Consider the following 66,440-nt stretch of genomic DNA (forward strand, 5'->3'; position numbering starts at 1 on the left):
ACAGCAGTCGTTGATACTCTAGCTTTTTAGTCCGCACCTGATTTTTTTTAACAACTCACTTCTTGTTGGATGTTCAAGAAAGTCAGGCTCGATTTGGTGATAGCAAACATTGCCGGTGACATAATAAAAATAAGTGTTTCGAACAATGTTGGTCAGACGGGTGGCGTTGAAACTTTTGAAGCCAGTTAACATCGAATAATCACACGGCATCAGCACAAAGTCCATACCCTATCAAGTTTTGAAAGTAATTTAGATTAGAATAATTGGGAAGGCTTTAACCCACCTACTGCTAATAATATTGATTTAAATGTTTGCACGTGACCTCGTTCGCGAGAACTTTGTACGTTTTTTAAGATGATAAAGTTAAGTAAGCTCTCAATTTCCTATTTATTTTTTAACAGTGTGGGTGTATTGTATGGTGGTAGGCACTGAGGTAAACAGTAAATGTCTTTTAATCTAAACTGAGAAACATTCACATTCATAATAATTAGTAGAAAAGGAAAGACTTAAATATACGAATATTCGAATTATTAGCGAAAAAATTTGAAATTTTTTGATGGATTCATATTACCAGGATTAAAAAGGTATTCACCATTTTAATCCAGGTCATAGTATACCTACGTGCCAAATTCGTCTAAATACGCTCATCCGTTACGCCGTGTAAAAGCGTCGTTGTTTTCTTCTTCAAACTTACGATTTAAAAAATCTCTTTCAACTCCAAAAATCTGACAAAAAGGGTTCTGGCGAAATGAAAACGGAACATCGAGAATTCGAGATGAACAATGGCGCTCTCGTGCCCATTTTTGAGCAATACTGTGAGGGGTTAATTATATTATTGGTATTGAATAACGAAAAGTAACCAAATCTAACCTGACCTTAACGGTCGAATGAGATTCTGTAAAAAAGAATTATTTTGATAAGCTATATAAAAAACCTAACGTTACGGTTCACTTCCATTGCGCCGAATTCCAATCAACCGAGCCGAATCCCATTCGACCGAAAAACCCGCACTTTGACGGATTTCCGATTCGGTCGAATGGGACAATCCCATTGCACCGAAAAACCCGCACTTCTGGTTTTTCACGATGGACTTTATAAATAAATAAAATCCCGGGAACTCAAATATTTAACCTTTGCTAGCAAAAATTATAATAATTTAATGCCTACGTATAATGAACACTAGATCCAAACATTTTCTAAGTTATTATTTTAAAACTAGGGATTATAAGAACAAAATAGTAATAAATCAGCAAATTATGACATAATAAAACCAATTGCTTATATTAATTGTTTTATTTATGTTATATTCATCATGAAAATACTTTCAGCCAGCCGTTTTACTATACTTAAAGTGTATAAACGCTACAAAGAAGAAGAGACGTCTTTCTAACCTAACCTAACCCTATTTTTTTGGAAAAGGCATATTATTCTAGAAGTTAATGAAGATAAACATCAATATTTTGGAAAACGCGTAACATTATTAAGTGATTTATAAAATATTACTAACCTATCCTAACCCAACCTAACCTAATGCTTAACCCATGCCCAAATAGTAAAGTACAATTTTCACTTTTTCTGTATGCTATTATATTCAATTTTATTTGGCACAATTACATTTGTTAATTATGTTACTTTTTACGTAAGAATTTAGTGTTGAAATTGTCAGCTGCACAATCTAGTTCTATTTTATTTTGTCAATGGGTTTTTAACATTTTCACGATAATTATAAACCGCGTTGCTGTATCTTTTGTTGATAATTTTATGCGCAAAACTAACTTCGTGCACATCTAATTTTCGGTTCGTGTACACTTTTTGTATATGAAAAGAGTTTGCTCGTTTATGTTGAGTCTTTTGTAAATGCTTTGGTTATTTGATCCCTGATCGCAACAACAACTTTCAGTTTTAACCCAATCTTCAGTAGACGCTCAATTAAATCAATTAAAATATCGTATGCTCTTAAATCATTGGGACTCTTGTAATATAATAAGCAAAAGGTTGCTTCCAATGAGATTGCAGACGAGTCGATCTTGACTCTCGAACCCTTATTTACGCTCCTCGTTTCCAACCCCTCGTAACTGGTCGCGTTTATCGTTCCCCTTGAAGAACTCGCACCCGCTGGTAAATTGACACCGGATTGCGAAGTTATTGTATTGGACGATCGATTAGGCTCATTTTTCAGAATACTGGTTCTTGACGAGTCGAACTTGACTCTCGAACTCTTATTTACGCTCCTCGTTTCCAACCCCTCGTAACTGGTCGCGTTTATCGTTCCCCTTGAAGAACTCGCACCCGCTGGTAAATTGACAGCACGATTACGAACAATTTCTTCCCGTAAGGTGGAGGTGATGGAAGAAATACGAGTAAGATCATCTCGCAACGTTTCAATTTCAAACTGTTGGGCGGTAGTTATGGCCAAGAGAGAATCTACCTGAGAACCAAGATCGGGGTTTGGCTTGAATGGTGGAGAGGCTTGAATTGAAGCCTCTTTGTCTGTGGCAGGGGAGATCGAGTCGAGAGTGGATGGTTTGCGGTGTTGGCTATCTAAAGTAGCAAGTTGATCACGTAGGAGGGAGACCTCTAGTTTAAGAGCATTATAATCCGTAAAATGGTGAGCTAGCGAGCGAAGTACCGTAGGGCCGTTGTCCGCACAGGCGGGGCAGAAGAAAGCAAAGTTATCACAGGTTTGTTTGGTGTGAAAATTGTAAATGTCTATAGGAACGTTGACACAAGCGATATGACACCATGCTAGACAAATATCAAATTGAAAAGCCTTGTATGTGGCTTGAACTTGTTGGAGACATGAAGAGCAGGGATTCTTTGGACGTTAAGAGATAGTTTTCCCTGAGCGTATGGGCGTTTTGACTTTTGTACAAAGGGGAGCGCGTTTAGTACGACGATTTGGCGCAGGCATACATTTTAGTTTGTGGCCGTTAAAAGAATCAGCTTGAGGATGAGGTAGGGGGTCTTTTAGAGAACTTATATCACTTGAATCATCACAGGGAGCATCGGTTGACTCGTTACTAGGTTTTTCACATGCATCAGTACTGAGTTTATCACTGGTTTCATTAATGAGTTTGTCACTTGGATCATTAATGAGATCATCGTTTGGATTGGTAACTCGAAATCATTCTAGTGAAAAGTGATAAAAGTTTAATATAACCCAAAATTTAAAAACAAACAAGAGGGAACGAAGCACTTAAGTACTAATTTGAATATAATGCGATAATTTTTGAAATTAAGATACTATAAATAATTTTAAAATTGAATATCACTTTGGTTACAGTTTTCAGTGGCCGACACCTCGTGCTTTTAAGTTACTCGCCACCCTCTCCTGGTCGACTGTAGTTTTTCTAGGTGAGAGTGCATGTGATTCATGACGTCAAGGAAAGTTTTCTCTCTGGAGGAAACTTCCATAGCACCAATAGCAACAGGCGAAGCTTGACGCGTGTATCGCATGAAGAATTTTGAGCATCGAGTCTCAACTCGTTCATTCGTGGTTCTAGTTTCTCCGCGCGCTGATAAGGGTCTTATTTGCGGTATTACGGTAGTGGACGGTTAGCCGTTATTTTAAATTTTTTAACGCTTCGTCGTGTGCAATGCGCATGGAACAAGTGGAACTGGAACTCGCCGGCCCTTTTCTCAACTGATCTTTAAAAGGTAAATATTAATTATATATATTGTTTAAGTGTAATTGCATTTACTCTGAATAAACATTCACCATTATTTTTTATTTTAAGGTACTGTGAGTCTGCGACTTAAAATTGGATGTCTAGCCAAGGCTTTCGAATTTACGAAATAACTTCTGAAAGAGAATTTTTGGATATGAATCTTGGATATGAAACTTGCCGTTGGAGGCTGGATATATCTGGGATTTGATCACCTGCCGTTGGTGACTACTAATATTTAGGATTATATCACCTGCCCTTGGTGGCTTCTAATATCTGAGATTTGATCACCTGCCGTTGGTGGCTTCTAATATCTGGGATTTGATCACCTGCCGTTGGTGGCTTCTAATATCTGGGATTTGATCACCTGCCGTTGGTGGCTTCTAATATCTGGGATTTGATCACCTGCCGTTGGTGGCTTTTAATATCTGGGATTTGATCACCTGCCGTTGGTGGCTTCTAATATCTGGGATTTGATCACCTGCCGTTGGTGGCTTCTAATTTCTGGGATTTGATCACCTGCCGTTGGTGGCTTCTAATATCTGAGATTTGATCACCTGCCGTTGGTGGCTTTTAATATCTGGGATTTGATCACCTGCCGTTGGTGGCTTCTAATATCTAGGATTTGATCACCGGCCGCTGGTGGCTTCTACTATCAGGGATTTAAACACCTGCCGTTGGTGGCTTCTAATATCTGGGATTTGATCACCGGCCGCTGGTGGCTTCTACTATCAGGGATTTAAACACCTGCCGTTGGTGGCTTCTAATATCTGGGATTTGATCACCGGCCGCTGGTGGCTTCTACTATCAGGGATTTAAACACCTGCCGTTGGTGGCTTCTAATATCTGGGATTTAAACACCTGCCGTTGGTGGCTTCTAATATCTGGGATTTGAAACCTGCCGTTGGGGGCTGCATTTATCATCGATTTTATACCTACCGTTGGGGGCTGCTAATATCTAGGATAAGAAACTTGCAGTTCGAGGCTGGAAATATCTGGGATTTGATCACCTGCCGTTGTTGGCTTCTAATATCTGAGATTTGATCACCTGCCATTGGTGGCTTCTAATATCTGGGATTTGATCACCTGCCGTTGGTGGCTTCTAATATCTGGGATTTGATCACCTTCCGCTGGTGGCTTCTAATATCTGGGATTTGATCACCTTCCGCCGGTGGCCTCTAATATCTGGGATTTGATCACCTGTCGTTGGTAGCTTCTAATATCTGGTATTTGAAACCTGTCGTTGGTAGCTTCTAATATCTGGTATTTGAAACCTGCCGTTGGGTGCTGCTAATATCTGGTATTTGAAACCTGCCGTTGTGGGCTGCATATATATTCGATTTGAAATCTGCCGTTGGGGGCTGCATATATCCTCGATTTTTTACCTGTCGTTGAGAGCTGCTAATATCTTGGATATGAAACTTGCCGTTGGGGGCTTTTTAATCGTGGAAATGATTAACCGTTGTTGGGGGCTTCTAATATCTGGGCTTTCATCACCGGCCGCTGGTGACTTCTACTATCAGGGATTTAAACACCTGCCGTTGGTGGCTTCAAATATCTGGGATTTAAACACCTGCCGTTGGTGGCTTCTAATATCTGGGATTTGAAACCTACCGTTGGGGGCTTCATTTATCATCGATTTTATACCTACCGTAGGGGGCTGCTAATATCTAGGATATGAAACTTGCCGTTGGAGGCTGGATATATCTGGGATTTGATCACCTGCCGTTGGTGGCTTCTAATATCTGAGATTTGATCACCTGCCGTTGGTGGCTTCTAATATCTGGGATTTGATCACCTGCCGCTGGTGGCCTCTAACATCTGGGATTTGAACACCTGTCGTTGGTAGCTTCTAATATCTGGGATTTGATCACCTGCAGTTGGTGGCTTCTAATATCTGGGATTTGATCACCTGCAGTTGGTGGCTTCTAATATCTGGGATTTGATCACCTGCAGTTGGTGGCTTCTAATATCTGGTATTTGAAACCTGCCGTTGGAGGCTGCATATATCATCGATTTGATACCTACCGTTGGCTGCTGCTAATATCTTAGATATGAAACTTGCCGTTGGAGGCTGAAAATATCTGGGATTTGATCACCTGCCGTTGGTGACTACTAATATTTGGGATTATATCACCTGCCGTTGGTGGCTTCTAATATCTGGGATTTGATTACCTGCCGTTGGGGATTTTATATATATTTGATTTAAAATCTGCCGTTGGGGGCTGCTAATATCTTGGATATGAAACTTGCCGTTGGGGGCTGCTAATATCTTGGATATGAAACTTGCCGTTGGGGGCTTTTTAATCGTGGAAATGATCACCCGTTGATGGTGGCTTCTACTATCAGGGATTTAAACACCTGCCGTTGGTGGTGGCTTCTACTATCAGGGATTTAAACACCTGCCGTTGGTGGCTTCTAATACCTGGGATTTGATCAACGGCCGCTGGTGGCTTCTACTATCAGGGATTTAAACACCTACCGTTGGGTGCTGCTAATATCTAGGATATGAAACTTGCCGTTGGAGGCTGGAAATATCTCGGATTTGATCACCTGCCTTTGGTGACTACTAATATTTGGGATTACATCACCTGCCGTTGGTGGCTTCTTATATCTGAGATTTGATCACCTGCCGTTGGTGGCTTCTAATATCTGGGATTTGATCACCTGCCGTTGTTGGCTTCTAATATCTGGGATTTGATCATCAGCCGTTGGTGGCTTTTAATATCTGAGATTTGATCACCTGCCGTTGGTGGCTTCTAATATCGGGGATTTGATCACCTGCCGCTGGTGGCCTCTAATATCTGGGATTTGATCAACTATCGTTGGTAGCTTCCAGTGATGGGCGCTCTCATCTCCTACTCATAATTTTGAGTAATTTCTGAGTAAAGGAGAGGGCTTTTTTGCGCTTGTGATATGAGCAGGAGAGGAGAGGTACTAAAATTTGAAATTGGAGGTGAGTTTGAGATTAGAGGTTGTTTTTCAACCTCCACGAGTATTTTTGTGGTGAGATATTTTGTTTTCAAAACTCGGAGAGATAACCTAGTGTTGAGAGCAATTTTTTTGGATCATGAGGAGAGTAGTTGGATGTGAGATATGATTTTTCGGTAGTCCATGAGTGGAGTGATAGGTGAGAGGCTGTAAAAAGGGCATTTTTTTTCTTGAAGTGAGTGTATGATATAAGTTTTTGGTTTTCCATGGAATGAGTGGTTGATATGAAATTGGTTTTTTAATGTGCTATGAAATGAGTGGTTGATGAGAAGTTCTTATACTCAATGAAAGGAGTGGTTGACGAGATGTCGTTATACTTGATGATAGAAGTGCTTGGTGAGATACTGGATGAAAGTAGTGGTTGATGGGAGACTTATTTTGGGCAGTAGGTAAAAAATACTAAAACTGAAAAATAGAAAAGAGAAACTTTGCACCGCCTGAAATTTAAATTAGTTACTTTCAAAGGCGAAACCCTACTATCTCAACCATAATAAAGGTATATTTAATTATGTTGTGGCTGTCAGTTTTTTTTCCAGCTAAACGAAAATTACGGGATAACGTGTTTTGAGTTTGTACTTTTGATAAATTTTGAGATTATCTTTGAAGCGACTTATGTTATTTATAGGGGTTCAAAGAATTTAAAACACGCGTTAATAAGATAAGCTTTAGTATTCTAAGAGAGCGGTAGACTACTGGTAATGAAGCAAGATTGCCGATGGACGCGCAACGCCCTAATACGTTTTCTTTCCAATGATTTTAAACAATTTTAAATAATATAAAGACTGAATTAGAAGATATTAATAAAAACTGCCTTTGTAGACAAAAAAGAGAAAGCGTAAAAGATAAGTATAGAAAATTAATTGCCTGAAGTACAGATATTCAAATTTTCCTTTTCGAGGAAATGATTATAAATCATCAATTATCTGAAAAAATTCTTTTCCTAGTTTTTTCACCTAAATTTCATTTCCCCATAAAATTTAAACACAGTATTTTTCTAGAAGTTCTAGAAAATAAGTCACCTTCAAGAATTTTTTGCTTATAGAAGATTGAAATACTTAGATATCTGAAAAAAATGTAGCTTGATCAGATTAAAGTTTTATATTATAAAATTGGAAATATTGATATGGTGTTTAAATTTTTATATTTTAAGATTGGAAATATTATTAAGCGGAAAATAACATAGGCATTTTCATTGTGATTTCACTATTAGTGTCGAAAAAATCTGTAGATTGATCGTGATATCTTGAGAGCTACACAACACGTAAATTTTTAAAACTTCGGAAACTTTACAATTACCGAAAACGTTTTTCTGTCCATTTTATTCGCCCTTTAGGGCCTAATTCTCAACCTAATTGTAAATAAAAATAAAATGCAAACATGTTCCTTTTTTAAAATTATGCATATCTTTCATGTTAAATTATATTTACTGAAGTAAATTTGGTGAAAACAATTAAGATAAGAATTTAATCAAATAATTGATGTTTTATAATCATGTTTTCAAAATGGAAAATTTGAATATCTGTACTTCAGGCAATTAATGTTCTGGACTTATCTTTTACACTTTCCCGTCTTTGTCAAAAATGACATTTTTTATTAATGTTTGACTTCACCTCTTTTAATTTTGCCTTTCATTATTTTTTTATCTGGTTAGCTTTGATTAAACTCTATTAGATGCTCACTGAGAAAAGGTACTTTGCGCCTTATTTTATAGCATTGGTGCATAAACGAACACCAAATACTCGTGTATAAAAAACAAAAAGTACACTTCATTGAAGCTTGCTCGAGCCGTGTAATATAATAAAACACCCTTTTAAAATGAGATAAATAATAATAATGAAATGAGATGAGCGCTAATAATAATATGATGTGAGATTAAAGAAATAGTTATGAGTTCAAAACTAAGGCTTCATGGGTGTTTAAATGAGATGAGTGAAAAATATCAGATGACATTGCAGGTGCTTAAAATGAGATGATATACAAAACCCGGGATAAACTCACCGAGAGATATATCTACTAGAGAAAAAAACTGAAAGGAGAGGAGGAGAGAAGAGCCAAACAAAGGCTCTGATTTGAGGGCTGCCATGAAATGAGAGAAAATGAATATAACTGAAAGGAGAGGACTCAGAAATGAGTTTTCAATAACACTGATGAACAGTAGTGCGCTTGATATTTGGTTCCATTTTATAAAATAAAAGAGGTGAGCCATAGAGGAGAGGTTTCTATAGAAAAGCGCCATTTTCATCACGTGAGATGAGATGGAATTGTATTTGAATTTTGATAAAATAAGGAGAGGAGAGGTTTAAAAATATTTCACCATCTTATGAGATGGGAGAGGAGAGCGGCGCTTTGGTCAATATTTGAAAAAAGGTGTGAGTGGGAGAGGGAAGAAAAATATCAAAAATGCCCATCACTGGTAGCTTCTAATATCTGGTATTTGAATCCTGTCGTTGGTTAATTCTAATATCTGGTATTTGAAACCTGCCGTTGGGTGCTGCTAATATCTGGTATTTGAAACCTGCCGTTGTGGGCTGCATATATATTCGATTTGAAACCTGCCGTTGTGGGCTGCATATATATTCGATTTGAAATCTGCCGTTGGGGGCTGCATATATCCTCGATTTTATACCTGCCGTTGAGGGCTGCTAATATCTTGGATATGAAACTTGCCGTTGGGGGCTTTTTAATCGTGGAAATGATTACCCGTTGAACCTGGGGGCTTCTAATATCTGGGCTTTCATCACCGGCCGCTGGTGGCTTCTACTATCAGGGATTTAAACACCTGCTTGGTGGCTTCTAATATTTGAAACCTGCCGTTGGGGGCTGCATATATCATTGATTTGATACCTACCGTTGGGGGCTGCTAATATCTTAGATATGAAACTTGCCGTTGAAGGCTGGAAATATCTGGGATTTGATCACCTGCCGTTGGTGACTACTAATATTTGGGATTATATAACCTGCCGTTGGTGGCTTCTAATATCTGAGATTTGATCACCTGCCGTTGGTGGCTTCTAATACCTGAGATTTGATCACCTGCTGTTGGTGGCTTCTAATATCTGGGATTTGATCACCTGCCGTTGGTGGCGTTTAATATCTGGGATTTGATCACCTGCCGTTGGTGGCTTCTAATATCTGGGATTTGATCACCTGCCGTTGGTGGCTTCTAATATCTGGGATTTGATCACCTGCCGTTGGTGGCTTCTAATATCTGGGATTTGATCACCTGCCGTTGGTGGCGTTTAATATCTGGGATTTGATCACCTGCCGTTGGTGGCTTCTAATATCTGGGATTTGATCACCTGCCGTTTGTGGCTTCTAATATCTGGGATTTGATCACCTGCCGTTGGTGGATTCTAATTTCTGGGATTTGATCACCTGCCGTTGGTGGCTTCTAATATCTGGGATTTGATTACCTGCCGTTGGGGATTGCATATATATCTGATTTGAAATCTACAGTTGGGGCTGCTAATATCTTGGATATGAAACTTGCCGTTGGGGGCATTTTAATCGTGGAAATGATCACCCGTTGTTGGTGGCTTCTACTATCAGGGATTTAAACACCTGCCGTTGGTGGCTTCTAATATCTGGGATTTGAAACCTGCCGTTGGGGGCTGCATTTATCTTCGATTTTATACCTACCGTTGGGGGCTGCTAATATCTAGGATATGAAACTTGCCGTTGGAGGCTGGAAATATCTGGGATTTGATCACCTGCCGTTGGTGACTACTAATATTTGGGATTATATCACCTGCAATTGGTGGCTTCTAATATCTGAGATTTTTTCACCTTATGTTGGTGGCTTCTAATATCTGGGATTTGATCACCTGCCATTGTTGGCTTCTAATATCTGGGATTTGATCATCAGCCGTTGGTGGCTTCTAATATCTGAGATTTGATCACCTACCGTTGGTGGCTTCTAATATCTGGGATTTGATCACCTGTCGCTGGTGGCCTCTAATATCTAGGATTTGATCACCTGTCGTTGGTAGCTTCTAATATCTGGTATTTGAAACCTGTCGTTGGTAGATTCTAATATCTGGTATTTGAAACCTGCCGTTGGGTACTGCTAATATCTGTTATTTGAAACCTGCCGTTGTGGGCTGCATATAGATTCGATTTGAAATCTGCCGTTGGGGGCTGCATATATCCTTGATTTGAAATCTGCCGTTGGGGGCTGCATATATCCTTGATTTTATACCTGCCGTTGAGGGCTGCTAATATCTTGGATATGAAACTTGCCGTTGGGGGCTTTTTAATCGTGGAAATGATTACCCGTTGTTGGGGGCTTCTAATATCTGGGCTTTCATCACCGGCCGCTGGTGGCTTCTACTATCAGGGATTTAAACACCTGCCGTTGGTGGCTTCTAATATCTGGGATTTGATCACCGGCCGCTGGTGGCTTCTACTATCAGGGATTTAAACACCTGCCGTTGGTGGCTTCTAATATCTGGGATTTGAAACCTGCCGTTGGGGGCTGCATTTATCATCGATTTTATACCTACCGTTGGTGGCTGCATTTATCATCGATTTTATACCTACCGTTGGGAGCTGCTAATATCTAGGATATGAAACTAGCCGTTGGAGGCTGGAAATATCTGGGATTTGATCACCTGCCGTTGGTGACTACTGATATTTGGGATTATATCACCTGCCGTTGGTGGCTTCTAATATCTGAGATTTTTTCACCTGCCGTTGGTGGCTTCTAATATCTGGGATTTGATCACCTGCCGTTGGTGGCTTCTAATTTCTAGGATTTGATCACCTGCCGTTGGTGGCTTCTAATATCTGGGATTTGATCACCTGAAGTTGGGGGCTACTAATATCTGGGATTTGATCATCTGCCGTTGGTGGCTTCTGATATCTGGGATTTGATAACGCGCCGTTGGTGGCTTCTAATATCTGGTATTTGAATCCTGTCGTTGGTTAATTCTAATATCTGGTATTTGAAACCTGCCGTTGGGTGCTGCTAATATCTGGTATTTGAAACCTGCCGTTGTGGGCTGCATATATATTCGATTTGAAACCTGCCGTTGTGGGCTGCATATATATTCGATTTGAAATCTGCCGTTGGGGGCTGCATATATCCTCGATTTTATACCTGCCGTTGAGGGCTGCTAATATCTTGGATATGAAACTTGCCGTTGGGGGCTTTTTAATCGTGGAAATGATTACCCGTTGAACCTGGGGGCTTCTAATATCTGGGCTTTCATCACCGGCCGCTGGTGGCTTCTACTATCAGGGATTTAAACACCTGCTTGGTGGCTTCTAATATTTGAAACCTGCCGTTGGGGGCTGCATATATCATTGATTTGATACCTACCGTTGGGGGCTGCTAATATCTTAGATATGAAACTTGCCGTTGAAGGCTGGAAATATCTGGGATTTGATCACCTGCCGTTGGTGACTACTAATATTTGGGATTATATAACCTGCCGTTGGTGGCTTCTAATATCTGAGATTTGATCACCTGCCGTTGGTGGCTTCTAATACCTGAGATTTGATCACCTGCTGTTGGTGGCTTCTAATATCTGGGATTTGATCACCTGCCGTTGGTGGCGTTTAATATCTGGGATTTGATCACCTGCCGTTGGTGGCTTCTAATATCTGGGATTTGATCACCTGCCGTTGGTGGCTTCTAATATCTGGGATTTGATCACCTGCCGTTGGTGGCTTCTAATATCTGGGATTTGATCACCTGCCGTTGGTGGCGTTTAATATCTGGGATTTGATCACCTGCCGTTGGTGGCTTCTAATATCTGGGATTTGATCACCTGCCGTTTGTGGCTTCTAATATCTGGGATTTGATCACCTGCCGTTGGTGGATTCTAATTTCTGGGATTTGATCACCTGCCGTTGGTGGCTTCTAATATCTGGGATTTGATTACCTGCCGTTGGGGATTGCATATATATCTGATTTGAAATCTACAGTTGGGGCTGCTAATATCTTGGATATGAAACTTGCCGTTGGGGGCATTTTAATCGTGGAAATGATCACCCGTTGTTGGTGGCTTCTACTATCAGGGATTTAAACACCTGCCGTTGGTGGCTTCTAATATCTGGGATTTGAAACCTGCCGTTGGGGGCTGCATTTATCATCGATTTTATACCTACCGTTGGGGGCTGCTAATATCTAGGATATGAAACTTGCCGTTGGAGGCTGGAAATATCTGGGATTTGATCACCTGCCGTTGGTGACTACTAATATTTGGGATTATATCACCTGCAATTGGTGGCTTCTAATATCTGAGATTTTTTCACCTGCCGTTGGTGGCTTCTAATATCTGGGATTTGATCACCTGCCATTGTTGGCTTCTAATATCTGGGATTTGATCATCAGCCGTTGGTGGCTTCTAATATCTGAGATTTGATCACCTACCGTTGGTGGCTTCTAATATCTGGGATTTGATCACCTGTCGCTGGTGGCCTCTAATATCTGGGATTTGATCACCTGTCGTTGGTAGCTTCTAATATCTGGTATTTGAAACCTGTCGTTGGTAGATTCTAATATCTGGTATTTGAAACCTGCCGTTGGGTACTGCTAATATCTGTTATTTGAAACCTGCCGTTGTGGGCTGCATATAGATTCGATTTGAAATCTGCCGTTGGGGGCTGCATATATCCTTGATTTGAAATCTGCCGTTGGGGGCTGCATATATCCTTGATTTTATACCTGCCGTTGAGGGCTGCTAATATCTTGGATATGAAACTTGCCGTTGGGGGCTTTTTAATCGTGGAAATGATTACCCGTTGTTGGGGGCTTCTAATATCTGGGCTTTCATCACCGGCCGCTGGTGGCTTCTACTATCAGGGATTTAAACACCTGCCGTTGGTGGCTTCTAATATCTGGGATTTGATCACCGGCCGCTGGTGGCTTCTACTATCAGGGATTTAAACACCTGCCGTTGGTGGCTTCTAATATCTGGGATTTGAAACCTGCCGTTGGGGGCTGCATTTATCATCGATTTTATACCTACCGTTGGTGGCTGCATTTATCATCGATTTTATACCTACCGTTGGGAGCTGCTAATATCTAGGATATGAAACTAGCCGTTGGAGGCTGGAAATATCTGGGATTTGATCACCTGCCGTTGGTGACTACTGATATTTGGGATTATATCACCTGCCGTTGGTGGCTTCTAATATCTGAGATTTTTTCACCTGCCGTTGGTGGCTTCTAATATCTGGGATTTGATCACCTGCCGTTGGTGGCTTCTAATTTCTAGGATTTGATCACCTGCCGTTGGTGGCTTCTAATATCTGGGATTTGATCACCTGAAGTTGGGGGCTACTAATATCTGGGATTTGATCATCTGCCGTTGGTGGCTTCTGATATCTGGGATTTGATAACCCGCCGTTGGTGGCTTCTAATATCTGGTATTTGAAACCAGCCGTTGGGGGCTGCATATATCAACGATTTGATACCTACCGTTGGGGGCTGCTAATATCTTAGATATGAAACTTGCCGTTGAAGGCTGGAAATATCTGGGATTTGATCACCTGCCGTTGGTGACTACTAATATTTGGGATTATATCACCTGCCGTTGGTGGCTTCTAATATCTGGGATTTGATCACCTGCCGTTGGTGGCTTCTAATATCTGGAATTTGATCATCAGCCGTTGGTGGCTTCTAATATCTGAGATTTTATCACCCGTTGTTGGTGGCTTCTACTATCAGGGATTTGATCACCTGTCGCTGGTGGCCTCTAATATCTGGGATTTGATCACCTGTCGTTGGTAGCTTCTAATATCTGGTATTTGAAACCTGTCGTTGGTAGCTTCTAATATCTGGTATTTGAAACCTGCCGTTGGGTACTGCTAATATCTGGTATTTGAAACCTGCCGTTGTGGGCTGCATATAGATTCGATTTGAAATCTGCCGTTGGGGGCTGCATATATCCTTGATTTGAAATCTGCCGTTGGGGGCTGCATATATCCTTGATTTTATACCTGCCGTTGAGGGCTGCTAATATCTTGGATATGAAACTTGCCGTTGGGGGCTTTTTAATCGTGGAAATGATTACCCGTTGTTGGGGGCTTCTAATATCTGGGCTTTCATCACCGGCCGCTGGTGGCTTCTACTATCAGGGATTTAAACACCTGCCGTTGGTGGCTTCTAATATCTGGGATTTGATCACCGGCCGCTGGTGGCTTCTACTATCAGGGATTTAAACACCTGCCGTTGGTGGCTTCTAATATCTGGGATTTGAAACCTGCCGTTGGGGGCTGCATTTATCATCGATTTTATACCTACCGTTGGTGGCTGCATTTATCATCGATTTTATACCTACCGTTGGGAGCTGCTAATATCTAGGATATGAAACTAGCCGTTGGAGGCTGGAAATATCTGGGATTTGATCACCTGCCGTTGGTGACTACTAATATTTGGGATTATATCACCTGCCGTTGGTGGCTTCAATATCTGAGATTTTTTCACCTGCCGTAGGTGGCTTCTAATTTCTAGGATTTGATCACCTGCCGTTGGTGGCTTCTAATATCTGGGATTTGATCACCTGAAGTTGGGGGCTACTAATATCTGGGATTTGATCATCTGCCGTTGGTGGCTTCTGATATCTGGGATTTGATAACCCGCCGTTGGTGGCTTCTAATATCTGGTACTTGAAACCTGCCGTTGGGGGCTGCATATATCATCGATTTGATACCTACCGTTGGGGGCTGCTAATATCTTAGATATGAAACTTGCCGTTGAAGGCTGGAAATATCTGGGATTTGATCATCTGCCGTTGGTGACTACTAATATTTGGGATTATATCACCTGCCGTTGGTGGCTTCTAATATCTGAGATTTTTTCACCTGCCGTTGGTGGCTTCTAATATCTGGGATTTGATCACCTGCCGTTGGTGGCTTCTAATTTCTAGGATTTGATCACCTGCCGTTGGTGGCTTCTAATATCTGGGATTTTATCACCTGAAGTTGGGGGCTACTAATATCTGGGATTTGATCATCTGCCGTTGGTGGCTTCTGATATCTGGGATTTGATAACCCGCCGTTGGTGGCTTCTAATATCTGGTATTTGAAACCTGCCGTTGGGGGCTGCATATATCATCGATTTGATACCTACCGTTGGGGGCTGCTAATATCTTAGATATGAAACTTGCCGTTGAAGGCTGGAAATATCTGGGATTTGATCACCTGCCGTTGGTGGCTTCTAATATCTGAGATTTGATCACCTGCCGTTGATGGCTTCTAATATCTGGGATTTGATCACCTGCCGCTGCCTGCCTCTAATATCTGGGATTTGATCACCTGTCGTTGGTAGCTTCTAATATCTGGTATTTGAAACCTGCCGTTGGGTGCTGCTAATATCTGGTATTTGAAACCTGCCGTTGTGGGCTGCATATATATTCGATTTGAAATCTGCCGTTGGGGGCTGCATATATCCTTGATTTTATACCTGCCGTTGAGGGCTGCTAATATCTTGGATATGAAACTTGCCGTTGGGGGCTTTTTAATCGTGGAAATGATTACCCGTTGTTGGGGGCTTCTAATATCTGGGCTTTCATCACCGGCCGCTGGTGGCTTCTTCTATCAGGGATTTAAACACCTGCCGTTGGTGGCTTCTAATATCTGGGATTTGATCACCGGCCGCTGGTGGCTTCTACTATCAGGGATTTAAACACCTGCCGTTGGTGGCTTCTAATATCTGGGATTTGAAACCTGCCGTTGGGGGCTGCATTTATCATCGATTTTATACCTACCGTTGGGAGCTGCTAATATCTAGGATATGAAACTAGCCGTTGGAGGCTGGAAATATCTGGGATTTGATCACCTGCCGTTGGTGACTACTAATATTTGGGATTATATCACCTGCCGTTGGTGGCTTCAATATCTGAGATTTTTTCACCTGCCGTAGGTGGCTTCTAATATCTGGGATTTGATCACCTGCCGTTGGTGGCTTCTAATTTCTAGGATTTGATCACCTGCCGTTGGTGGCTTCTAATATCTGGGATTTGATCACCTGAAGTTGGGGGCTACTAATATCTGGGATTTGATCATCTGCCGTTGGTGGCTTCTGATATCTGGGATTTGATAACCCGCCGTTGGTGGCTTCTAATATCTGGTACTTGAAACCTGCCGTTGGGGGCTGCATATATCATCGATTTGATACCTACCGTTGGGGGCTGCTAATATCTTAGATATGAAACTTGCCGTTGAAGGCTGGAAATATCTGGGATTTGATCATCTGCCGTTGGTGACTACTAATATTTGGGATTATATCACCTGCCGTTGGTGGCTTCTAATATCTGAGATTTTTTCACCTGCCGTTGGTGGCTTCTAATATCTGGGATTTGATCACCTGCCGTTGGTGGCTTCTAATTTCTAGGATTTGATCACCTGCCGTTGGTGGCTTCTAATATCTGGGATTTTATCACCTGAAGTTGGGGGCTACTAATATCTGGGATTTGATCATCTGCCGTTGGTGGCTTCTGATATCTGGGATTTGATAACCCGCCGTTGGTGGCTTCTAATATCTGGTATTTGAAACCTGCCGTTGGGGGCTGCATATATCATCGATTTGATACCTACCGTTGGGGGCTGCTAATATCTTAGATATGAAACTTGCCGTTGAAGGCTGGAAATATCTGGGATTTGATCACCTGCCGTTGGTGGCTTCTAATATCTGAGATTTGATCACCTGCCGTTGATGGCTTCTAATATCTGGGATTTGATCACCTGCCGCTGCCTGCCTCTAATATCTGGGATTTGATCACCTGTCGTTGGTAGCTTCTAATATCTGGTATTTGAAACCTGCCGTTGGGTGCTGCTAATATCTGGTATTTGAAACCTGCCGTTGTGGGCTGCATATATATTCGATTTGAAATCTGCCGTTGGGGGCTGCATATATCCTTGATTTTATACCTGCCGTTGAGGGCTGCTAATATCTTGGATATGAAACTTGCCGTTGGGGGCTTTTTAATCGTGGAAATGATTACCCGTTGTTGGGGGCTTCTAATATCTGGGCTTTCATCACCGGCCGCTGGTGGCTTCTTCTATCAGGGATTTAAACACCTGCCGTTGGTGGCTTCTAATATCTGGGATTTGATCACCGGCCGCTGGTGGCTTCTACTATCAGGGATTTAAACACCTGCCGTTGGTGGCTTCTAATATCTGGGATTTGAAACCTGCCGTTGGGGGCTGCATTTATCATCGATTTTATACCTACCGTTGGTGGCTGCATTTATCATCGATTTTATACCTACCGTTGGGGGCTGCTAATATCTAGGATATGAAACTAGCCGTTGGAGGCTGGAAATATCTGGGATTTGATCACCTGCCGTTGGTGACTACTAATATTTGGGATTACATCACCTGCCGTTGGTGGCTTCTAATATCTGAGATTTTTTCACCTGCCGTTGGTGGCTTCTAATATCTGGGATTTGATCACCTGCCGTTGGTGGCTTCTAATTTCTAGGATTTGATCACCTGCCGTTGGTGGCTTCTAATATCTGGGATTTGATCACCTGAAGTTGGGGGCTACTAATATCTGGGATTTAATCATCTGCCGTTGGTGGCTTCTGATATCTGGGATTTGATAACCCGCCGTTGGTGGCTTCTAATATCTGGTATTTGAAACCTGCCGTTGGGGGCTGCATATATCATCGATTTGATACCTACCGTTGGGGGCTGCTAATATCTTAGATATGAAAACTTGCCGTTGAAGGCTGGAAATATCTGGAATTTGATCACCTGCCGTTGGTGACTACTAATATTTGGGATTATATCACCTGCCGTTGGTGGCTTCTAATATCTGAGACTTTTTCACCTGCCGTTGGTGGCTTCTAATATCTGGGATTTGATCACCTGCCGTTGGTGGCTTCTAATTTCTAGGATTTGATCACCTGCCGTTGGTGGCTTCTAATATCTGGGATTTTATCACCTGAAGTTGGGGGCTACTAATATCTGGGATTTGATCATCTGCCGTTGGTGGCTTCTGATATCTGCGATTTGATAACCCGCCGTTGGTGGCTTCTAATATCTGGTATTTGAAACCTGCCGTTGGGGGCTGCATATATCATCGATTTGATACCTACCGTTGGGGGCTGCTAATATCTTAGATATGAAACTTGCCGTTGAAGGCTGGAAATATCTGGGATTTGATCACCTGCCGTTGGTGGCTTCTAATATCTGAGATTTGATCACCTGCCGTTGATGGCTTCTAATATCTGGGATTTGATCATCTGCCGCTGCCTGCCTCTAATATCTGGGATTTGATCACCTGTCGTTGGTAGCTTCTAATATCTGGTATTTGAAACCTGTCGTTGGTAGCTTCTAATATCTGGTATTTGAAACCTGCCGTTGGGTGCTGCTAATATCTGGTATTTGAAACCTGCTGTTGTGGGCTACATATATATTCGATTTGAAATCTGCCGTTGGGGGCTGCATATATCCTCGATTTTATACCTGCCGTTGAGGGCTGCTAATATCTTGGATATGAAACTTGCCGTTGGGGGCTATTTAATCGTGGAAATGATTACCCGTTGTTGGGGGCTTCTAATATCTGGGCTTTCATCACCGGACGCTGGTGGCTTCTAATATCTGGGCTTTCATCACCGGACGCTGGTGGCTTCTACTATCAGGGATTTAAACACCTGCCGTTGGTGCCTTCTAATATCTGGGATTTGATCACCTGCAGTTGGTGGCTTCTAATATCTGGTATTTGAAACCTGCCGTTCGGGGCTGCATATATAATCGATTTGATACCTACCGTTGGGGGATGCTAAAATCTTAGATATGAAACTTGCCGTTGAAGGCTGGAAATATCTGGGATTTGATCACCTGCCGTTGGTGACTACTAATATTTGGGATTATATCACCTGCCGTTGGTGGCTTTTAATATCTGGGATTTGATCACCTGCCGTTGGTGGCTTCTAATATCTGGGATTTGATCATCAGCCGTTGCTGGCTTCTAATATCTGAGATTTGATCACCTGCCGTTGGTGGCTTCTAATGTCTGGGATTTGATTACCTGCCGTTGGTGTCTTCTAATATCTGGGATTTGATCATCTGCCGTTGGTGGCTTCTGATATCTGGGATTTGATCACCTGCCGTTGGTGGCTTCTAATATCTGGGATTTGATCACCTGAAGTTGGGGGCTTCTAATATCTGGGATTTGATCACCAGCCGTTTGTGGCTTCTAATATCTGAGATTTAGGGGCTAAGAGTATCTAGGATTTGTTGCCTGCCTTTGGGGTTGGGAAATTCTCAGACTTGAAACGGCCGTTGGGTGCTGTGAATATCTGGAATTTGATACCTGCCGAAAAAAACTACTTTGCAGCTGGACGTCAAACGTCAGATTTGTTTTTTCGTTGTCGCCCAGCGCTATAGCGTTTCAATACAATTTCTGAATTATGCAAATTTGTATCATTTTCGGCTAAATTGCATGGCTTAAAGTGTGGTAACATACTACATACGGCCAAGGCTTAGTTTTATTTTAGTTAGTCTATGTAATTATAGTCTTTATAGTGTCTTTCTTCTTTAAAAACTATTTTGATGCGGCTTAATTTTTGCAAAGCGTAATTTGGATATTAGAGTGAAGATTGAACTTAAATCTGGGCGATTTTTCCCGGAGGGAGAGAAATGAGTTCCTAGATAAGATAACAAATTATCCTTAGTAATATTATCCAATGCTTGGTCAGATAAATGAAATTTAAATTTGGAGTCATGTATGATTTTCTTCCTTTAGCCAAGCGTCGTCAGAACAGGAGCCTTACATTTCCTAGTGTTAGAGCCAATTCGCGTAATTTCAAAAAGTTCAGTTAATAGAATGTTCATCTTAGGTTTAAAAGTTCAGCTAGCTAATTGGACCAAGTCATCTTGCGACTTATTGCCACTTATCTAACGCCTTTACAATGCATAGAGGGGTGGTGGCTAGCCCCTATGCCACAGCTAACCGACAGCGCCCTATACTAACTATTACCGTTAACATCTGCAAGTTTTGATGGAATGGAGAAACCGGGTTAGACCGCGGAGGAAAACTCCTTTAAAAAGCGGGGAGAGAACTTGCAAACTCTACGCAGAAGGATTTCTTCCCAGATTTTTCACCCGGTGCCACAGTCCGGGATCGAACCCGGGATCCTCTTGCTGCGAGGCGAAAGCGCTAACCGCTACGCCACCCCACCGCTGGATGAAACTAAAATGATATCGTCCGCAAAGCATAAGATATTGCACAAACGATCAACGAGCTTGAAACCGATGTGATTTTGCAGTGTGCAGACTAGTTCGTCCATGCATAACTCATGTTTTTTGCATGGTACGTTTAATAAATTCGGGTCTCTCCACATATTTCCATCTATTTCAATGAAAATTGAGTCTCGTATGCATCTTTTCTCAAGAAACGGACTGTTGTTGTTGAAATATTTCTAAAATTTCGGGTTTCGGCGTTATTAACACATCAACCGAAAAAAAAACGTATTTTCTCGGGGTCCAATTCGGAGGGGAAAAAGGAGATGTCAGAATATAGCATGCCAAATTATATGAGCTATTTTTAAGGACTAGTGTGTAGGCCTTTCTATTGATACCAAAATATTTTGATATATTTGGTTTTCTCTACGATTTCCATGCGAAATGCTGATTTCATGATTTTTCGTAAATTTCAAAATTTTTAAAGGAATTCAAAATTCTTTAAACAAGTTGTCAAAGATGAAGCTTTATTTGTAGCAAGATTATTTACTATACAGTTTTAGATTTATATATAAACATGTTTTAATGTCAATGCCTTAATAATTTCCAGTTCGTTTTCCGTTAGTTTCAAAATCCTAGCTCTTGAACCAGTGGTTGTTGGATCTGATACTATGAAACAAATTGAGATTAGAGGAACATGTGAAATATCATCAACAAAAGGCCTAGAGAGATGATTGGAATTCAGGTTTCGTTTCATAAACTTTATCAGAAAATCATTATCTTCCCTGAATGTTTCGAGTACTAAGCAATGTACCAATTTTTATCATACATCGCAACGACATAATGCCCAATTGATATGTCACCAAATTAAATGAAATTCTTTGTTTGCGCACTTCCTTGCACGACTTTTACTTTTGATCCAAATTCTTCTTCAGATATGCGGTACACCATTATTTCAAATTTTGATACTGGCACAAATCTGTGGTTGCTTTGGGTACCTACAATAGTTGAAGCTTTAGATACCCTGTCGTCAATCTTTTTGTGATGTTGCTGGACATCTTCTTTGCTAACGTAAATAAATTTATGGACTGTATGTGCACCTCGGCCCATTCGAAAAACTGAGTTGGAGTAACAATTTGCTTCTCTTAGGGCTATTGAAGAGATTCTGTTGTAACCAAGCGTTTTACCGTTCCTTCAATTCCATCATATGAACTTTTACCATGACTGATTGCGAAAAAATTCCAATCTGCGGTAACAATGAAGTCAGCCTCATGGTTACAAAGGTTCAACAAATTTTTCCAATTTTTGTATTGTGACGCAGCTTCATCTCTGAAGTAATAAATGCGTTTTAATTTCGAAAAAGGTTGAGGAGGTGGTTAACGAATATATTTATGAAACAGTGAACTGATCCAGCACTATGGTCCATTTCGTCACTAATAATGCACGCGCTTAAACAGTTCAAATTTGTTTGAACTACGTTCTTCGTGTTAAAAAACCCATGCCAATTGGGGTTGAAAACTTGCTCAGTCGCGTTGAATCTGGCGATAAAGAACTTGAGAGTTATTTAGCTACTTTCTTGGGTCATATTCGAGGAACTAAGGACTACTGGTATAAAGTCCTTAGAAGCGTTTTAGCGATGATTTGGGAATTTGGTCATCCAGACTCGCTTTTAACTTTTAATCCGGCCGAATACGATGATATGGAACTGCACGATCACTTGAGAAAAAAGAATTCAGATGTTCCAGGAGTAAAGTCGACGACGGTGGCTGAATTGTTGAATTTCGACCCACTTAGCGTCAATTTGCACTTTCACAACAAAGTGCGGTCGCTGTTAAACAACTTTGTCTTGTGTAAGCAAAATCCAGTTCTTGGCATGATAGAAAATCATTTTGGCGGGTTGAATACCAATCTCGAGGTTTTCTTCACTACCACATGCTTGTTAGTTTTCGGAATACTTCTAAATTAACAAACATTTATTAAATGAGAAACTTACATGTTTTTTGCTTTTTAAATAATTAAGTCTAAGTATTGTACTTTAACTAATTAAAAATTAATTTTGCCAAATGGGAACGCGGTGACACACAGACACACACACACAGACACGTCTAGTGTAATACCTCTCCGTGACGTCATCGTCACTCGGAGAGGTAAAAGGTAGTTCAGATTAACAACCAATAGTAAACGAAATTATAACAACTTTATTTTTTTACATTTGACTTGGGAATATTCATAAAAGGTTACAATTTTTAAAATGTTAAAATTAACAAACAAAAGCGGTCTCTTACTAAACTTTTTCCAGAAACTAAAACTTTTTAATGTATTCTTTGCAACAATTAAAAATTCAATTCGAAATGATTATTCTGTAAGGAAATGATTTAAAATTCTTACAGTATTTCTTCCCCCCCCCATCCAATGGTTTGCTGGTAGAACCAAAGTACAGTGGGCTATGTGGCCAATATAGAGTGGAAAATGTCAAAGAACTTTTACGACTCAAAATTTCCCCATAAACACATCCATTGTACATCGGTCTTACCACTTTATTTGGAAATAATACATTACTTATATTTACATTACCATAAGTTTATAATGCCTCTAAGTAGAGAAATGGCTGCTACTGCTAAGGCAGCAGTGTTTGTCTGGCTCCCTTTAATGAAACCCTATACTCTCTCCGTATCATTTATAACCTCAACTTCAATACAAAATTGTACTGTCACCCTAGCGTTTCTTTTATCCCTTTTAGAATGTTTCAGGACTGAAACCGCCTCTATCTCACGAGAGAGAGAGAGGGATTTGGGGTTGCTTAAGTAAATTTCGTTAACCCCAATGCCTGCTTAGACGAAACGTAAAAATCTCCTTTATTCCATTGGATGATTTAGTATTCGTCTCGACCGCTTGGTGGCTGCACCGCAACAGAAATTTCAAAATTTTCTCTCTTCTTCCTAGGGTAAGAGGACTTGAAAATAATATCCAAGATCTTGGGATATTCCACAATATTGGTAATAGATTCTTAAATTTCAAAATGAATTAAGTTCGAAAAATTTAAAAATAAAACACCTTAGTTTGCAATAAGAAACCTGGAAGTAAACAAAAACAATTTAGATTATAACCACTCCAGGTATTTCATGCTTCGTCTGGGGACTAGTGTTGGAATTTCTAATAGGGTAAGAGGACTTGAAAATAATATCCAGGATCTTAGGATATTCCACAATTTTGGTTATAGATTCTTAAATTTCAAAAGAAATTATGTCCGAAAAATTTAGGAAGTCTATAAAACGAAACAAAGTTCTTTAAAACAAGCTTATAAGCAAAACGTTGGTAAAATTGAAAAAATCAACACTTTAGTATGCAGTATAGTACAGGAAAAATAGGTTTTAACCCGCAACAAATTGAAACAAAGCTGAAAATTTCAGATCTTATAGATTTTTGGGCCCTCTTTAACGTGGTGTGGTCTCCCACACTTTCCCATTGGAGGAATTTCCACCATATTGGAAAATGGCGGACAAAATCGAGAAAACGTTTAATAACTCCGGTTCTACTTAACCCATTAACACGTAATTAGGCTTCAACTGTAGATCACCTTCACACACATAATTCACGTCTTGAGATATTTTGTCCTAAAACTAACCGGAAGTTCACAATCTGACCCTGAAGATTAGCCTCATATAAAAAATGGGGATTTAAAGCATTTATGGTTTCTATTTTCAGAATACGTTTCCAAAATTAAACATATAGTTCCTATTACTGACAAATTTTGTTTTTTTTATGAGAAGGGCTATAATGTATAGTACGGGAGAGGGTAAAACCGCCTTTTTACCATCATAAAACTTAATGTTTTAATATACAGGGTGTTTGTGAAAGGTCCATCAATAATGAAAGGGCGTATTTATTGGGCCATTTTGAGTCGAAAATGTTCTATGACATTTTTCCGTCCGGGCCACTGTTTTCAAGTTATGATTGGAGTAATTTACGGATGACCCCTTAAATTTAATTTAGAAATTGAAAGACAGCGCTAATTTAATGAAGGGGTCATCCCTAAAATATTCAAATCATAACTCGAAAACCGTGGCTCGGACGGCTAAATGTCATAGAACATTTTCGACTCAAAATGGCCCAATAAATACGCCCTTTCATTATTGATGGACTTTTCACAAACACCCTGTATACCATTGTTCGCCCACACTTGTCAATACGGCTAAAGTTGAGTTAAAAGCGTGTGAAACAAAGTTGACATAACCAAGTAGGGTATATAAGGAGATTGATTCACAATAAATGATAAGAAATCCGCAATTGCATGAACCTTTGGTTGAAGCCCTGCAATTGGGAGGCTAGACGTTTCTCGTAACCCTAGCCGATCGCCACGCACTTCTTGATTCTAACGTTGGGAGTAGAAGCCAAAAATTAATGCGAACACGTTTGCTCCGATTTGCCAACTGCGGACGCAGTGACCGACACACAGACAGACAGACACCCCCCCCCACACACACGTCCAGCATAATACCTCTCCGTGACGTCATAGTCACTTAAAGAGGTAAAAATATAACGGGATTAATATATTTTAGGTTTAAAACCTCTTTGCATTTATTTCGCTTGAAACCGTTTCGAAATACTCGAAAATTAGATTTGCCTTACCTTCCGGGCTGGATTGTGAACTTCCGGTTAGTTGTTGGACAACATATCTTTAGGATAAATTATGTGTTTGAAAGTAATCTACAATTAAAGCCTAATAACTTGTTAATCGGGTTAGTAGAACCAGAGTTATTAAACTTTTTCTCGATTTTGGAAATGTATTCAGAATATAGAAACCATAAAATGGTTTAAATTCCCATTTTTATATGAGGCTAATCTTCAGAGTCAGATTGTGAACTTCCGGTTAGTTGTAGGACAAAATATCGGAGGAGGTGAATTATGAGTTTGAAGGTGATCTACAATTGAAGCCTAATTACGTGTTAATTGGTTAAGTAGAACCGGAGTTATTAAACGTTTTCTCGATTTTGTCCGCCATTTTCCAATATGGCGGAAATTCCTCCAATGGGAGAGTGTGGGAGACCACACCACGTTAAAGAGCGCCCAAAAATCTATAAGATCTGAAATTTTCAGCTTTGTTTCAATTTGTTGCGGGTTCCCTCTGTTTTTGAGCTAAAATGACTGTACTAGTAAGAATCATCGAAGGAAACAAAAACCATTTATATTATAACCACTCCAGGTATTACATGCTTATTCTGGGGACCTGTGTCGGAAATTATTACGGTAAGAGGACTTTAAAATCATACCCAGATCTTAGGATATTCCACGATATTGGTAATGGATTCTTAAATTTCAAAATATATTATGATTGAAAAACTTAGGTAGTCTATAAAACGAAACATAGTTCTTTATAACAAGTTTATAAGCAAAACGTTGTTAAAAATGAAAAAAATCAACACTTGAGTATGCAATAAGAATAATCGAAGTAACCAAAAACAATTTAGATTATATCCACTCCAGGTATTATTTACTTCTTCTGGAGATTTGTGTCGCAATTTCTAGTAGGGTAAGAGGACTCTAAAATAATATCCAAGATCTTAGGATATTCCACAATATTGGTAATAGATTCTTAAATTTCAAAATGAATTAAGTTTTGAAAAATTTAAAAATATAAAACTTCTTAGTTTGCAATATGAAACATGGAAGTAAACAAAAACAATTTATATTATAACCACTCTAGGTATTACATGCTTCTTCTGGGCACTTGTGTCGGAATTTCTAATAGGGTGAGAGGACTTTAAAATCATACCCAGATCTTAGGATATTCCTTAATATTGGTAAGAGATTCTTAAATTTTAAAATAAATTAAGTTCGAAAAATTTGAAAAATAAAACACGTTAGTTTGCAATTAGAAAAATCGAAGTAAAAAACAATTTAGATTATAACCACTCCAGGTATTATATACTTCTTCTGGGGACTTGTGTCGGAATTTCTAATAGGGTAAGAGGACTTGAAAACAATATCCAAGATCTTAGGATATTATAAAGAAACGTCTTGGTTTAGACTAAGGCCGAAAAAACAAACGATATGTGTGAGGTTTATCATTTGACTGAAGTTTCAGATATTGCAATTGTTTAAGTTATTTTTATCCATTTAAACCTTAATCAATATTAAATTCAATCAAATGATTTTACTGTTAATCGATCCATTCCCTCTAAATTAATTGAAAAAATTACATATCTACGCTTTTTCAAGAAAAATTACATTTTCCGAAAACATTTTATCATGAAATTAATTATTTCGAAGGGAGTACGTGTTGAGGTGTCAACATAGAATATTTGAAATATTCTATTGACTTTCTAAAAAGAGCAAGCGAACTTTGACATAATTTGAAAGGAAAATGTAAAAATTTAATCGAAATGCTACATTTCTATTTTCGCCTCTATGAAGAAAAGATTGCACTGCAATTTCCCGCTCCGTGCTTTTGAATTTCTTGGTCATAACTCAGTCTTCATTTGAAACGTCACCACCCCTTTCTACATTGTTGGCGCTACTTGTACACCGGTTACGTATTACGCGTAGTCATTTTAGCACGCTTAAAGACCATTTCGGAAAACACACAGGGGCGAGGCCATCATTGGGGTATTCTCCCTCGCACCAAGGGTCACCGCCAGACGGTGCCAAAGTTCACAAGAGGCAGGAGGCTAGTCAACTCGCTCTGACTATAGCGGTGCTTCTAGGCGAGAGAGAGAGAAGGCCTCAATGGCGGCATCACCCATGTGTTTTAGTTTCTCTGTATGTAATTTCTAAAATGGTCTACTCACTTACAAATGTACACAAAGTACACTGAGTTATCGGTCCTTCAGGCGCTAGCGAGTGACAAGCCACAACCATAATCATTCATTTAAACGAATGTTTTATAGTTTTAGGTTATTAAGGTAGGCGGGCAAGTCCGGAGAGTCACTAATGTGAAAAGGTTTCGAACTAGATGGTATTATTGGCTGAATGTGCTGCGACGGCTCAAATGACCCATACACTTGAACCACTGGTGCTTTTAAAAATTTTTATATTGGGAAAATAAAGGAAGGGGGGTCGGAGTAAATTGTGACCTTCGCATAACTGGTAATGAATAATGTGTATACCCATATTATTTCCGCATGAAAATGAATATAACAAGTCATTGGTACTGAGAAGTATTTCTTTTTATGTAATCTTTACCCTTACCTTTGGTTATATCAGAAGTAAGATAAGGGACTAGAAGTATAGAGGTAACCAAACTCTTCACTTAGTGATGGAAGCGGCATAAAATCGTCAAATTTGTTCACTAGTGCTAGGCTCTATTACCAATGCTAGGGCACTTTAATTCTAGTCCCTTATCTTACTGCTGGTTATATTTATACCGATATCATATTTTTCCTGTGCTACCTACTAAACGAAACCACACAGGATAAACTTGTTGCTTTGTCTCAAGAAGACGACATTAGTTTATAAATTAGTTTGAGAAAAAAGTTCTTTATCATATTTTCTCTAACATCAGTCTTCTCAGAAACTTACTACAGATTTAAACTTTTTTGGTGCAAACTTGAAAGTTTGTTAAGCCAGCAACAATTAAAACTATATCCGTCAAGGTGCTTACAAGTTAGTGAATAACGACACGAAATCCCTTCAAGATAATTAATTTCATGATAAAATGTTTTCGGAAAATGTAATTGTTCTTGAAAAAGCGTAGATATGTAATTTTTTCAATTAATTTACAGGGAATGGATCGATTAACAGTAAAATCATTTGATTGAATTTAATATTGATTAAGGATTAAATGGATAAAAATAACTAAAACAATTGCAATATCTGAAACTTCAGCCAATTGATAAACCTCACACATATCGTTTGTTTTTTCGGCCTTGGTCCAAAACAAGACGTTTTTTTATAATTATTTGTCACTTCAGTCTTATTGTAATTAAAATTTGAATAATTTTATTTTTGCTTTACCGTCATACATTTGGGGTTGATCTATTTCTAATTGCTTAAAGAAGTACTCAAGTGTCGTTAATTACATTTAACTTATATTCAAAAACATTGATTTTGATAAGCAAATAGTGTTGTACTTTATTTATGAAAGAAGCTTAAAAACGACGGTATTTGAAATATAGAAGAAAAATATTTGTTTCGTACACTGTATACAGTGTTGTCGAGATCAGACCAACAGCTTCCTTTATGTAAAACCGCCAATACTGCCAACGGGAGATGTCATACTAAATTACACAGGGTGTAAATAAATGTTTAGAATTCATGTTTTATTGTAAGGCTGAATGCAACAAAATATATTAAAGCGCAGTCCTACGATTAGCCTTAGTCTCTTAGAACCTGCGTCTCAAATTGCAACCTCTAAACTGTTTGGTAAACAACTCAACGTAAATATTTAAAGTGTCTACCATTGTGGTTGAGGCACTCTTCCAGAGGATTTTACGTGTCTTGCATTACATTTGCAACCACTAAACTCATGACGCATGGTAAGACTAATGGTATTGCCGTTAAGGCTTGATGTAGGGGGATATGATTATGCCGGTAGTAATGCCCTTGTAAACTGGCACGAACAGTAGAATGGCTTAGTGCAACTTCATGTTCCACCGCTCTACTACTAGCACGAGATTGGCTTCATAACTATCTACGATGTCAAAGTCTCTATCCTCATTACAGACTATACCGTCTCTTCTACGTTCACGATCTTGCACTACCGAAATCACGAAGGTGCTCGAACCCGAATGTTGTCGGTGTGGAGACCGTTCGGCATAAAGCACTGCCTCTAGTTGAACGTTACCGCGACCTTCACCCAAAATAAACGTGCTGTCCAATTTGTCCTGGGTAGAATAGGTTGGCATTTTGCTAGGAAACGAGACTAACTACTGTAATTCTACTACTTAGCTGCGACACTGAAAGACCCTGTATATCTAAAGAGACCGAAAGTTCCTCAAAGTTGAGTTTTCAAAGATTGCCAGCTTGAGCAGGTCATGGTGTGTATAGTGGTGAAGGTCGCTTTAACGTTCGACAGGTGACACCACTGTATGTTTCGTCCTCCAATGTCCTGACCCGATAGGTCCAAACAATTACCATTTTGGTTTTTCGGATCAGTGTTGCGGTATTGCCGGTCCCATTAGAAATACAAGGTCTGTAGTGTTACAATTGTAACAATACGCCTGTTAAAAAGGCACAAATACTGTAATAAAACCATTGTAATAATTGTTGGCCAATTTTTAAACACCCTAACCTTAAACTTTGGACAAAATAAGGAAAACATAAAGGTTTCTTTGGTAATAACTTTGAAGAAGGTCCGAGTTGTCTGTGGAACCGAGAAAAAAGGCCGTAGTGAAAAGTAATCGTCGTTACGCAGCAGTTAGGATCGAATTTAATTAGTTAGTCTCGTCTCTTAGCAAAATGCCTGTGTATTCAAACCAGGGCAAATTGAGCATGATGTTTACGAGGATTAGCTAAGACGGCAAAACCTTTGCGTGAACTAATTGAAGCCGATCCATTATTTTTTAGAAAGGTACTGTTCTCTAACGAGGCTATTTAGGGATGGTACCCTAAACCTTCATAACGTGCATTTTTGGGAGGGCATTCTTGGAAACCAAATAATCGGACCCTTTTTCTTGATAAGAAAATCTCTGAAGGCATTTAATTGGACTTCCTGCGTCATGAGTTCGTTGCTTGAAAAGTTATTGCAAGACATGGGCAGATGAAGAGTGCCTGCACCACAATGGTAATCACATTCAACATTTACGTTGACGTTGATGTGTACCAAAGAGATTAGAGGTTGTAATTTGAGGCCCAAATTCCAAGACTGTGCTTTAAAATTTTCTGTTGCTCCCCCCACTTGACTGGTATGCTAGGTGATATTTCAGAAGATGAAAATTTATTGAATTAGGGATAGCGAGAGATGGCTAGCGATGTGGCTTAGTTATGGGCTAGACGCCCTTGTTTTATTTGCAACATTATTACATTGAATGTTGCCTGATTAAATTGTTGCTTGTGATTTTGCGAACTTTGTTAATGATATATTAAAATTTAAATGGAAAAGTTTCATTTTGACACATTCCTTACCCTAAAATTTTGTATTTGGAGCCTATTAATGTATTATAGTGATAATGTAATTAATTTTAGTGTTAAATAGGAAAACATTTAGGCTGAAAGAACAACTCGCGTAGTTTGATCTTATTTTATTATTTCAGTTAAGGGTTATCTATAGTTACCCAAAAACCTATTGTTTTAGATTATTTTAAGGTTAAATATGGTTATTAAGCTGAAATTAACGGCTAATCTTCTTTTATTAGTGTTATTGCAGTCTATTATACGAGTTTGAATAAGAAATTCTCCTAAACTGCAAACTTTAGAGGAGTGACTGTTTGACTCTTGCGTAACAATCACTATTTTGCCCCAAAACTTTTAAATATCGCGCCTTTTCAATGGCTCTCTTTTCAAAATGGGAAAAATGCTTTTAAATGGATGCTGGGTGAAAGACAAGTGTAGTTTTAATTGTAATTTGTCAGCTTAATTATAAAGTATCCATGAATTTACCAAAAAAATTCGTGTTTTGGGTTAATTTCACATTAATTAAACTTGATTAAGTTTAATTTAACGGCTTATCTTGTTTATCTAGTGTGGATTTAGTTTATAATACAAGTTTGAATAAAATATTAACTTTAATTGCAATTACCCTAAAATTTTAATGGATGCGCTTTTGATGTATTTTAATGATCATTTAATTTAATTTGAAAGTGAAATAGGAAACTACTGTGGCTGTACGAAAAACGTGTGATCTTTTAATCTTAATTTGAGAGTGGTTCATGATAGTGGATTAAGCTTAAAATTTATTTGAATTTTTTACCCTAATTGCAATGTTTAGTCCAGTTTAATATTTTTTCCACATATTCATTTTTTAACCCAAAACTTTTGAATTTCGCGGCAATTAATGTACTTTAAAGATAGTTTAAATTAACTTAAGTGTGAAATAGAAAATATTGGGCTTTACCAATGGCTTGGGTAGTTTTAATCATAATTGAAGAGATTATTTAAAAGTTATTTGAGCTTTTAACCAAAAAATGTATATTTTGATTTAATTTCACGTTAATTATATTTAATTGAGTTAAAATTAACGTAGGATTGTGTTTTGGCAGTGTACATTTAGGTTATAAAATGAGTTTAAATGTATGCATCACTTTAATTACAATTTTTAGTGGAGTTTTCGATTCTCATTTTACGCTAAAGTTTTGAATTTCGCGCCTATCAAGGTACTTTGAGGATAATTTAAATTAGCTTAAGTGTGAAAGAGAAAACATGGGGCTTTACCAACGGCTTGGGTAGATACAATCTTAATCAAGAACATCATTTAAGAGTTATCTGAGTTTTCATCCAAAAAAATGTATATTTTGGTTTAATTTCACGTTAATTACACTTAATTGCGTTGAAATTAACTTGTCGTCAGTGCTCATTAAGCTTATAAAATGACTTTTGATAAATAATTCACCTTAACTCTAAAGTTTAGAGGAGTTTTTATTACTTCCAACACTTTGCGTTCAATTTTTATCATATCCTGTGCTAGGTTTGTGATAACATAAACATTATCTATACAATATGTTAATGAATGATGTTGTTCTATGAAAATTATTTGACTAATTTAATTATATAACGACACTGTCTTCCTGGATTAAACAGCACCACTGTTACTTATGAATTAAACAATCCACTGTTGGTAACAAATAGTTTATAAAATGATAACGTAACATCACAGTATGACTTATTCAATAGGATCAAACTTGTTTTAACAAATAATCTGGTCCTCTACATTGGTTTAGTTTCAGGAATTATATCACACACCCTTACAATTAGTAGCATTTTAGTAAGATTAACAATTTGTAACCGATTAGCTTAAAAAGCTGACGTTCACAGAGCCAGAAATAATGAGACAAAAATTAGATGTCAAAAATTTTATCTCTTTATTAAACCAGGTTCTGGTTATGTTAGTTTTATGATACAAAAATAGTTAAAATTTAGGGGTTAGTTATATTTAGTAATAAATTTTGATGATGACTATTTACAATGTCGAGTACTTAATTGGGGAAGCGCCAGTAGGGAATGTCCGTACTAAATAAACATAACACTTACAGTGATATTTAGAGCCATGTGAACTGTGTCCTTGGTCTTGAAAACGGGTACGCGACTAGAGTGAAAGCGCGGGAATTCACTATTAATGCACACTTAAACCGTTAGAGGGTCGGAAGGTCGACCGTCTTTCTTGCTGCCGGTGACAGATGTTAGCCACTCGGGTGTTGAATAGGAGTCTCACTGACTAGCTTCTTGACTAGAGTACCACGGACTAACTAACACCGTTCCCTAGGCTATACAGGCTATATACTGTTCACTTATCTCTAGTTCGGCCAGTATAGACCAGGGGGCTTAATATACTTAATAGGGGTGAAAGAATTTTCTTCCCGAGGGAAGGAATACATTCTTCCGGTCTACCCGTCTCCTATACGGGCAATCCCGCACGTGGTGCGGGCACCCACGCCGATAACATGTTAACCCACAAGAAGTGGTTCGGGGGTCAAATATGCCCTCAAATTAAAGGGCATGGCCGGGGTAGGCAGTAATGCCTGAACTGGGCGTGACGGAGGAGGAGTGGGCAATATCGCCACAAAAGATGAAGAAGTTTGAGGTGGTGAAGACAGTGTCGCCAACCGTCACAGGAGTGCCCCTCGAGAAATACTCCGAGAGGGCACTCCAGCAAGGGTTGGAGCGACACCAGGACTAGGTTGTACTGCAGGACCCACTGAGGTTCCTCTCCCCGCTAACCGACGTCCACTCAAAATAACCCGACCTGGGTAAGGAGGTACTCGACTAGTGGGCGGTCGTTCCCGCCTAGCAGGCGCCGTTGGCTCCGCAGTCACTACTGTAATGGGTTCGAGCGGGACGGTCGGCGGTGAAACCGATTGATGACGTGGGTGCCGATTTACGGAGTTTCGTCGTCCCACCCGGACGGCATCGATGTGAGTCGAAGGGAAAGCGGTGATGGCGACATTCCTTGTAGCAACCGCTGGTAGCGCCACGACCGTGAGTATCTCCGTAGTGACGGAGACGGGTCCTTCTTCTAATTCTTCATCATCATGAAGGTGCAGCACATCCTAAAATGTTGTATAAAATAGAATAAATAAAGGCATTTTAACGAGCCATCCTGTTTATTTCCCAAGGAGGCGCATAAATCGCTCTTCTTGAATAGTCAAAGTCCTCAATGGCTAGTTGAGAGTTTGGGTGACTCCGTAAATACTTCGCCACGTCGTTCCGTGATCTTAACTTGATCCGGTAAGGCAGAGGTGCATAATAATATATGTCTCGCTCCCGACCACCAGGCTCAACTATCCGCCGCTGCATTACATCTCTGGTGTAACCACGTCGAAACGGTCGTATGGTTCGAGCAGTAAGGAAAGGATATTGTAGAAGAAGCTGAGGGGGAGACGCTGCGACAGGTGCCGAGACGTCTTCCTCAGGTGCAGGATCTTCGTTAACAATATCCAAAGCTTCCGATATATCAGAAACCCTACCAACTCGAGCCAATTTGGGATAGGGAACTTCCCGTTCCGTTGAAGTCGACGAAGAAGTGGCAGGACGTTTTCGTTGCAAACTGATGGGTGTAATCCGGGCAGATCCTTACAGATCCGGTGGTGGAACATACTAAGGTGCCGAACTCGGACCAGGCTGTGGTGAAACAGAACCATGACCGTCGTAAGGACCAGTATGAGCCTTGACACGTGGACGAAGTTGTGCGGAAGGTGTCTTCGCTGGAGCAGTTGGACAAGGAGGGCGAGGACTGGCACAGGCCAAGTCTCTTAAAGTGTAGCATCGTGGACAGGTATGAGGCGACTCTTGTGGAAGTGTTGGCTCATCAGGAACGCCTTCTGACTCAGGTTCTGAGTCAGTCGGGTGCAATGCTCTTGAAGGCGGATCTTACCGGTCGAGTTCTTGTGTAGATGACGGCAAGAACTGATCGGTTGTTCTATATATAGCTTAAGATGAGCTATATTTTCCAACGATCGTTTACCAGTAGCCACTTTCTCCAGCACGTAGCGTAAATCATCCAACCGCTCGATGACGCGATAAGGGCCATCCCATTTGGGAGCTAACTTAGCTTAGAAATAAAATGCACCATGGGACAGGGGGTGTGTGATTTTCCATACAAACATGCCTACATCTAAGTCCCAATCTTCCCTACGCTGATTATAATAGCATCGCTGCTTAGCTTGCATACGATCTATATGAGTCCTAACGGCTTGAACATCTGCCTGTAACTGGGTCACTCTAGTCTCTAAATTATCTCCAACCTGGGTTAAATCAGGAGGATGAAAAGGCTCCAAAGCTATTTCCCAGGGTAACCGAGCTTCTCTACCATGATTTAAAAAGAACGGTGTGCGCCCTGTCGTTTCATGAGGTGTAGTGTTAAGAGAAAACTCTAAGAGATCAAGATTTCGATCCCAATGGCGGTGTTCGTTACCTACATAAATACCTAGCATAATGCCTATGGATTTATTGACTCTTTCTGTAGCGTTTGTTTGAGGGTGATAGGGGGTCGTGTAGGTGCACGTAATGTAGAAGAGTGCGCATGTATCTTTCCAAACCCGGGACACAAACTGCGTTCCTTTGTCAGAAAGCATAGCCTTAGGGGCTCCCCAACGCAGTATAAGACTTTTGAGAGTCTTACTGACTGTCTCAGCTGTAATGCTCTTTAAAGGTATCAGTTGCACATAGCGTGTGTAATAATCCACATACACTAAAATATAACGGTTATGCGTAGGACTAAGAGGTAAGGGACCCATGATATCTACGCCTACCAAATCCCAAGGTTGTTCGACGACGGTCGAATGCATTAAACCGGGTGTTTTGCGGTTCCGTCCCTTATATTGCTGACACATTAAACAAGTGGCAACAAATAAGGCGACGACCTTACGTAGTGTAGGCCAATAATATCTGAATCTAACACGTTCGTAAGTGCTATCTCGACCTCTATTTCCCGCAGTCATATGTGTATGGAATAGGTGCAACGCTTGTGGTCTTAAGTTAGTAGGCAGGTATATTTTACGTGGCACGTTACCATACCGTCTCCTATAGACCAAACCATCAACGACATCGAATAGGGGATTGATACTACCGTTCGTCTCTAAGTCTGTCTTTAAAGTGTGAATGGAGAGATCCAATGCCTGTTCACGCGCAATATCCGGTAAATTAAAGGTATCCATGACAGGAGGCAATGGAGGAGGAATAGCGTTCTGATTAGGTCTAGGCCTAAGTATTGCTCCTAACACATAGCCTACGGGAGGAATATCTCTGGACAACGCGTCCGCGACCACGTTTTCTACGCCCTTACGATATTCTACCTTAAATTTAAAAGTCTGCAGATACATAATCCAACGTAATATGCGATATGAAGGGTCAGTGCGTGTGTAAAGCCATTGTAAAGCTTTATGATCAGTGATAACTATGAAGTCCTTCCCATCTAAGAAATGCTTGAATCGCTTAATAGCACAAAATATGGCTAAGCATTCTTTCTCATATGTCGAATAATTCTTTTCCGCTGCATTAAGCAGGGTAGAAGCGTAAGCTATAGGATATTCTACCTTTCCGTCTTTTTGACTAAGCATAGCGCCCAAAGCAATGTTGCTAGGTACGTATGTTTACTGGAATCATAATGGTAAACAGGATGCTCATTCGCATGTACTATAGCTGCTTTTAATTTTAAGAAGGCTTCTTCACATTGCTCACTCCAGACCCATTGGATGTTCTTACGCTTAAGACGGTACAAAGGAGCTACTATCTCCGCATAATGGGGTAAAAACCTACTATGCTATCCCGTAAAGCCAAGGCCCGTTCGCAAAGGCGCTTTTAGCTCAAGCTGATTGCTGAGAGAGTAGGCGGAGTACACTCTCGGCGTCTTCTATGACTGTTCTCAAAAGAGCTTAGGCGGGCTTCATACGGGCGTACTCGGGCAGCAGAGGCTGATTGTCGGAGTCAGCCTCGATCTATCGCTGCTAGATATATAGCTGATCAGCGTTATCTTTTGTCGTCTACTAAAACGCACAGAAGCGAACTTTTCGTGCTTGTGTGGGTAACATGTCTCTAAAATAAAGTTACCGAAAAGGCTTTAAAAGTTGAATAGAGAGCGAAATAAATAGAAAATTTTGGTTTAGCTTTTTTTCCTTTTTAACAATAAAAGCAAAACTTTACCTCGATTTCCATCTTCTCACAATTCCTATTTAAATCACAATTCCTATTTAAATCATATTTATTTGACCATGTCCTATATTATCCTATAATTTCAGGAAAGGTCCTAAAATATCCGATATTTTTTGACTATGTCAAAGTTTTCCTATGGTTTAGCATCAAATTTATCATTATTTAGCTCTTTTATCGCGATCACATTTGACTAGACACCGAAATTTCGGGCTTTCTTTGCTTGCTTGGATTTTTTCTAAATTATATTTTAATTAGGTTCCTCCTTTTAAAGTATAGTATTTTTTCTTATGAGATTTTTCCACATAAAATTTACGCCAAAATAATATTATATATAAGCATTTTTATTTCAATATTTGCCTATAAAAACACAGTTATTCTCCTATAAAATCCTATTTTTCATGTAACGAATTTATAAGTTTTGGATGCACTCCCTGTGTTCGTCCTCTATTTTCTTGATGCTAGTGATTAGATTCAAGAATCATCGCCACCAAACTAGCGTTTATGTGAACGAATTCGCGAAAGCTGAAGCTGACGGCGTAAAGCAGAGGCTTATCGAGTAAATTGGAAGTGGGAACTGCATTCTGTCCTATCAGCAATAAGTTTGAGCTTAAAGCTTCTTTGCGAGTGGCCCTTTACGTGATATTTCCAAATATTACGGAATAATTCTAAATACTACTGGATACTTCGGAATTACACAATTTATGGAATATTCTCCCAACTTCCAATATTATTCTGTACTACTAATATACTTACTTTTTCAACCAGTTATTTCCAAAATTACACCTGCTCTGAAGGTTCTCAAAACGAAATTCAATGCGTTATAGTTCTCTAGATAATTCAGAACCACGCGTTATTACAATTTATTTTAAAAGTTTAAATAACTGATGTCATATTCATTACACTTACTATAGTTGCAAAATTTCTATATTATAGTACTTCCATCAAACGTACGTACTATCTTGGAAAACCTTCTTTTATGGTATTGTAGAATAATAATTGCTATCTTTGTTTTTGGGTGTCTTAGAAAAACTGATGGTTCGTCGATCGTGTTTTCATGGAAATTTTGACTTTTTTTTAAGGCGCTCATGGGCTCATAATTATTCAGGGTGGAAGCCTTCGCCGGCGTCCAGTCAAGATGCTGCTCCGAAAGCATTGGTGCAATGCAGCTAAAAATGGTAAGGCATTTACAGGCGCTATTACAGAAAATAAAAGAGAAGTCGCAATCTTTGACTGAAAACAGCTAAGCAGTGTATGCCACCGACATTTTAATTGTGCATAATGAAATAACAAACTGTTTCTAACATAAATTATTCGAAAGTCCGTCCGTCGACATTCACACATTGGCGACAGCGTATTGCCCAGTTTTCTCTTTTGCGAGCTAGCATATCGGGCGAAACAAGGGCAGCAGCCTGTTGGATTCGAGCTCGAAGGTTGTCCAATGTGACTGGTTCGGTGGCATACACAAAACTTTGAACATACCCCCAAAAGAAGAAATCCAGCGGCGTTAAGTCTGGCGTACGCGGTGACCAAGCGACTGGACCACCCCGACCTATCCATCGAGGACCGAATTCGGCGTCAAGCCAATTGCGAGAAACGCGTGCAAAATGTTGTGGTGCATCATCGTGCTGGTACCAGACAAGACTTCGATCTGCTAGGGGAAGATCATCTATCACATCAGAAACCACGGTAATTAACAGATTCACATAACGCTCTCCGTTCAGATTCTCTTCAAAAAAAAAGGTTCAATCACTCGGTCACCAAGCAATCCACACCAAACGTTAATTCTCCAGTTTTCTTGATGATGGTGCGGTCTTAGCCAATGGGGGTGTTCCATCGACCAGAAGTGCATGTTGTGACGGTTAACTGTACCGTCCCGGTAAAATGTGCACTCATCACTTGAAAGAACGTGGCGTAAAAAAATCGCCATCAAGTTCAACTTGATTCATTACCCACCTGCAAAAGTCAACACGTGGCCCATAATCTTGTGGTTTGATGCGTTAGTGAAGGTGGCTTTTGTAAGGATGAAATACCTCTCCATGCAGAATTCTTAATACCTCCGTATGGGAACAATTTGATTCTGCTCCGATGGCCCTTGAACTAGTATGGGGATTTTCCGCAATACGACTCATTACTTAAATTCGTCTGGCCACCCAACGTCCAACCCTTTGTACACGTGGCTCAAGATGTCGATCTCGCAATGGGACATTGTGTGAAATCACCGAGCCTCTCTCAAATTTAAAATCACGCGATGTTCCGGATGTGGTCGGTTGGGAAACCTTTCTGCAAAGGTCCTAGAAGCCAACCTTGCGTTTCTCTGACATTCCCCGTAAATAAGAAACATTTCAAGGTAATCCTCAAAATTGTACGGTTGGAGACCAGCCATTGTTTGATTGATGATTAAACATGACTGCGTAATCACTAGCAGACGCCATAACTTTCATTGTTTTCTAACTTTTGTAGCGAGATTTAACAGAACTGAATTGAATGGATCCCTCAAATTAAAGGTTTTACAACTATTCATTTAATTTCTGTAATAGCGCCTGAAAAGTTTTCCTGCATTTAATGAATCTTTATTTGCTTTCTATATGGAGATCCGTTTTGAAACAGGGAGGAGCCACTACTGGCTCGCAAGCAATTGTACATACCGTTACAATTTGTTGAACATTTGTAAGGTAAAATTAACCAGATTATATACAAAGTGAAATAAAGTATTAAAATAGTTGAATGGTAATGATACAATGATTTTTTTAGTATTATTATTGTTCTGCCAATGGAGTGAGAGGAGGCGCTGCGCACTAGCAAGTAGCAATATAGGGAGAACTGTTGGTACAACATGAGTTAAGGCGGATGCACACATACGCCGCTGAGCCGTTGCCGCTCTCCGTTGTCGCCGGTGCGCATGCGCTAAACCATCTCGGTTCGTGCCGCGCTGTGTTCCGCTTGCCGCTCGTGAGCCTTGACGAAAATAGGATATTTTTCTATTTTCGCCGAAGGGAACGGAACGGCGGAGAAGCGCAATCCAATCACGACAGTTGATATGATCACGTGGTTTCTTTAGAAAGCAGACGAATATATTATTTTACATGCGGTCGGTATTAAGTGTATAATATGGATTTGGAAGGAGACATAAATGTGAAATGTTTTGAACATTTATATAATTTGAAACATGCAGAGTATCCATTTTTCCAAAGTGTTCGTCTGCTACTGGTTTTCATTATATTTTGTGCCAACTAAGCCACCTATATCTATGGAAATCGGTGGCGCTGGTGCTAGCGCTGCGTCAAACCAAACAAGTGTGCATGGTTTTCGGCTGACGCGCTCCGTTGGCCGTTGCCGCTACCGTTCCGTTTACCGCTCCCAAACCCATGTATGCATCCGCCTTTAGAATAAGACACTCATGAGCCAGGCGAATGGTTTCAACTTGAGTTTCAACACACTCTTCTAATCTAGCCTTAATGGCGGTGAGATGAGTAAGGAGGAGCTCTTTGGCCGACCTGATGGTGGAAGTAACACTGGCCTATTTGCTTTCATTTAAGAGACTCCTGAACGGTATTTCCTCATCGCGTAGGAAGGTTTCCGTCAGGGAGAATCATAGTACATTTGCTCTTAAAGCTCACACCATACTTCTCAAAGTCGCCCCCCTGCATATTCAGTAGCCCCATTTGCAATGTCATTACTTTAATTTTACATTTTCTCCTCCTAGTTGCGCGCCTCTTATTCTTCCGTTGATATAAGGACCATTATTCTGCCGCCGGTGGTGCACCTCGACGCGCCTTTTGGCGCTCGCGGTATTTTTTACGTTCCCTTTGGGCTCTGCGGTAGCCCTCCTTATCTTTCAAGGATTTAGCCTTCCTGACTACCAATTTACGTTGGTTGGGGTTCTCGAGACTCAATTTTACAGGAGGGATGCCAGACCCTTTCATCCGAGTGCAATGTAGTAGTTTAATCGGTTCGTCTGTCAAGTCCAGTGCTTCATTCAGGCAATCGGTTGCAAGAAATGGGTCATCCTGGCAGCACCAAATATCATGACATTTAGCAACTTATCTTGGACTTCTCGGGCTTCTTATATAACTTTCGCAACTAATGAATATTGTAATCTATTGGCCACAGGTGCCGTCAAGTTTAGTGCGAGTTTTTTCATTTCTGAAATCGGCGTCTGGAGTTCCTCAAATCGTTTCTGCATCTCAGCCTGTGGTTTAGCCAATACCTCCCGTAGTTGTGCTATTTGAGATTGGGTAGATTGGAATTCAGCGGCTATTTCGTCGAAAGTGGCCTGGACGTCACTAAGTTTCTCTTCAACCTTCGTTGTAATCAATTGCTCACAGTGTTTTTCCAATTCAAGTTGAAGCAGAGAGAATTTGGTTCTAATACACAATTCCATTTCGTCTTTAATAGCTGAGACCTTTTCCTCTACCACGGAACCCAGTTTTGTTTTTATCATCTTACCCAGCGAGGCAAGAAGAGCGTCCTGATCAAAGAGTGGGGTAGCTTTGTGGCTGGCAGAAATTGCCGTGGCTCCAGACTGTCCGTTTGTTCTGACCTGGACTGTTAGGCGTGGTCTCAGACCTCCCAGTAGGCGATAAGTTGGAAGTCATAGTGGTCTTGGCAGAATTTTTCAGGTGCTTCTTATCTTGACTCAAAGTGGAGTTGTTTAGCTTAGCATTTAGTTGTGACTTTCCCCTAGCCACGCTGTAATGGTACGCCGTGTTTACGAGAACCGCTGTATCGGTAACTGTTGTAACGGGTAAACTGCCATTTCGGGAAACCGCTATTTAGGGAACTGCTGATATGAGGACCACTATTATGGAATCCGCTCATACGGGAACTGCTAATCTGAGGGTTGCCCTTCTCAGGGATTTGCACTAGTAACTGACTCGATTAAAAACTGATTAAATAAAAACCCTGCGGACGTTCTCTTCCGAACACGCATGGTCGAAAATGACGTCACGACTCAAGCTTATTGCTGATTGGCTTGCACAGAGCGTTGACGTTCAACTCGGATGAAAACTTTGAAAGCTAATATCGCCAAACTCAACGTAATTTCTGTCCAGCTCATCCCTCCCGCATTTACCCTAAAGGTAGTTGGAGTACCAAGAAGAGAATCTGCGTTTTTTCGTTTACGTTTAGCAACCAACTTAAAGCCTTCATTGCCCTGCTCTTGAGAACTAATTTCCTCCCCAAATTCTGGACTATCAGGTACACTAAGACTTTCTTTGACAGTTTCATGTCTAACTTCATTGGAAGACATACGCCTGGTTCCCAATATAAGCGCCACCTGGCCCTCTAATTTTGCGATTTCTAAAGTCTGCAACATATCGTGTCAGAAGTGGGATTCGAACCCACGCCCTCATATGAGGAGCAGAATACACAGATTCACGTTGTGAACGAAAGAAACTACGCCCCTTGAGTCTTGCGCCTTAGACCCCTCCGCCATCCTGACGTGGTCACTTCTAATTTGGACGTTTTATAAATTACATCTCTTTCAGTTAATTTCATAAAACATATCGTGTCAGAAGTGGGATTCCAACCCACGCCCTCATACGAGGAGCAGAATACACTGATTCACGTTGAGAACGAAAGAAACTAGGTCCCTTGAGTCTGGCGTTTTAGACCGCTCGGCCATCCTGACGTAGACTCATTTTCTTTGGACGTTTTATAAATTACATCTTTTCCAGTTAAATTTATAAAACATATCGTGTCAGAATTGGGATTTGAATCCACGCCCTCATTCGAGGGCCAGAATAAACAGACCACATCGGGAAGGAATGAAACTAAGCCCTTCGAGTCTGGCGCATTAGACCACTCGGCCATCCTGACATGGTTTTATCTAGTTTGGACGTTTTAATTTACATCTTTTCCAGTTATTTTCATAAAACATATCGTATCAGAAGTGGGATTCGAACCCACACCCTCATACGAGGACCAAAATACACAGATTCACGTCGTGAACGAAAGAAACTAAACCCCTTGAGTCTAGCGCCTTAGACCGCTCGGCCATCCTGACGTGGTCTGTTGTAATTTGGACGTTTAATTAATTACATCTCTTCCAGTTAATTTCTTAAAACATATCGTGCCAGAAGTGGGATTCGAACCCAGGTACTCATACGAGGAATAGAATACACAGATTCGCGTTGTGAACGAAGGAAACTGAGCCCCTTGAGTCTGGCGCCTTAGACCGCTCGGCCACCCTGACTTGGATTCATTCAATTGGGACGTTTTATAAATTACATCTCTTCCAGTTAATTTCTTACAACATACCGTGTCAGAAGTGGGATTCGAACCCACGCCCTCATACGAGGACCAGAATACACAGATTCACGTTGTGAACGAAGGAAACTGAGCCCCTTGAGTCTGGCGCCTTAGACCGCTCGGCCATCCTGACTTGGATTCTTCAATTGGAACGTTTTATAAATTACATCTCTTCCAAATAATTTCATAAAACATATCGTGTCAGAAGTGGGATTCGAACCCACGCCCTCATACGAGGACCAGAATACACAGATTCACGTTGTGAACGAAAGAAACTAAGCCCCTTGAGTCTGGCGCCTTAGACCACTCGGCCACCCTGACTTGGATTCATTCAATTGGGATGTTTTATAAAGTACATCTCTTCCAGTTAATTTCATAAAACATATCGTGCCAGAAGTGGGATTCGAACCCAGGTACTCATACGAGGAATAGAATACACAGATTCACGTTGTGAACGAAGGAAACTGAGCCCCTTGAGTCTGGCGCCTTAGACCGCTCGGCCACCCTGACTTGGATTCATTCAATTGGGACGTTTTATAAATTACATCTCTTCCAGTTAATTTCTTACAACATACCGTGTCAGAAGTGGGATTCGAACCCACGCCCTCATACGAGGACCAGAATACACAGATTCACGTCGTGAACGAAAGAAACTAAGCCCCTTGAGTGTAGCGCCTTAGACCACTCGGCCACCCTGACTTGGATTCATTCAATTGGGATGTTTTATAAATTACATCTCTTCCAGTTAATTTCATAAAACATATCGTGTCAGAAGTGGGATTCGAACCCACGCCCTCATACGAGGACCAGAATGCACAGATTCACGTCGTGAACGAAAGAAACTAAGCCCATCGAGTGTAGCGCCTTAGACCGCTGGGCCACCCTGACTTGGATTCATTCAATTGTGATGTTTTATAAATTACATCTCTTCCAGTTAATTTCATAAAACATATCGTGCCAGAACTGGGATTCGAACCCACGCCCTCATACGAAGACCAGAATACACAGATTCACGTTGTGAACGAAGGAAACTGACCCCCTTGAGTCTGGCGCCTTAGACCGCTCCGCTATCCTGACGTGGTCTTTTCTAATTTGGACGTTTTATAAATTACATCTCTTCCAGTTAATTTCAAAAAACATATCGTGTCAGAAGTGGGATTCGAACCCACGCCCTCATACGAGGACCAGAATACACAGATTCACGTTGTAAACGAAGGAAACTGACCCCCTTGAGTCTGGCGCCTTAGACCGCTCCGCCATCCTGACGTGGTCACTTCTAATTTGGACGTTTTATAAATTACATCTCTTCCAGTTAATTTCATAAAACATATCGTGTCAGAAGTGGGATTCGAACCCAGGCCCTCAAACGAGGACTGAAATACACAGATTCACGTTGTGAACGAAGGAAACTGACCCCCTTGAGTCTGGCGCCTTAGACCGCTCCCCTATCCTGACGTGGTCACTTCTAATTTGGACGTTTTATAAATTACATCTCTTCCAGTTAATTTCACAAAACATATCGTGTCAGAAGTGGGATTCGAACCCACGCCCTCATACGAGGACCAGAATACACAGATTCACGTCGTGAACGAAAGGATCTAAGCCCCTTGAGTGTAGCGCCTTAGACCTCTCGGCCACCCTGACTTGGATTCATTCAATTGGGATGTTTTATAAATAACATCTCTTCCAGTTAATTTCATAAAACATATCGTGTCAGAAGTGGGATTCGAACCCACGCCCTCATGCGAGGACCAGAATAAACAGATTCACGTTGTAAACGAAAGAAACTACGCCCCTTGAGTCTTGCGCCATAGACCGCTCCGCCATCCTGGCGTGGTCACTTCTAATTTGGACGTTTTATAAATTACATCTCTTCCAGTTAATTTCATAAAACATATCGTGTCAGAAGTGGGATTCGCACCCAGGCCCTCAAACGAGGACCAGAATACACAGATTCACGTCGTGAACGAAAGAAACTAAGCCACTTGAGTGTAGCGCCTTAGACCGCTCGGCCACCCTGACTTGGATTCATTCAATTGGGATGTTTTATAAATTACATCTCTTCCAGTTAATTTCATAAAACATATCGTGTCAGAAGTGGGATTCGAACCCACGCCCTCATACGAGGACCAGAATACACAGATTCACGTCGTGAACGAAAGGAACTAAGCCCCTTGAGTGTAGCGCCTTAGACCTCTCGGCCACCCTGACTTGGATTCATTCAATTGGGATGTTTTATAAATTACATCTCTTCCAGTTAATTTCATAAAACATATCGTGCCAGAAGTGGGATTCGAACCCACGCCCTCATACGAGGACCAGAATACACAGATTCACGTTGTGAACGAAGGAAACTGACCCCCTTGAGTCTGGCGCCTTAGACCGCTCCGCTATCCTGACGTGGTCACTTCTAATTTGGACGTTTTATAAATTACATCTCTTCCAGTTAATTTCATAAAACATATCGTGTCAGAAGTGGGATTCGAACCCACGCCCTCATACGAGGACCAGAAGGCACAGATTCACGTCGTGAACGAAAGAAACTAAGCCCATCGAGTGTAGCGCCTTAGACCGCTGGGCCACCCTGACTTGGATTCATTCAATTGGGATGTTTTATAAATTACATCTCTTCCAGTTAATTTCATAAAACATATCGTGTCAGAAGTGGGATTCGAACCCACGCCCTCATACGATGACCAGAATGCACAGATTCACGTCGTGAACGAAAGAAACTACGCCCCTTGAGTCTTGCGCCTTAGACCGCTCCGCCATCCTGGCGTGGTCACTTCTAATTTGGACGTTTTATAAATTACATCTCTTCCAGTTAATTTCATAAAACATATCGTGTCAGAAGTGGGATTCGAACCCACGCCCTCATGCGAGGACCAGAATAAACAGATTCAGGTTGTGAACGAAAGAAACTACGCCCCTTGAGTATTGCGCCTTAGACCGCTCCGCCATCCTGGCGTGGTCACTTCTAATTTGGACGTTTTATAAATTACATCTCTTCCAGTTAATTTCATAAAACATATCGTGTCAGAAGTGGGATTCGAACCCACGCCCTCATACGAGGACCAGAATACACAGATTCACGTTGTGAACGAAAGAAACTACGCCCCTTGAGTGTAGCGCCTTAGACCGCTCGGCCACCCTGACTTGCATTCATTCAATTGGGATGTTTTATAAATTACATCTTTTCCAGTTAATTTCATAAAACATATCGTGTCAGAAGTGGGATTCGAACCCACGCCCTCATACGAGGACCAGAATGCACAGATTCACGTTGTGAACGAAAGAAACTACGCCCCTTGAGTCTTGCGCCTTAGACCGCTCCGCCATCCTGGCGTGTTCACTTCTAATTTGGACGTTTTATAAATTAAATCTCTTCCAGTTAATTTCATAAAACATATCGTGTCAGAAGTGGGATTCGAACCCACGCCCTCATACGAGGACCAGAATACACAGATTCACTTCGTGAACGAAAGAAACTAAGCCCCTTGAGTGTAGCGCCTTAGACCGCTCGGCCACCCTGACTTGCATTCATTCAATTGGGATGTTTTATAAATTACATCTTTTCCAGTTAATTTCATAAAACATATCGTGTCAGAAGTGGGATTCGAACCCACGCCCTCATACGAGGACCAGAATGCACAGATTCACGTTGTGAACGAAAGAAACTACGCCCCTTGAGTCTTGCGCCTTAGACCGCTCCGCCATCCTGGCGTGTTCACTTCTAATTTGGACGTTTTATAAATTAAATCTCTTCCAGTTAATTTCATAAAACATATCGTGTCAGAAGTGGGATTCGAACCCACGCCCTCATACGAGGACCAGAATACACAGATTCACTTCGTGAACGAAAGAAACTAAGCCCCTTGAGTGTAGCGCCTTAGACCGCTCGGCCACCCTGACTTGGATTCATTCAATTGGGATGTTTTATAAATTACATCTCTTCCAGTTAATTTCATAAAACATATCGTGTCAGAAGTGGGATTCGAACCCACGCCCTCATACGATGACCAGAATACACAGATTCACGTCGTGAACGAAAGAAACTACGCCCCTTGAGTCTTGCGCTTTAGACCGCTCCGCCATCCTGGCGTGGTCACTTCTAATTTGGACGTTTTATAAATTAAATCTCTTCCAGTTAATTTCATAAAACATATCGTGTCAGAAGTGGGATTCGAACCCACGCCCTCATACGAGGACCAGAATACACAGATTCACTTCGTGAACGAAAGAAACTAAGCCCCTTGAGTGTAGCGCCTTAGACCGCTCGGCCACCCTGACTTGGATTCATTCAATTGGGATGTTTTATAAATTACATCTCTTCCAGTTAATTTCATAAAACATATCGTGTCAGAAGTGGGATTCGAACCCACGCCCTCATACGATGACCAGAATACACAGATTCACGTCGTGAACGAAAGAAACTACGCCCCTTGAGTCTTGCGCTTTAGACCGCTCCGCCATCCTGGCGTGGTCACTTCTAATTTGGACGTTTTATAAATTAAATCTCTTCCAGTTAATTTCATAAAACATATCGTGTCAGAAGTGGGATTCGAACCCACGCCCTCATACGAGGACCAGAATACACAGATTCACTTCGTGAACGAAAGAAACTAAGCCCCTTGAGTGTAGTGCCTTAGACCGCTCGGCCACCCTGACTTGGATTCATTCAATTGGGATGTTTTATAAATTACATCTCTTCCAGTTAATTTCATAAAACATATCGTGTCAGAAGTGGGATTCGAACCCACGCCCTCATACGATGACCAGAATACACAGATTCACGTCGTGAACGAAAGAAACCACGCCCCTTGAGTCTTGCGCCTTAGACCGCTCCGCCATCCTGGCGTGGTCACTTCTAATTTGGACGTTTTATAAATTACATCTCTTCCATTTAATTTCATAAAACATATCGTGTCAGAAGTGGGATTCGAACCCACGCCCTCATACGAGGACCAGAATACACAGATTCACGTTGTGAACGAAAGAAACTACGCCCCTTGAGTGTAGCGCCTTAGACCGCTCGGCCACCCTGACTTGCATTCATTCAATTGGGATGTTTTATAAATTACATCTTTTCCAGTTAATTTCATAAAACATATCGTGTCAGAAGTGGGATTCGAACCCACGCCCTCATACGAGGACCAGAATACACAGATTCACTTCGTGAACGAAAGAAACTAAGCCCCTTGAGTGTAGCGCCTTAGACCGCTCGGCCACCCTGACTTGGATTCATTCAATTGGGATGTTTTATAAATTACATCTCTTCCAGTTAATTTCATAAAACATATCGTGTCAGAAGTGGGATTCGAACCCACGCCCTCATACGATGACCAGAATACACAGATTCACGTCGTGAACGAAAGAAACTACGCCCCTTGAGTCTTGCGCTTTAGACCGCTCCGCCATCCTGGCGTGGTCACTTCTAATTTGGACGTTTTATAAATTAAATCTCTTCCAGTTAATTTCATAAAACATATCGTGTCAGAAGTGGGATTCGAACCCACGCCCTCATACGAGGACCAGAATACACAGATTCACTTCGTGAACGAAAGAAACTAAGCCCCTTGAGTGTAGCGCCTTAGACCGCTCGGCCACCCTGACTTGGATTCATTCAATTGGGATGTTTTATAAATTACATCTCTTCCAGTTAATTTCATAAAACATATCGTGTCAGAAGTGGGATTCGAACCCACGCCCTCATACGATGACCAGAATACACAGATTCACGTCGTGAACGAAAGAAACTACGCCCCTTGAGTCTTGCGCTTTAGACCGCTCCGCCATCCTGGCGTGGTCACTTCTAATTTGGACGTTTTATAAATTAAATCTCTTCCAGTTAATTTCATAAAACATATCGTGTCAGAAGTGGGATTCGAACCCACGCCCTCATACGAGGACCAGAATACACAGATTCACTTCGTGAACGAAAGAAACTAAGCCCCTTGAGTGTAGTGCCTTAGACCGCTCGGCCACCCTGACTTGGATTCATTCAATTGGGATGTTTTATAAATTACATCTCTTCCAGTTAATTTCATAAAACATATCGTGTCAGAAGTGGGATTCGAACCCACGCCCTCATACGATGACCAGAATACACAGATTCACGTCGTGAACGAAAGAAACCACGCCCCTTGAGTCTTGCGCCTTAGACCGCTCCGCCATCCTGGCGTGGTCACTTCTAATTTGGACGTTTTATAAATTACATCTCTTCCATTTAATTTCATAAAACATATCGTGTCAGAAGTGGGATTCGAACCCACGCCCTCATACGAGGACCAGAATACACAGATTCACGTTGTGAACGAAAGAAACTACGCCCCTTGAGTGTAGCGCCTTAGACCGCTCGGCCACCCTGACTTGCATTCATTCAATTGGGATGTTTTATAAATTACATCTTTTCCAGTTAATTTCATAAAACATATCGTGTCAGAAGTGGGATTCGAACCCACGCCCTCATACGAGGACCAGAATGCACAGATTCACGTTGTGAACGAAAGAAACTACGCCCCTTGAGTCTTGCGCCTTAGACCGCTCCGCCATCCTGGCGTGTTCACTTCTAATTTGGACGTTTTATAAATTAAATCTCTTCCAGTTAATTTCATAAAACATATCGTGTCAGAAGTGGGATTCGAACCCACGCCCTCATACGAGGACCAGAATACACAGATTCACTTCGTGAACGAAAGAAACTAAGCCCCTTGAGTGTAGCGCCTTAGACCGCTCGGCCACCCTGACTTGGATTCATTCAATTGGGATGTTTTATAAATTACATCTCTTCCAGTTAATTTCATAAAACATATCGTGTCAGAAGTGGGATTCGAACCCACGCTCTCATACGATGACCAGAATACACAGATTCACGTCGTGAACGAAAGAAACTACGCCCCTTGAGTCTTGCGCTTTAGACCGCTCCGCCATCCTGGCGTGGTCACTTCTAATTTGGACGTTTTATAAATTAAATCTCTTCCAGTTAATTTCATAAAACATATCGTGTCAGAAGTGGGATTCGAACCCACGCCCTCATACGAGGACCAGAATACACAGATTCACTTCGTGAACGAAAGAAACTAAGCCCCTTGAGTGTAGCGCCTTAGACCGCTCGGCCACCCTGACTTGGATTCATTCAATTGGGATGTTTTATAAATTACATCTCTTCCAGTTAATTTCATAAAACATATCGTGTCAGAAGTGGGATTCGAACCCACGCCCTCATACGATGACCAGAATACACAGATTCACGTCGTGAACGAAAGAAACCACGCCCCTTGAGTCTTGCGCCTTAGACCGCTAGGCCACCCTGACTTGGATTCATTCAATTGGGATGTTTTATAAATTACATCTCTTCCAGTTAATTTCATAAAACATATCGTGTCAGAAGTGGGATTCGAACCCACGCCCTCATACGAGGACCAGAATGCACAGATTCACGTCGTGAACGAAAGAAACTACGCCCCTTGAGTCTTGCGCCTTAGACCGCTCCGCCATCCTGGCGTGGTCACTTCTAATTTGGACGTTTTATAAATTAAATCTCTTCCAGTTAATTTCATAAAACATATCGTGTCAGAAGTGGGATTCGAACCCACGCCCTCATACGAGGACCAGAATACACAGATTCACTTCGTGAACGAAAGAAACTAAGCCCCTTGAGTGTAGCGCCTTAGACCGCTCGGCCACCCTGACTTGGATTCATTCAATTGGGATGTTTTATAAATTACATCTCTTCCAGTTAATTTCATAAAACATATCGTGTCAGAAGTGGGATTCGAACCCACGCCCTCATACGATGACTAGAATACACAGATTCACGTCGTGAACGAAAGAAACCACGCCCCTTGAGTATTGCGCCTTAGACCGCTCCGCCATCCTGGCGTGGTCACTTCTAATTTGGACGTTTTATAAATTACATCTCTTCCAGTTAATTTCATAAAACATATCGTGTCAGAAGTGGGATTCGAACCCACGCCCTCATACGATGACCAGAATACACAGATTCACGTCGTGAACGAAAGAAACCACGCCCCTTGAGTCTTGCGCCTTAGACCGCTCCGCCATCCTGGCGTGGTCACTTCTAATTTGGACGTTTTATAAATTACATCTCTTCCAGTTAATTTCATAAAACATATCGTGTCAGAAGTGGGATTCGAACCCACGCCCTCATACGAGGACCAGAATACACAGATTCACGTTGTGAACGAAAGAAACTACGCCCCTTGAGTGTAGCGCCTTAGACCGCTCGGCCACCCTGACTTGCATTCATTCAATTGGGATGTTTTATAAATTACATCTTTTCCAGTTAATTTCATAAAACATATCGTGTCAGAAGTGGGATTCGAACCCACGCCCTCATACGAGGACCAGAATGCACAGATTCACGTTGTGAACGAAAGAAACTACGCCCCTTGAGTCTTGCGCCTTAGACCGCTCCGCCATCCTGGCGTGTTCACTTCTAATTTGGACGTTTTATAAATTAAATCTCTTCCAGTTAATTTCATAAAACATATCGTGTCAGAAGTGGGATTCGAACCCACGCCCTCATACGAGGACCAGAATACACAGATTCACTTCGTGAACGAAAGAAACTAAGCCCCTTGAGTGTAGCGCCTTAGACCGCTCGGCCACCCTGACTTGGATTCATTCAATTGGGATGTTTTATAAATTACATCTCTTCCAGTTAATTTCATAAAACATATCGTGTCAGAAGTGGGATTCGAACCCACGCCCTCATACGATGACCAGAATACACAGATTCACGTCGTGAACGAAAGAAACTACGCCCCTTGAGTCTTGCGCTTTAGACCGCTCCGCCATCCTGGCGTGGTCACTTCTAATTTGGACGTTTTATAAATTAAATCTCTTCCAGTTAATTTCATAAAACATATCGTGTCAGAAGTGGGATTCGAACCCACGCCCTCATACGAGGACCAGAATACACAGATTCACTTCGTGAACGAAAGAAACTAAGCCCCTTGAGTGTAGCGCCTTAGACCGCTCGGCCACCCTGACTTGGATTCATTCAATTGGGATGTTTTATAAATTACATCTCTTCCAGTTAATTTCATAAAACATATCGTGTCAGAAGTGGGATTCGAACCCACGCCCTCATACGATGACCAGAATACACAGATTCACGTCGTGAACGAAAGAAACCACGCCCCTTGAGTCTTGCGCCTTAGACCGCTCCGCCATCCTGGCGTGGTCACTTCTAATTTGGACGTTTTATAAATTACATCTCTTCCAGTTAATTTCATAAAACATATCGTGTCAGAAGTGGGAATCGAACCCACGCCCTCATACGAGGACCAGAATGCACAGATTCACGTCGTGAACGAAAGAAACTACGCCCCTTGAGTCTTGCGCCTTAGACCGCTCCGCCATCCTGGCGTGGTCACTTCTAATTTGGACGTTTTATAAATTAAATCTCTTCCAGTTAATTTCATAAAACATATCGTGTCAGAAGTGGGATTCGAACCCACGCCCTCATACGAGGACCAGAATACACAGATTCACTTCGTGAACGAAAGAAACTAAGCCCCTTGAGTGTAGCGCCTTAGACCGCTCGGCCACCCTGACTTGGATTCATTCAATTGGGATGTTTTATAAATTACATCTCTTCCAGTTAATTTCATAAAACATATCGTGTCAGAAGTGGGATTCGAACCCACGCCCTCATACGATGACTAGAATACACAGATTCACGTCGTGAACGAAAGAAACCACGCCCCTTGAGTCTTGCGCCTTAGACCGCTCCGCCATCCTGGCGTGGTCACTTCTAATTTGGACGTTTTATAAATTACATCTCTTCCAGTTAATTTCATAAAACATATCGTGTCAGAAGTGGGATTCGAACCCACGCCCTCATACGAGGACCAGAATGCACAGATTCACTTCGTGAACGAAGGAAACTGACCCCCTTGAGTCTGGCGCCTTAGACCGCTCCGCTATCCTGACGTGGTCACTTCTAATTTGGACGTTTTATAAATTACATCTCTTCCAGTTAATTTCACAAAACATATCGTGTCAGAAGTGGGATTCGATCCCACGCCCTCATACGAGGACCAGAATACACAGATTCACGTCGTGAACGAAAGGAACTAAGCCCCTTGAGTGTAGCGCCTTAGACCTCTCGGCCACCCTGACTTGGATTCATTCAATTGGGATGTTTTATAAATTACATCTCTTCCAGTTAATTTCATAAAACATATCGTGCCAGAAGTGGGATTCGAACCCACGCCCTCATACGAGGACCAGAATACACAGATTCACGTTGTGAGCGAAGGAAACTGACCCCCTTGAGTCTGGCGCCTTAGACCGCTCCGCTATCCTGACGTGGTCACTGCTAATTTGGACGTTTTATAAATTACATCTCTTCCAGTTAATTTCATAAAACATATCGTGTCAGAAGTGGGATTCGAACCCACGCCCTCATACGAGGACCAGAATGCACAGATTCACGTCGTGAACGAAAGAAACTAAGCCCATCGAGTGTAGCGCCTTAGACCGCTGGGCCACCCTGACTTGGATTCATTCAATTGGGATGTTTTATAAATTACATCTCTTCCAGTTAATTTCATAAAACATATAGTGTCAGAAGTGGGATTCGAACCCACGCCCTCATACGATGACCAGAATGCACAGATTCACGTCGTGAACGAAAGAAACTACGCCCCTTAGTCTTGCGCCTTAGACCGCTCCGCCATCCTGGCGTGGTCACTTCTAATTTGGACGTTTTATAAATTACATCTCTTCCAGTTAATTTCATAAAACATATCGTGTCAGAAGTGGGATTCGAACCCACGCCCTCATGCGAGGACCAGAATAAACAGATTCAGGTTGTGAACGAAAGAAACTACGCCCCTTGAGTCTTGCGCCTTAGACCGCTCCGCCATCCTGGCGTGGTCACTTCTAATTTGGACGTTTTATAAATTACATCTCTTCCAGTTAATTTCATAAAACATATCGTGTCAGAAGTGGGATTCGAACCCAGGCCCTCAAACGAGGACCAGAATACACAGATTCACGTCGTGAACGAAGGAAACTAAGCCACTTGAGTGTAGCGCCTTAGACCGCTCGGCCACCCTGACTTGGATTCATTCAATTGGGATGTTTTATAAATTACATCTCTTCCAGTTAATTTCATAAAACATATCGTGTCAGAAGTGGGATTCGAACCCACGCCCTCATACGAGGACCAGAATGCACAGATTCACGTCGTGAACGAAAGAAACTAAGCCCATCGAGTGTAGCGCCTTAGACCGCTGGGCCACCCTGAATTGGACTCATTCAATTGGGATGTTTTATAAATTACATCTCTTCCAGTTAATTTCATAAAACATATCGTGTCAGAAGTGGGATTCGAACCCACGCCCTCATACGATGACCAGAATGCACAGATTCACGTCGTGAACGAAAGAAACTACGCCCCTTGAGTCTTGCGCCTTAGACCGCTCCGCCATCCTGGCGTGGTCACTTCTAATTTGGACGTTTTATAAATTACATCTCTTCCAGTTAATTTCATAAAACATATCGTGTCAGAAGTGGGATTCGAACCCACGCCCTCATGCGAGGACCAGAATAAACAGATTCAGGTTGTGAACGAAAGAAACTACGCCCCTTGAGTCTTGCGCCTTAGACCGCTCCGCCATCCTGGCGTGGTCACTTCTAATTTGGACGTTTTATAAATTACATCTCTTCCAGTTAATTTCATAAAACATATCGTGTCAGAAGTGGGATTCGAACCCAGGCCCTCAAACGAGGACCAGAATACACAGATTCACGTCGTGAACGAAAGAAACTAAGCCACTTGAGTGTAGCGCCTTAGACCGCTCGGCCACCCTGACTTGGATTCATTCAATTGGGATGTTCTATAAATTACATCTCTTCCAGTTAATTTCACAAAACATATCGTGTCAGAAGTGGGATTCGAACCCACGCCCTCATACGGAGGACCAGAATACACAGATTCACGTCGTGAACGAAAGGAACTAAGCCCCTTGAGTGTAGCGCCTTAGACCTCTCGGCCACCCTGACTTGGATTCATTCAATTGGGATGTTTTATAAATTACATCTCTTCCAGTTAATTTCATAAAACATATCGTGCCAGAAGTGGGATTCGAACCCACGCCCTCATACGAGGACCAGAATACACAGATTCACGTTGTGAACGAAGGAAACTGACCCCCTTGAGTCTGGCGCCTTAGACCGCTCCGCTATCCTGACGTGGTCACTTCTAATTTGGACGTTTTATAAATTACATCTCTTCCAGTTAATTTCATAAAACATATCGTGTGAGAAGTGGGATTCGAACCCACGCCCTCATGCGAGGACCAGAATAAACAGATTCAGGTTGTGAACGAAAGAAACTACGCCCCTTGAGTCTTGCGCCTTAGACCGCTGGGCCACCCTGACTTGGATTCATTCAATTGGGATGTTTTATAAATTACATCTCTTCCAGTTAATTTCATAAAACATATCGTGTCAGAAGTGGGATTCGAACCCACGCCCTCATACGATGACCAGAATGCACAGATTCACGTCGTGAACGAAAGAAACTACGCCCCTTGAGTCTTGCGCCTTAGACCGCTCCGCCACCCTGGCGTGGTCACTTCTAATTTGGACGTTTTATAAATTACATCTCTTCCAGTTAATTTCATCCTATGAAAAACATTAACATGTACAAAAATGGGCCAAGCCTCGCCTCGTGTCCTTTCCGCCGTAAAACGTTCTGAGATCCCATGTAGAGCCAAGTCTGCCTTTTTGTTCTTATTCAATCGCCAATTGAACAATTATGTTATAAATTAAGTCCTTTTCCTAATTAATAACCAATATTCTTTGACTCTATCATTATTATACATCTTTGTTCGTATCAAAAATATCGTGACTTGGCAATCGCATGTAAGTAATATTAAAAGGGAGTCGAGGGGATATTCACTAAATCGTCGCCGATTTTAAAATAATCGAAGGGATGTTCACTAAATCGTTTATGGACGAGTGTATATGTACAAGTTTATAAGATGAGTCATGCACACCCCTATGTACACGTTTATATAGGTAGTTACATGCGATTGCCAAGTCACGATATTTTTGATACGAACAAAGATGTATAATAATGATAGAGTCAAAGAATATTGGTTATTAATTAGGAAAAGGACTTAATTTATAACATAATTGTTCAATTGGCGATTGAATAAGAACAAAAAGGCAGACTTGGCTCTACATGGGATCTCAGAACGTTTTACGGCGGAAAGGACACGAGGCGAGGCTTGGCCCATTTTTGTACATGTTAATGTTTTTCATAGGATCTCACTTCTTTTTGTAGACCCTCTCGTTATACTTCGGTAGTTGTATTAAAACAAGACCCTCTCGTTGTACTTCGTTTGCCAATATAATTGCTAACGCTTGTCCATATTTACGCTGAATTACCCCTTTCGACCCCTAGAGAATATACAAAAAAGATAGTACGCTATATCCTAATATAAGAAATGTAGCATCAGTTACGACCTTTACGTCCTTTCAACAAGAACACACACTATTTCTGTTGAAAAGACGACAGCGCCATCTAGTTTTAAAAAAAAGAACTAAAGAACAATTTTATAAAAATTTTGGGATGTTTTAATTTTTTTGTGCTTTATAAAATAAATGAAAACAAAATCCTGAATTTTAAGTTTCTATCTACCCTAGAAGTACCTTAGAATTTTGATGATCGGTGAGTGAGTGAGTGAGTGACAAAATAAGGTAAATTTCACCTGCGATATTTCGAAAAGTATAAAGGGTAGGAACTTGAAATTTGGAAACTATTGCTAGGATTGACAGTCCTCGCGGCAAGCAAAATTTCAGACTTTTACCTATACCCATCACGAAGTTACAGTGGTCTTAAAAGTACCGTGAGTTGCTTCGAGAAAAGGATGTCAGTGCTCGACTTGGCGGGGAGCACTGCCGTGCTCCCAGATAAAACATATCGTGTCAGAAGTGGGATTCGAACCCACGCCCTCATGCGAGGAGCAGAATAAACAGATTCAGGTTGTGAACGAAAGAAACTACGCCCCTTGAGTCTTGCGCCTTAGACCGCTCCGCCATCCTGGCGTGGTCACTTCTAATTTGGACGTTTTATAAATTACATCTCTTCCAGTTAATTTCATAAAACATATCGTGTCAGAAGTGGGATTCGAACCCACGCCCTCATACGATGACCAGAATACACAGATTCACGTCGTGAACGAAAGAAACTACGCCCCTTGAGTCTTGCGCTTTAGACCGCTCCGCCATCCTGGCGTGGTCACTTCTAATTTGGACGTTTTATAAATTAAATCTCTTCCAGTTAATTTCATAAAACATATCGTGTCAGAAGTGGGATTCGAACCCACGCCCTCATACGAGGACCAGAATACACAGATTCACTTCGTGAACGAAAGAAACTAAGCCCCTTGAGTGTAGCGCCTTAGACCGCTCGGCCACCCTGACTTGGATTCATTCAATTGGGATGTTTTATAAATTACATCTCTTCCAGTTAATTTCATAAAACATATCGTGTCAGAAGTGGGATTCGAACCCACGCCCTCATACGATGACCAGAATACACAGATTCACGTCGTGAACGAAAGAAACCACGCCCCTTGAGTCTTGCGCCTTAGACCGCTCCGCCATCCTGGCGTGGTCACTTCTAATTTGGACGTTTTATAAATTACATCTCTTCCAGTTAATTTCATAAAACATATCGTGTCAGAAGTGGGAATCGAACCCACGCCCTCATACGAGGACCAGAATGCACAGATTCACGTCGAGAACGAAAGAAACTACGCCCCTTGAGTCTTGCGCCTTAGACCGCTCCGCCATCCTGGCGTGGTCACTTCTAATTTGGACGTTTTATAAATTAAATCTCTTCCAGTTAATTTCATAAAACATATCGTGTCAGAAGTGGGATTCGAACCCACGCCCTCATACGAGGACCAGAATACACAGATTCACTTCGTGAACGAAAGAAACTAAGCCCCTTGAGTGTAGCGCCTTAGACCGCTCGGCCACCCTGACTTGGATTCATTCAATTGGGATGTTTTATAAATTACATCTCTTCCAGTTAATTTCATAAAACATATCGTGTCAGAAGTGGGATTCGAACCCACGCCCTCATACGATGACTAGAATACACAGATTCACGTCGTGAACGAAAGAAACCACGCCCCTTGAGTCTTGCGCCTTAGACCGCTCCGCCATCCTGGCGTGGTCACTTCTAATTTGGACGTTTTATAAATTACATCTCTTCCAGTTAATTTCATAAAACATATCGTGTCAGAAGTGGGATTCGAACCCACGCCCTCATACGAGGACCAGAATGCACAGATTCACTTCGTGAACGAAGGAAACTGACCCCCTTGAGTCTGGCGCCTTAGACCGCTCCGCTATCCTGACGTGGTCACTTCTAATTTGGACGTTTTATAAATTACATCTCTTCCAGTTAATTTCACAAAACATATCGTGTCAAAAGTGGGATTCGATCCCACGCCCTCATACGAGGACCAGAATACACAGATTCACGTCGTGAACGAAAGGAACTAAGCCCCTTGAGTGTAGCGCCTTAGACCTCTCGGCCACCCTGACTTGGATTCATTCAATTGGGATGTTTTATAAATTACATCTCTTCCAGTTAATTTCATAAAACATATCGTGCCAGAAGTGGGATTCGAACCCACGCCCTCATACGAGGACCAGAATACACAGATTCACGTTGTGAGCGAAGGAAACTGACCCCCTTGAGTCTGGCGCCTTAGACCGCTCCGCTATCCTGACGTGGTCACTGCTAATTTGGACGTTTTATAAATTACATCTCTTCCAGTTAATTTCATAAAACATATCGTGTCAGAAGTGGGATTCGAACCCACGCCCTCATACGAGGACCAGAATGCACAGATTCACGTCGTGAACGAAAGAAACTAAGCCCATCGAGTGTAGCGCCTTAGACCGCTGGGCCACCCTGACTTGGATTCATTCAATTGGGATGTTTTATAAATTACATCTCTTCCAGTTAATTTCATAAAACATATAGTGTCAGAAGTGGGATTCGAACCCACGCCCTCATACGATGACCAGAATGCACAGATTCACGTCGTGAACGAAAGAAACTACGCCCCTTGAGTCTTGCGCCTTAGACCGCTCCGCCATCCTGGCGTGGTCACTTCTAATTTGGACGTTTTATAAATTACATCTCTTCCAGTTAATTTCATAAAACATATCGTGTCAGAAGTGGGATTCGAACCCACGCCCTCATGCGAGGACCAGAATAAACAGATTCAGGTTGTGAACGAAAGAAACTACGCCCCTTGAGTCTTGCGCCTTAGACCGCTCCGCCATCCTGGCGTGGTCACTTCTAATTTGGACGTTTTATAAATTACATCTCTTCCAGTTAATTTCCTAAAACATATCGTGTCAGAAGTGGGATTCGAACCCAGGCCCTCAAACGAGGACCAGAATACACAGATTCACGTCGTGAACGAAGGAAACTAAGCCACTTGAGTGTAGCGCCTTAGACCGCTCGGCCACCCTGACTTGGATTCATTCAATTGGGATGTTTTATAAATTACATCTCTTCCAGTTAATTTCATAAAACATATCGTGTCAGAAGTGGGATTCGAACCCACGCCCTCATACGAGGACCAGAATGCACAGATTCACGTCGTGAACGAAAGAAACTAAGCCCATCGAGTGTAGCGCCTTAGACCGCTGGGCCACCCTGAATTGGACTCATTCAATTGGGATGTTTTATAAATTACATCTCTTCCAGTTAATTTCATAAAACATATCGTGTCAGAAGTGGGATTCGAACCCACGCCCTCATACGATGACCAGAATGCACAGATTCACGTCGTGAACGAAAGAAACTACGCCCCTTGAGTCTTGCGCCTTAGACCGCTCCGCCATCCTGGCGTGGTCACTTCTAATTTGGACGTTTTATAAATTACATCTCTTCCAGTTAATTTCATAAAACATATCGTGTCAGAAGTGGGATTCGAACCCACGCCCTCATGCGAGGACCAGAATAAACAGATTCAGGTTGTGAACGAAAGAAACTACGCCCCTTGAGTCTTGCGCCTTAGACCGCTCCGCCATCCTGGCGTGGTCACTTCTAATTTGGACGTTTTATAAATTACATCTCTTCCAGTTAATTTCATAAAACATATCGTGTCAGAAGTGGGATTCGAACCCAGGCCCTCAAACGAGGACCAGAATACACAGATTCACGTCGTGAACGAAAGAAACTAAGCCACTTGAGTGTAGCGCCTTAGACCGCTCGGCCACCCTGACTTGGATTCATTCAATTGGGATGTTCTATAAATTACATCTCTTCCAGTTAATTTCACAAAACATATCGTGTCAGAAGTGGGATTCGAACCCACGCCCTCATACGGAGGACCAGAATACACAGATTCACGTCGTGAACGAAAGGAACTAAGCCCCTTGAGTGTAGCGCCTTAGACCTCTCGGCCACCCTGACTTGGATTCATTCAATTGGGATGTTTTATAAATTACATCTCTTCCAGTTAATTTCATAAAACATATCGTGCCAGAAGTGGGATTCGAACCCACGCCCTCATACGAGGACCAGAATACACAGATTCACGTTGTGAACGAAGGAAACTGACCCCCTTGAGTCTGGCGCCTTAGACCGCTCCGCTATCCTGACGTGGTCACTTCTAATTTGGACGTTTTATAAATTACATCTCTTCCAGTTAATTTCATAAAACATATCGTGTGAGAAGTGGGATTCGAACCCACGCCCTCATGCGAGGACCAGAATAAACAGATTCAGGTTGTGAACGAAAGAAACTACGCCCCTTGAGTCTTGCGCCTTAGACCGCTGGGCCACCCTGACTTGGATTCATTCAATTGGGATGTTTTATAAATTACATCTCTTCCAGTTAATTTCATAAAACATATCGTGTCAGAAGTGCGATTCGAACCCACGCCCTCATACGAGGACTGAAATGCACAGATTCACGTCGTGAACGAAAGAAACTACGCCCCTTGAGTCTTGCGCCTTAGACCGCTCCGCCATCCTGGAGTGGTCACTTCTAATTTGGACGTTTTATAAATTACATCTCTTTCAGTTAATTTCGTAAAACATATCGTGTCAGAAGTGGGATTCGAACCCACGCCCTCATACGAGGACCAGAATGCACAGATTCACGTTGTGAACGAAAGAAACTACGCCCCTTGAGTCTTGCGCCTTAGACCGCTCCGCCATCCTGGCGTGTTCACTTCTAATTTGGACGTTTTATAAATTAAATCTCTTCCAGTTAATTTCATAAAACATATCGTGTCAGAAGTGGGATTCGAACCCACGCCCTCATACGAGGACCAGAATACACAGATTCACTTCGTGAACGAAAGAAACTAAGCCCCTTGAGTGTAGCGCCTTAGACCGCTCGGCCACCCTGACTTGGATTCATTCAATTGGGATGTTTTATAAATTACATCTCTTCCAGTTAATTTCATAAAACATATCGTGTCAGAAGTGGGATTCGAACCCACGCCCTCATACGATGACCAGAATACACAGATTCACGTCGTGAACGAAAGAAACCACGCCCCTTGAGTCTTGCGCCTTAGACCGCTCCGCCATCCTGGCGTGGTCACTTCTAATTTGGACGTTTTATAAATTACATCTCTTCCAGTTAATTTCATAAAACATATCGTGTCAGAAGTGGGAATCGAACCCACGCCCTCATACGAGGACCAGAATGCACAGATTCACGTCGTGAACGAAAGAAACTACGCCCCTTGAGTCTTGCGCCTTAGACCGCTCCGCCATCCTGGCGTGGTCACTTCTAATTTGGACGTTTTATAAATTAAATCTCTTCCAGTTAATTTCATAAAACATATCGTGTCAGAAGTGGGATTCGAACCCACGCCCTCATACGAGGACCAGAATACACAGATTCACTTCGTGAACGAAAGAAACTAAGCCCCTTGAGTGTAGCGCCTTAGACCGCTCGGCCACCCTGACTCGGATTCATTCAATTGGGATGTTTTATAAATTACATCTCTTCCAGTTAATTTCATAAAACATATCGTGTCAGAAGTGGGATTCGAACCCACGCCCTCATACGATGACTAGAATACACAGATTCACGTCGTGAACGAAAGAAACCACGCCCCTTGAGTCTTGCGCCTTAGACCGCTCCGCCATCCTGGCGTGGTCACTTCTAATTTGGACGTTTTATAAATTACATCTCTTCCAGTTAATTTCATAAAACATATCGTGTCAGAAGTGGGATTCGAACCCACACCCTCATACGAGGACCAGAATGCACAGATTCACTTCGTGAACGAAGGAAACTGACCCCCTTGAGTCTGGCGCCTTAGACCGCTCCGCTATCCTGACGAGGTCACTTCTAATTTGGACGTTTTATAAATTACATCTCTTCCAGTTAATTTCACAAAACATATCGTGTCAAAAGTGGGATTCGATCCCACGCCCTCATACGAGGACCAGAATACACAGATTCACGTCGTGAACGAAAGGAACTAAGCCCCTTGAGTGTAGCGCCTTAGACCTCTCGGCCACCCTGACTTGGATTCATTCAATTGGGATGTTTTATAAATTACATCTCTTCCAGTTAATTTCATAAAACATATCGTGCCAGAAGTGGGATTCGAACCCACGCCCTCATACGAGGACCAGAATACACAGATTCACGTTGTGAGCGAAGGAAACTGACCCCCTTGAGTCTGGCGCCTTAGACCGCTCCGCTATCCTGACGTGGTCACTGCTAATTTGGACGTTTTATAAATTACATCTCTTCCAGTTAATTTCATAAAACATATCGTGTCAGAAGTGGGATTCGAACCCACGCCCTCATACGAGGACCAGAATGCACAGATTCACGTCGTGAACGAAAGAAACTAAGCCCATCGAGTGTAGCGCCTTAGACCGCTGGGCCACCCTGACTTGGATTCATTCAATTGGGATGTTTTATAAATTACATCTCTTCCAGTTAATTTCATAAAACATATAGTGTCAGAAGTGGGATTCGAACCCACGCCCTCATACGATGACCAGAATGCACAGATTCACGTCGTGAACGAAAGAAACTACGCCCCTTGAGTCTTGCGCCTTAGACCGCTCCGCCATCCTGGCGTGGTCACTTCTAATTTGGACGTTTTATAAATTACATCTCTTCCAGTTAATTTCATAAAACATATCGTGTCAGAAGTGGGATTCGAACCCACGCCCTCATGCGAGGACCAGAATAAACAGATTCAGGTTGTGAACGAAAGAAACTACGCCCCTTGAGTCTTGCGCCTTAGACCGCTCCGCCATCCTGGCGTGGTCACTTCTAATTTGGACGTTTTATAAATTACATCTCTTCCAGTTAATTTCCTAAAACATATCGTGTCAGAAGTGGGATTCGAACCCAGGCCCTCAAACGAGGACCAGAATACACAGATTCACGTCGTGAACGAAGGAAACTAAGCCACTTGAGTGTAGCGCCTTAGACCGCTCGGCCACCCTGACTTGGATTCATTCAATTGGGATGTTTTATAAATTACATCTCTTCCAGTTAATTTCATAAAACATATCGTGTCAGAAGTGGGATTCGAACCCACGCCCTCATACGAGGACCAGAATGCACAGATTCACGTCGTGAACGAAAGAAACTAAGCCCATCGAGTGTAGCGCCTTAGACCGCTGGGCCACCCTGAATTGGACTCATTCAATTGGGATGTTTTATAAATTACATCTCTTCCAGTTAATTTCATAAAACATATCGTGTCAGAAGTGGGATTCGAACCCACGCCCTCATACGATGACCAGAATGCACAGATTCACGTCGTGAACGAAAGAAACTACGCCCCTTGAGTCTTGCGCCTTAGACCGCTCCGCCATCCTGGCGTGGTCACTTCTAATTTGGACGTTTTATAAATTACATCTCTTCCAGTTAATTTCATAAAACATATCGTGTCAGAAGTGGGATTCGAACCCACGCCCTCATGCGAGGACCAGAATAAACAGATTCAGGTTGTGAACGAAAGAAACTACGCCCCTTGAGTCTTGCGCCTTAGACCGCTCCGCCATCCTGGCGTGGTCACTTCTAATTTGGACGTTTTATAAATTACATCTCTTCCAGTTAATTTCATAAAACATATCGTGTCAGAAGTGGGATTCGAACCCAGGCCCTCAAACGAGGACCAGAATACACAGATTCACGTCGTGAACGAAAGAAACTAAGCCACTTGAGTGTAGCGCCTTAGACCGCTCGGCCACCCTGACTTGGATTCATTCAATTGGGATGTTCTATAAATTACATCTCTTCCAGTTAATTTCACAAAACATATCGTGTCAGAAGTGGGATTCGAACCCACGCCCTCATACGGAGGACCAGAATACACAGATTCACGTCGTGAACGAAAGGAACTAAGCCCCTTGAGTGTAGCGCCTTAGACCTCTCGGCCACCCTGACTTGGATTCATTCAATTGGGATGTTTTATAAATTACATCTCTTCCAGTTAATTTCATAAAACATATCGTGCCAGAAGTGGGATTCGAACCCACGCCCTCATACGAGGACCAGAATACACAGATTCACGTTGTGAACGAAGGAAACTGACCCCCTTGAGTCTGGCGCCTTAGACCGCTCCGCTATCCTGACGTGGTCACTTCTAATTTGGACGTTTTATAAATTACATCTCTTCCAGTTAATTTCATAAAACATATCGTGTGAGAAGTGGGATTCGAACCCACGCCCTCATGCGAGGACCAGAATAAACAGATTCAGGTTGTGAACGAAAGAAACTACGCCCCTTGAGTCTTGCGCCTTAGACCGCTGGGCCACCCTGACTTGGATTCATTCAATTGGGATGTTTTATAAATTACATCTCTTCCAGTTAATTTCATAAAACATATCGTGTCAGAAGTGGGATTCGAACCCACGCCCTCATACGATGACCAGAATGCACAGATTCACGTCGTGAACGAAAGAAACTACGCCCCTTGAGTCTTGCGCCTTAGACCGCTCCGCCACCCTGGCGTGGTCACTTCTAATTTGGACGTTTTATAAATTACATCTCTTCCAGTTAATTTCATAAAACATATCGTGTCAGAAGTGGGATTCGAACCCACGCCCTCATGCGAGGAGCAGAATAAACAGATTCAGGTTGTGAACGAAAGAAACTACGCCCCTTGAGTCTTGCGCCTTAGACCGCTCCGCCATCCTGGCGTGGTCACTTCTAATTTGGACGTTTTATAAATTACATCTCTTCCAGTTAATTTCATAAAACATATCGTGTCAGAAGTGGGATTCGAACCCAGGCCCTCAAACGAGGACCAGAATACACAGATTCACGTCGTGAACGAAAGAAACTAAGCCACTTGAGTGTAGCGCCTTAGACCGCTCGGCCACCCTGACTTGGATTCATTCAATTGGGATGTTTTATAAATTACATCTCTTTCAGTTAATTTCATAAAACATATCGTGTCAGAAGTGGGATTCGAACCCACGCCCTCATACGAGGACCAGAATACACAGATTCACGTTGTGAACGAAAGAAACTACGCCCCTTGAGTGTAGCGCCTTAGACCGCTCGGCCACCCTGACTTGGATTCATTCAATTGGGATGTTTTATAAATTACATCTTTTCCAGTTAATTTCATAAAACATATCGTGTCAGAAGTGCGATTCGAACCCACGCCCTCATACGAGGACTGAAATGCACAGATTCACGTCGTGAACGAAAGAAACTACGCCCCTTGAGTCTTGCGCCTTAGACCGCTCCGCCATCCTGGAGTGGTCACTTCTAATTTGGACGTTTTATAAATTACATCTCTTTCAGTTAATTTCGTAAAACATATCGTGTCAGAAGTGGGATTCGAACCCACGCCCTCATACGAGGACCAGAATGCACAGATTCACGTTGTGAACGAAAGAAACTACGCCCCTTGAGTCTTGCGCCTTAGACCGCTCCGCCATCCTGGCGTGTTCACTTCTAATTTGGACGTTTTATAAATTAAATCTCTTCCAGTTAATTTCATAAAACATATCGTGTCAGAAGTGGGATTCGAACCCACGCCCTCATACGAGGACCAGAATACACAGATTCACTTCGTGAACGAAAGAAACTAAGCCCCTTGAGTGTAGCGCCTTAGACCGCTCGGCC

At 41.7% G+C, this 66,440-nt stretch overlaps 2 non-coding genes across 2 annotated transcripts; both read right to left on the bottom strand.

Annotated features, from left to right (window-relative positions):
- Positions 1-43,294: 43,294 nt before the first annotated feature.
- Positions 43,295-43,416, bottom strand: TRNAL-CAA (transfer RNA leucine (anticodon CAA)). The gene is made up of 2 exons: positions 43,379-43,416; positions 43,295-43,340 (listed from the first exon to the last, which is right to left on the bottom strand). It is a non-coding gene; the product is annotated as a tRNA-Leu (tRNA).
- Positions 43,417-43,482: 66 nt separating this feature from the next.
- On the bottom strand, positions 43,483-43,604 carry TRNAL-CAA (transfer RNA leucine (anticodon CAA)). The gene is made up of 2 exons: positions 43,567-43,604; positions 43,483-43,528 (listed from the first exon to the last, which is right to left on the bottom strand). It is a non-coding gene; the product is annotated as a tRNA-Leu (tRNA).
- Positions 43,605-66,440: the final 22,836 nt, after the last annotated feature.

Source organism: Phalangium opilio, unplaced genomic scaffold (genome assembly GCF_054372755.1).
Source record: "Phalangium opilio isolate 3A_F unplaced genomic scaffold, DU_Popi_V2 ptg000061l_1, whole genome shotgun sequence".
NCBI lineage: Eukaryota > Metazoa > Arthropoda > Arachnida > Opiliones > Phalangiidae > Phalangium > Phalangium opilio.